The sequence below is a fragment of the Salvia splendens genome, chromosome 16 (assembly GCF_004379255.2).
Source record: "Salvia splendens isolate huo1 chromosome 16, SspV2, whole genome shotgun sequence".
NCBI classification, from domain to species: Eukaryota; Viridiplantae; Streptophyta; class Magnoliopsida; order Lamiales; family Lamiaceae; genus Salvia; species Salvia splendens.
This window is the reverse complement of record NC_056047.1, coordinates 15,416,288-15,488,170: the sequence shown is the minus strand read 5'-3', so window position 1 is coordinate 15,488,170 and position 71,883 is coordinate 15,416,288. Positions and strand designations below refer to the sequence as shown.

General features: G+C 39.1%; 5 protein-coding genes and 1 long non-coding RNA gene across 17 annotated transcripts; 1 reads left to right on the top strand and 5 right to left on the bottom strand.

Annotated features, from left to right (window-relative positions):
* Positions 1–23,698: 23,698 nt before the first annotated feature.
* On the top strand, positions 23,699–25,976 carry LOC121769895 (1-aminocyclopropane-1-carboxylate synthase-like). Its single transcript, XM_042166672.1, has 4 exons — positions 23,699–24,008; positions 24,099–24,230; positions 24,322–24,482; positions 24,710–25,976. The coding sequence occupies exons 1-4, from the start codon at positions 23,838–23,840 to the stop codon at positions 25,698–25,700; spliced, it is 1,455 nt and encodes a 484-aa protein (XP_042022606.1). The 5' UTR covers positions 23,699–23,837; the 3' UTR covers positions 25,701–25,976.
* A 2,793-nt stretch (positions 25,977–28,769) lies between these two features.
* On the bottom strand, positions 28,770–32,884 carry LOC121770246 (heavy metal-associated isoprenylated plant protein 39-like). The gene is made up of 4 exons (XM_042167013.1): positions 32,744–32,884; positions 32,308–32,383; positions 31,911–32,044; positions 28,770–28,847 (listed from the first exon to the last, which is right to left on the bottom strand). Exons 1-4 carry the CDS (start codon positions 32,750–32,752, stop codon positions 28,770–28,772), a joined length of 297 nt encoding a protein of 98 aa, XP_042022947.1. The 5' UTR covers positions 32,753–32,884.
* Positions 29,252–30,918, bottom strand: LOC121770982. The gene is made up of 2 exons (XM_042167770.1): positions 29,750–30,918; positions 29,252–29,630 (listed from the first exon to the last, which is right to left on the bottom strand). The coding sequence occupies exons 1-2, from the start codon at positions 29,989–29,991 to the stop codon at positions 29,324–29,326; spliced, it is 549 nt and encodes a 182-aa protein (XP_042023704.1). The 5' UTR covers positions 29,992–30,918; the 3' UTR covers positions 29,252–29,323.
* Positions 32,885–37,928: 5,044 nt separating the features above from the next.
* LOC121771818 (monodehydroascorbate reductase, chloroplastic/mitochondrial-like) lies at positions 37,929–43,990 on the bottom strand. The gene is made up of 17 exons (XM_042168712.1): positions 43,758–43,990; positions 43,506–43,683; positions 43,308–43,407; positions 42,682–42,759; positions 42,337–42,408; positions 41,699–41,817; positions 40,970–41,054; positions 40,762–40,851; positions 40,487–40,588; positions 40,225–40,314; positions 39,963–40,043; positions 39,749–39,820; positions 39,576–39,670; positions 39,394–39,482; positions 39,255–39,317; positions 38,929–38,969; positions 37,929–38,245 (listed from the first exon to the last, which is right to left on the bottom strand). The coding sequence occupies exons 1-17, from the start codon at positions 43,771–43,773 to the stop codon at positions 38,114–38,116; spliced, it is 1,503 nt and encodes a 500-aa protein (XP_042024646.1). The 5' UTR covers positions 43,774–43,990; the 3' UTR covers positions 37,929–38,113.
* A 1,930-nt stretch (positions 43,991–45,920) lies between these two features.
* Positions 45,921–47,193, bottom strand: LOC121770245 (protein ROH1-like). The gene is given in 2 exon segments (XM_042167012.1): positions 45,921–47,042; positions 47,044–47,193. Coding segments are annotated over 2 exon segments (1,161 nt in total). The 3' UTR covers positions 45,921–46,031.
* A 774-nt stretch (positions 47,194–47,967) lies between these two features.
* Positions 47,968–54,359, bottom strand: LOC121771554. 12 transcript variants are annotated; one of them, XR_006044077.1, is made up of 5 exons: positions 53,905–54,359; positions 49,446–53,094; positions 49,268–49,329; positions 48,712–49,180; positions 47,968–48,288 (listed from the first exon to the last, which is right to left on the bottom strand). It is a non-coding gene; the product is annotated as an uncharacterized LOC121771554 (long non-coding RNA). The 12 variants fall into 12 exon arrangements; XR_006044079.1 differs by having other exon boundaries at positions 48,712–48,978; positions 49,099–49,180; positions 49,268–53,094; positions 53,905–54,358; XR_006044080.1 differs by lacking the exon at positions 49,268–49,329 and having other exon boundaries at positions 48,712–48,978; positions 49,099–49,180; positions 53,905–54,358.
* Between the last annotated feature and the right edge of the window lie 17,524 nt (positions 54,360–71,883).

Genomic DNA, 71,883 nt, shown 5'->3' with positions numbered 1-71,883 from the left:
ACCGGTCTGCTGCTCGGCGTCCATGCGCCGCTGCCGTCTCCTCAGCGATGGTCGTAATGCTTCCGCGTCGGGGTCACACCTTCCCCGTTTGAATCGGTACCGTCGATCTTGGTCGCTGCATCGGGCAGCGACGCCATCCCTCGCGGAGGCTGCGGTCGTCGCCGTTCAGTGGCTGCTTCGCCATCCAAGGTAGAAGCTTTCGCCGCCGTGCGTTGACCTCGACGTCAGCGGCCCCGATTAAGACTCCGCTGTTGGATAATTTTGTCGCTTGGTAGCCAAAAGACCGTGGCAGGCAATGGCAGCCAGGCTGTAGCACCTCTTCAAACCTGCCAAATTGCTCATTCACAGCAACGGTAGACTGATCTACTTGAATACAACCAAGCATATGACCCATTTTTGGATATAGACAACGGATCGAGAGAGAGAGATCAGAAACAAGTAGCTTAGCTGCGGAAATTTGAACTGGGGTTTTACAATTTTGCTTGCGCGTAGTGGAGCACTATTATGTGGAGGTTTAGGGTTGGTTTGGATTGCTGCTCGGATTTGTAGTCGAGGGGCTTGGTTTGTGGGGATGACAATAAGATAAATCGAAGCATCAAATTTAGTTTGTGTGAATTTTTTTGTTTGTTTTTGGATAGGTATATTAACAATTGGTTTTCAAACAAACTAACGAATTACGGATCGTTAGATGCTCTGATACCATGTTAAAATATAATGCGGAAAATAAAATACAAATGCAGAAGGTAAAAGATGAGGAAAGCTTTATGGACTACATTGTATTAGACTGGAATTGTTTCTATGTGTTTTGTTGTGTGTTGTTGTGTCTACAATGAAAGCAGCCGAGTCCCTTATATAGGGTGGACTCGGCCCTTATGTATGGTGTGGAATTATGGACCACCTTTTGGGCTGGGAATTAATTCGGCTGGGCCGTTTTAATTGATGGCCCGTTCTAAGTGTAATGAGTCTAACTCTTCTTGGCCCATTACTTATGGAGCGAGTACCCGATGGCTGCCACGTGTCGCCTTCACCCGGATTATGGCGCTGAACCGTTGGATTTGGGGGTGTGTTTCTGGTGATTCTTTATCCGACTCTTTGACTCCTCACTCTCTCATTCTAATCACGATTCTCTCTCTCTCTCTTCTTGAGCTTTCGCTCTGCCTTCTCTCTAGAAACTCTCTCTCTCTCTCGAAGCTCTGGCCGATTTTCTTCTCCGATGGCTTCGATCTCTTCTTTTTGGTGAGGATCGAGTGTTATCTCTCAACCGCTGTGTTGATCTGGAGATTTGAGTGAGTTCAAGCGGTGGAGCTTGTCTCTGTGTGATTTCTGGGAGGTTTATCGGTTGGTTTCTTAGATCCGTGAGATTCGAGGGTTCTTGTGGCCTTGTGGCTGTGATTGAGTTAGATCTGTGGTGTTAGGTGGCTGTAAGTCGTAGCAGTCGGGTAACCCTAGCTCGGGGTTTAGATTGGTTCCACTGTGCTCCCTTGTGACTTGTTGGATAGGACGGAGGAGGTCCTTGGCCCTGGTGTAGTCGTGGTTGCGACCTGAGCCATTTCTCTGTTCCTTGTGTTCTGTTTTTGTGTACACAGTTTAGATCCATTTTGGATCTGTTTCTCTGGTCATACTAACAGTGTACTTGAGTGTGCAGGTGAACTGCAGCGATAAATCCGGTGCTTTTACGAGAGGTTCAGATATTGTAAATCGATTAGGGTCTTTGTTAATTCTTGCTTCTCTTTGTATTGTTCCTGTTTTGTATTACTTGAATCTGTAATTGGCTTGTACCTTCTGAGATTAGCCATCTCAGACTTTTGTCAATACAAAGAGGTCCCGGTAATTAGTGAACCCCGAGTAATCTGATCCCTACAGTGGTATCAGAGCCACGGGGGGATTACTTGGGCACGCCGGGTCGCTAAAAATTAAGGAGGTGGGCTCGTCAGAGTAAAGCTCGGCCTCCGGTATAGGCCCAGAGGTAAGACGGTTACACCTTAACGAAGGGTAACCGCTCTGGTATATTGGCTGAAATCCTTAAAACTTTTACTGGTTTCTAGTCTAGGTTTGGGCAGTTGTTTCTGGTAGATACCACTGGTCGTGCTCTAGGCTTATGTGCTTCTGTGTTTCTGTTTTGCTTCTTGTTGCATTCCTGCTTAACTTGCTTCCGTTGATTACTGTCTGGTGTGTGTCTTCTCCTGTCTTGTGTTCTAAGTTGATCTCTAAGAGCCCAAGATCTGTGTCTTGAGTGAATTACCTATCCACCCTGCACTGGTAACCGCCTTGAGTGACCCCCTGCGCCCCCATACATTGGGTGATTGCGAACTGGGAAATCCTCTTGCCGGGGTGTACGTGACAGATAGGGAGGAACTCGGTTTTGACATTTTCTGTGGGGTTTCTGGAACCACTTGGAACTGTGTTGGAGTACTACTTGCCTGTGTGTTGTGTGCCTGGTTTTGCATCTGTGTTTTCTGCATGAGAAATACCTGTATATCTGTTTTAAGTGGTCTCTCTAAGTCCTGTGTTCTTAAGTCCAGCTTCTGTGACAGTAAGGTTGTTTGCTGTGCTTTCTGGATTGCTGGTACTGTTTTCTGTGTGAAAGTTTTCTTAAAAATGACTCAACCAGTTGGTATTGTACCCTTTAATGGGAAAAATGATTTTACTATCTGGAAACAGAAAATAAAATGTATTTTAATTCAGCAAAAAGTTTTCAAAGCTGTGGAGGGAACTACTCCCGACACTGAACCTGCTGAAAAAATTTCTGAAATGAATGAATTGGCCAGATCAACCATTATTTTAAACCTTTCTGATTCTGTGATTAGAAAAGTTGGGTCTATTGAATCTGCTTCTGAGCTATGGCAGAAACTTGATACTTTGTATATTGAAACCTCAATGTCCTCCAGAATGTATTTACTTGAAAAACTTTTCAAATTCAAACTTGATCTTTCTAAGGACATTGATGATAACATTGATATTTTCCAGAAACTTGTTCAGGACATTAAAAGGTCTGGTGACAAGACTATTGATGAATATACTAGTATTGCTTTGATGAATGCTATCCCTGACTCTTATAATGATGTTAAAGCTGCTATAAAGTATGGTAGGGATAGTGCTCCTCTGGAACTAATCATCAGTTCTTTAAAATCTAAGGAAATTGAAATTAAGGAACATAATGCCTTTAAATCTGCTCAGTCTAAAGCCCTGCATGTTAGGGGTAGATCCCAGACCAGAGGGGGTAATGATAACAATAAATCTAATGATCAAGGAAAGAAGAAAGGAAAGAGAAGGTCTAGATCTAACAGTAGGAATCCTAAGGCTAATAGAAAGTGTTTTAGTTGTGGTGAGGTAGGGCACTACAAGAAAGAGTGCCCCAACCCTAAGAAGCAGAAACTGTTAAATGGTATAGACAACATATTTAGAGAAGAAAGCAATGGGAGAAGATTATTGTATTTTGATTGAATGATGAAATGGTACTCAACACCCATATATTTATATGGATGTTGGTGACTTTTGAGATCCTACAATAAATATATATTCATGGAACTACACTACTATTGGAACAATGCATGCACATCTTCAATGCTTCTTGGAACTCTATTCTTCTTTAATGCTTATTGATACTTCCCCTTTTCTCAACACTCCCCCTCAAATTGAGTGGTGGGATCTCCAAAACTCAATTTGGAAAGCACATCTTCAAAGCTCCTTGAGTTGACTGCTTTAGTTAGGATGTCGGCAAGTTGATCCTCAGAGCGAACAAAAGGGAGTTCGACAATCCCATTCTCAATGTTTTCTTTGATGAAGTGTCTGTCAACCTCCACATGCTTCGTTCGATCATGTTGTACTGGATTTTGTGAGATGCTTATAGCGGCTTTGTTATCACAATACAATTGGCACTTGCTTGGAGGGAGATTAATCTCTTTCATCAATCTCCTTAACCATAAAATCTCGGTCAACCCACTTTTAATCCCACGAAATTTTGCTTCGGCACTCGAAAGAGCCACCACCTTCTGCTTCTTACTTCTCCATGTTACCAAATTACCTCCAACAAAGGTAAAGTAGCCTGCTGTAGACTTCCTATCGTTTGGGTTCCCTGCCCAGTCAGCATCTGTATAACCATGAATCTCAAGATGCCCATTTTTAGCGAACAACACTCCATGCCCTGGAGTTCCCTTCAAATACCGACAAATCCTAAGTGCTGCCTCCATGTGATCTGTCTGCGGCTTATGCATGAACTGACTTACGACCCCAACTGCATAGGCAATATCTGGCCTAGTGTGCGAGAGATATATGAGTTTTCCGACTAGTCGCTGATATCGACTACGGTCAGCCAACTTGGCTCCTTCTCTGATTTGTAATCCGTGATTAACCGCCAGAGGAGTGTCTGCTGGTTTACATTCCAGTAGGCCAGTCTCTGCTAGGATGTCCAAGATATACTTCCTTTGTCGCAGAAAAATTCCTTTGGTTGACCTTAGCACTTCAATCCCAAGAAAGTACTTGAGATTCCCCAAGTCCTTCATCTCAAATTCCTGAAAAAGATTTTTCTTTAATTCCTCAATCTCTTCTAGGTCGTCACCTGTAATAATCATGTCATCAACATATATGATTAAACATGTGATCTTGTCACCCTGCTTCTTAAAAAATAGCGTATGGTCTGAATTGCTCTGTGTATATCCATAGCTAATCATTGCCCCAGCAAACTTCCCAAACCATACTCTTGGAGATTGCTTCAATCCATACAAGGTCTTCCTCAATCGGCACCCTTCACCTGCTTTAAAATCTGTTGCAAAACCTGGGGGTGCCTCCATGAAAACTTCTTCTTCCTTCTTCAACTCTCCATGTAGGAAGGCATTCGTTACATCAAACTGGTGTAATGGCCAGTCCCTATTAGCAGCAATGGATAACAACACCCGAATTGTGTTCATCTTAGCTACTGGAGAGAAGGTCTCAGAATAGTCAACTCCATATGTCTGAGTATAGCCTTTAGCGACAAGTCGTGCCTTGTACCTTTCTATCGAGCCATCAGGTCTTCTTTTGATAGTGAACACCCATCGACAACCCACTGGTCGTTTCCCTTCTGGTAGAGCACATTTCTCCCATGTGTGGTTTCGAATCAGTGCATCAATCTCTTTCTTCATTGCTTCCCTCCAATGCTTGAATTTCATAGCTTCTTCCCATGTCTGTGGTATTTCTTCTTCCTCATATAGTGCATTCTCGAAAGCCCGAGCCATCTCTGATAAATGGCCTTTGGCTAGGTTCACAACAGAGTACCGCTTTTTCTTGTCAATCCTCTCTGGCGTATACCTTTTGGGTGGAACTCCTCTGTTTGACCTTGGTGGAAGTATGTACCTCCCAGTGTCAGGGTCAACTCCTTCGACCTCGACTTCCTCAATTTCCCTTTCTTCGGCCTCAATTGAATTTTCTTCTGCACTTACAGTGTTAGCCAAACAATTATCTGTATCCACAGGATTACTTACATTGGATAACCTTAACGGAGAAATATTTGAGGCGATGCCACTTTCTACGATGGACTCTACCACATCAGAGACTTGCTCAGCGGAATTGCTTACTGTTTTCTCTGATAGATCCGCATCAGGATTGCTTGGCGTTGGCAGTGGCATTGAGATCCAACTTAGCGGGTCCGTATCATTGTTATCCCTAACATTACTCTCCCCCCTGACCGCTAAGATGGGTAAAGAAGTACTCAGTTTCAAGAAAGTTGCAGTTCATTGTAACAAACATCCGGTTGGACTTTGGATCGAAACACCTATACCCCTTTTGATTTACCCCATATCCTACAAAAACGCATTTGATAGCGCAAGGGGATAGTTTAGTTCTTTCATGTTTAGGAATGTGGACAAAAACGGAGCATCCGAAGACGCGAGGTTCAAGAGTCAAGGGCGGAGGAATTTTTGTGAAGGTGGACAAGACTTGTAGAGGAGTTTTGTGTTTGAGAATACTTGTGGGCAATCGGTTTAAGAGATAGGCTGAGGTGGCAATGGCTTCTGGCCAGAAGTGTTTCGGGGCTTTTGACTCTATAAGCATAGAACGAGTCATTTCGAGGAGAGATCGATTTTTCCTTTCAGCCACACCGTTTTGTTCGGGAGTATGAGCACATGTGGTTTGGTGTATAAGACCTTTGTTTTGGAAGAGTTGTTTCATGGTAGAATTAACGAACTCCCCCCCATTATCTGACCGAAGGACCTGAATGGTTTTGTGAAACTGAGTTTGGATAAGGTTATAGAAATGGGTAAAGTGTGACAAAACTTCAGATTTTTGTTTCATGAAATATATACAGGTCATGCGAGTGCAATCATCCACAAAAACTAAGAAATATCGAAAACCTTGCCCCCCAATAACTGGTGCGGGCCCCCAAACATCAGAGTGTACTAAGGCAAATGGGGTTTCAACACGAGTATTACTTAATGGGTAAGAGTTCCGATGACTTTTGGATAAAAGACAAGTTTCACAGTACATGTCATGCTTAGGAATAATACTAGGAAATAACAATTTTAAGTAACCGATAGATGGATGACCCAAGCGCCGATGCCAAAGCCAAGCTTTCCGGTCAGCTGATCCGTGAGTTAACATGGCAGTCCCTTTTTGAGCTATCTCATCCACATAGTAAAGCCCATCACGTTCAGTGCCACGTCCAATTATCTCTCCGGTTCGGATATCCTGCAACAGACAAAATTGTGGCTGCATTAGTAACGTACAATTCAATTCCTTTGTGACATGACTAATGGATAATAACTTATGAGACATCGAAGGAATATATAGACAATTTGATAACTGCAAAGTTGGGGAAATGTTAACGGTTCCAGCCCCCTCAACCACCGTAAATTCCCCATTGGCAGTTTGGATATGAGATTTTAGAGGTTTCTGAAGGTTGGTAAGGTCTGAGGCATCATATGTTATGGTATCGGTTGCCCCACAGTCAAAAATCCATTTATCATTTTTCTCATGGCCATTAGATACTGCACACACAACTCCAAGCTTCTCGAGAGGCTGAAATCGATTTTGGCAAGTGGTTTGGGAAATTATGGAATTTTCAGGAGATTTGGGGGCTAATTGTGACTGAGAATTTTGGTGGGGTAAAACCTGCAATTTCCCAAAGATTTGGGGGCTTCCAATAAAAGAGCCCCCTAACCCTAATCTACCTGAATCAGGCGCCGCCTCTCCCCTCATAATTCTTCACTCCAATCGTGAATTACACTCCCACTTCCGCTGGCAACGAAGTTTGCTGCCCCGGTTGTGTTCGCCGGCTGAGCAGCTTCATTTCTGGTCCTTCCTCCTGGCTGGACAGCACCGGCGGTTTGCACGACCCCCTGCACGGCGTTGCCTCCGTCGCCTCCAACTGCTGCGGCGGCGTGCCCGCCACGGTTCCAGGGTGTTTGCGGTTGCGGCGGCTTGCCGTGCTTCTCTTCCCACCAATCTGGATATCCAACTAGTTCAAAGCATGAATCTTTTGTGTGTCTTTTCCGTTTGCAGTAGGAACACACCAATTTTGACTTGTCTTCTTCATCACTTCGCCGATTTCTATCATTGCCACTGCCGCGACCACCACTGTTGCTGCCGCGACCACCACCGTTGCTGCCGCGACCGCCACCCCGAGAGCCGCCGGTAAGGTTCTGCCACCCTCGGATGGCGAGGCCAGTTCCAATTCCATCCATGGCAGCTGCTCCGCCGGTGTTTGCCTGTTGTAGCACTCGGAGTCGTGTCTCCTCCTGCTGAATCAGGTTGTACGCATAGTCGACGGAGGGAAGCGGGTCCATTTTCAGTATCTCCCTCTTAGTTGTTTCATATTTACTATCAATTGCATAGAGAAACTGACATACTCTCTGATCTTGTATGAATTTGTTATGAATCTCCATATCCTCTGGACATTTCATTGGGTTCGTCTGTTTTTGGTCGATTGAAATCCAGATCTCTCCCAACCGGCTCCATATTTCTTCTAATGAACTGCTTCCTTGTCTCAGTGTGGTTGCTTTGAACTGAAGATCATACACCTGGATTTTATCTCTTCCGCTCCCATATGTGACGGCCAACGCATCCCATATATGCTTTGCCGTCGGATGTTGTGAAACTCGACTGACCAGTCGAGGCTCAATGTTTTGTACTAACCAAGTGATCACACAGTGATCGGCTTGTTCCCATTGTATGAAGCCTGGATCGGTTCGCGGTGGGGAATGAGGCACTCCGGTGACGTGAGATACCATTCCCCGACCGCTTATTGCCGTCTTCATCAATACGGACCAAAGGGCGTAATTTTCTCCATTCAACTTATTCCCACCAATGTGGAGGGGCTGCGTGTCAATTCTGAATGGCATGGCAGCTGTTTCTGGTGGATTTGGTTGGTTCATCGCAAAACTATTGCGCATAAAGTTGGCAAATTGCCGGGCAAATTCATCTGCCATAGATGAATCTGAGGTTTCGGTTACTATATAGTTGTCATTTGACATTTTGGCTTATGGTTATAGGTACAGCGGAAAAAGGAAAAACAAAAAAACGGGAAGGGGCCGAGAAAGGTATCAAGGACGATGATGATACCTTATCTGAGTCTAAACCCGCTCTGATACCATGTTAAATGGTATAGACAACATATTTAGAGAAGAAAGCAATGGGAGAAGATTATTGTATTTTGATTGAATGATGAAATGGTACTCAACACCCATATATTTATATGGATGTTGGTGACTTTTGAGATCCTACAATAAATATATATTCATGGAACTACACTACTATTGGAACAATGCATGCACATCTTCAATGCTTCTTGGAACTCTATTCTTCTTTAATGCTTATTGATACTTCCCCTTTTCTCAACAGAAACATGGTAATAATAATATGGATTCTATTGCTAACCTAGCTAAGAATAATTATCCTGAAGGAGTGTGCTTCATGACTCATGATATTCTGTCTGTAAATTCTTCTCTGGGTTGCTCTTTTACTGAAAATGATTGGCTGATTGATTCTGGATGCACCTATCACATATCTCCTTTTAGATCTGTGTTTTCTGATTTTAAACCTGTAGAAAATACGTTTGTTTCTATGGCAAATGACAAGAAGTGTCAAATTCTTGGCATTGGTACAGTGTGTTTAAAATTCAGCAATGGCTATGTGCTAAACTTGAACAATGTGAGATATGTGCCTGATCTGTGTTACAATTTGCTTTCCTGCACTTGCTTGGAGCTTGATGGGCTAGAGGGTAAGTGGGGGCAGGGAGTTATGAAGATCTGTAAGGGTGCTATGTGCTTGTTTAAAGCTGTGAAAAAATGTAATCTCTATGTGTGTTCTGCTCAACCTTTGGCCTGTGTGAATAATGTCTCAAGCCTGGCTCGGGTTAATAAAGCCATGTTGTGGTATAATAGACTTGGTCATATGAGTGAAAAAGGTCTAAATATTTTGAAGAAAAATGAGTTGCTTTCTGAAAAATGATTTTCAAAATAGTCTTCCTTTTTGTGACACTTGTGTCTTGGGCAAACAACATAGGGTGTCTTTCCCAACACCTGTCACTGAAAATATCAGTCACAGTGTGTTAGAATACCTACACATGGATGTGTGGGGCCCAGCCTCTGTGTCAACTCATTCTGGGTCAGTCTATTTTCTGTCCATAATTGATGATTTTTCAAGAAAAGTTTGGTGTTTCTTAATGAAAAACAAGTCTGAGGTCAGTGATAAGTTTTCTGCATGGAAGAATCTTATTGAAAATCAAACTGGAAAGTCTATCAAAGTGATTAGGACAGACAATGGTCTTGAGTTTTGTAATTCTCAAATGGACTCCATGTGTACTCAGTTTGGAATTAAAAGACACAAGACTACCCCCTATACCCCTCAGCAAAATGGAGTTGCTGAGAGGATGAATAGAACCCTCCTAGAAAAGGTTAGGTGTCTCCTGTCTAAGAGTGGTATGTCCAAAAAATTTTGGGGTGAAGCCCTACTGACCTCAGCCTACCTTGTAAATAGGTCTCCTTCAGTCCCCCTAAAGGGGAAGTGTCCTGAGTCTGTTTTCACTAGTAGAAAAATTTCTCTGTCTCATCTTAGGGTGTTTGGCTGTAGTGCCTTTGTTCATACCAAGACTGACAAGTTAGAACCTAGATCCAAGAAAGGAGTCTTCCTAGGTTACCCTGAGTGAGTCAAGGGTTATAGAATTTGGAACAGAAGTGAGCCTGGTTTCAGGGTCATTATAAGCAGAGATGTCATCTTCAATGAAGATGAGTTCCCCTGTGTTAGACCTGCCCCTGATACCACTCCTCTAAGTGTGGACAATGAGCCTCCTAGTGAGGTGGAGTCCACTGATAACCTCACTGAGGTGGAGGTATCTGAGGATACTCCAAGTGAGGTGGAGCAATTTTGGGTTCCAAATCCTATCACCACTGACCCTGCACCTGAGCCTGACCCTCAACCTGAACCTGAGCCTCAACCTGAGCCTGAACCAGCTTTACTTGATGACCAAGTTGTTAACCCTGGTCCAGACTTGAGTGATTATCTCCTGTCTAGAGATAGAGTCAGGAGGCACATTAGTCAACCTGAAAGGTATATTAGTTTGGTTAACTTGATTTCTTTGGCTTTTAATGTGCATGAATCTGATGGTGAGGAGCCTCAGTCTTATAAACAGGCTCTTAAATCTAAATTTTGGAATGAATGGCAAAAAGCCATGGAAGATGAGATGTTGTCTTTGAAAGTCAATTGTACCTGGTTACTTGTTCCTCTACCTGTTGGTGCTTCTGTTGTTGACTGCAGATGGTTGTATAAAATTAAAAATGAGGTAGAAGGACTTAGGTATAAGGCCAGACTTGTGGCCAAAGGGTTTACTCAACAAGAGGGGGTAGATTATACTGAAATATTTGCTCCCGTGGTTAAATTTACAACTGTTAGACTTATGCTTGCTTTGTGTGCACATTTTGACTGGGAACTTAAACAAATGGATGTTAAAACTGCTTTCCTGCATGGTGATTTAGATAAGCCTATCTATATGAAACAGCCTGAGGGATTTGTAGATCCTAAGTATCCCAATCATGTTTGCCTGTTAAAAAAGGCATTGTATGGCTTGAAGCAATCTCCCAGACAATGGAACATCAAGTTTAATTCATGCATGCAAAATCTTGGGTTTGTTAGAAGCACTTTTGATGTCTGCCTGTATGTGAAAAACCTTGATAAAGTTCCTGTGTTCTTACTGCTATATGTTGATGATATGCTGATTATGGGACCTTGCCTCAAATCCATCAAGTCTGTGCAATCTGCTCTGTGTAATAACTTTGAGATGAAGGATCTTGGTGATGCACAAAAGATTTTGGGTATTAATATCCATAGAAACAGAAAGGATTATGTACTTGTGCTTCATCAAGAACCATATGTGTTTAAAGTCCTGCATAAGTTTAACATGTCTGCTGCTAAGTCAGCCTCTGTGCCCTTAGCTGCTCATTTTCAGTTGAGTAAAGATTTATGTCCAAAGTCTGAAGCTGATATCCATGCTATGAAAAAGGTTCCTTATGCTAATGCTATAGGTTCTGTGATGTACTTAATGGTTAGTACTAGGCCTGACATTGCTTATGCTGTTTCTTGCTTGAGTAGATATATGTCAACCCTGGACCTGTGCACTGGGAGGCCCTGAAATGGCTTTTGAGATATCTGAAACATACTTCTAAGTATGGTCTGTGTTTTATGAAGAGGGATGATGGTGTAAATCTATGTGGTTTTGTTGATTCCAATTATGCAAATGATAGGGACAAAAGAAAGTCCACTACTTCTTATGTGTTTACTGTTTGTGGTTCTTGTATAAGCTGGAAGTCTCAATTGCAGCACATAGTAGCCCTCTCCACTACAGAGTCAGAATATATAGCCATCACAGAGGCTATGAAGGAAGCAATTTGGTTAAAGGAAGTTCTTTCTGAACTTAAATTCTTAAAATCTGTTCCTGCTTTATATTCTGATAGTCAGTCTGCTATTCAACTATGCAAAAACCCTGTTTTTCATGATAGAACTAAGCATATAGATGTTAGGTTCAATTTCATTAGGGATGTTGTTGAGAAACAAGAAATATTGTTGCATAAGGTGCATACTGATAAGAATCCTGCTGACATGGGAACTAAATGTCTACCTGCTGATAAACTGCTTATGTGTATTAAGAGATTGCATTTTGATTATGGTTAGCATGTGCATTTGCATGTCCCGGGGGAAGACCTTGTTGATTCCCTAGACCTTGGTCTGCTGGAATCTCAAGGCAAATTAAAGACATACTTGACTAATGAGCTTTGTCTCTTTGGTGTCTTGTTAGGCAACCTGGTTAGTTCTTGACTAATGAGCACTGCCTCTTTGGTGTCTTGATCCTAACCTTGTAGGCTGTGATGAAGCAACGCAATGACCAAGGCTCTCCTCTGTTTACTAAAGGTAGTCCAAGGTGGAGTATGTGGAATTATGGACCACCTTTTGGGCTTGGAATTAATTCGGCTGGGCCGTTTTAATTGATGGCCCGTTCTAAGTGTAATGAGTCCAACTCTTCTTGGCCCATTACTTATGGAGCGAGTACCCGATGGCTGCCACGTGTCGCCTTCACCCGGATTATGGCGCTGAACCGTTGGATTTGGGGGTGTGTTTCTGGTGAGTCTTTATCCGACTCTTTGACTCCTCACTCTCTCATTCTAATCACGATTCTCTCTCTCTCTTCTTGAGCTTTCGCTCTGCCTTCTCTCTAGAAACTCTCTCTCTCTCTCGAAGCTCTGGCCGATTTTCTTCTCCGATGGCTTCGATCTCTTCTTTTTGGTGAGGATCGAGTGTTATCTCTCAACCGCTGTGTTGATCTGGAGATTTGAGTGAGTTCAAGCGGTGGAGCTTGTCTATGTGTGATTTCTGGGAGGTTTATCGGTTGGTTTCTTAGATCCGTGAGATTCGAGGGTTCTTGTGGCCTTGTGGCTGTGATTGAGTTAGATCTGTGGTGTTAGGTGGCTGTAAGTGGTAGCAGTCGGGTAACCCTAGCTCGGGGTTTAGATTGGTTCCACTGTGCTCCCTTGTGACTTGTTGGATAGGACGGAGGAGGTCCTTGGCCCTGGTGTAGTCGTGGTTGCGACCTGAGTCATTTCTCTGTTCCTTGTGTTCTGTCAATACAAAGAGGTCCCGGTAATTAGTGAACCCCGAGTAATCTGATCCCTACATAGTAATACAATTAAGGCCATATTTCACTCTATTACATTTATGATAATTTCTATCAATTCCCTTGATTCTCTGTGTCAATATTCCTTAATTCTTGCTTTGTCAATCTCCTTGCTTGATTGATTGCCCATGATTGCTTGAATTGCTGATCTTCAACACACTGGAAAAATACACAAAGAAATGGGGAGAGGAAAGAGTGCGTTTCATAATTCTATCCTCTATCATTTCTTCCTCTAAAACCTATAATGCGTTTCATGTGAAACTGATTTTGTTTTTACACTTAGCAGAGGATCCATCCCACTCCCCCATAATCCATTTCTTACCTCTCCGTTATGGTTCCTTTTAATTTAACATGTGTTTGGTTAAATTATTTATCTTAAATTATGTGACGATTGCTATTTGTTGGCTTAAAGTGGATATTTGGATAATATGCACCTGATATAATTATGTGTCATTTAATATTGATAGTGGATATGTAGTTGATATAATTAGTACCTCTTGTATTTTTGTACAACTATGGAACTTATAGAGCAGGAAAATTGCTTATTAGATAAAACACTTGTTCACACACAATTATATGATATCTTATAAATCAAGGAAGATGGAAAATGATAGTAGTATATTTATTACATACTGTACTTTTTTAACAATCATGGAGCTCATAGAGTGGAAAAAATTGCTTATTAGATAAAACACTCTTTCACACACGGATATAAAATAACTTATAAATCAAAGGAAGATGACAAATCATATAGAGTTACAATGTTACATGTCGTATTTTTTGTAACAACCATGAAACTTAGTTATCGATTGCAAAAAATTGCTTATTAGATAAAACACTTTTCACACGTGCATACACGATGAGTTATCTACCCTACTAAATATATCACTTGATTGATAAGTTATCGTGTATTTATGTGTGAACAAGTGTTCATTTTTGTTTATAGAATTTTATCCCTATATAAATTATCTATCCTACCAAACATATTACTTGATTGATAAGTTATCGTGTATTTATTTGTGAACAAGTGTTTTATCTAATAAGCATTTTTTGTTGGAAAGTGATATCATTTTTTTTGTTGGAAGGAGATCGACGGCTTTGCCTATATTTTTTTATTTCTATAACACATATTACGAACTCAGCATCCCACGTGAGTTGTAAAAGCAATTAATATAAGAGTAATAGATAAAATATACTCTATATTCTAGACTTTTATGAGTTCTCATGTTTGATCTATAACAATATTACGAACAAATGGGTGACATTCGAATTAAAGTGAGACAAGTAATAGCATATAGTAGATCAATAATATTTTATTAAATAAATAAATTTAAATTAAATTTAAAATATAAATTGTTATTCTATTTTATTTTTAATTTTACGTATCAAACATAGAATTCAATACTAACCTTAATCATCCCTTTATCAATTCAGCTCATTCGTACTAATTGAGCTCTTATAATTTGACCATTTTAGGGACTACAATAGAACAATACTCCCTCCGTCCAGCAATAGAAGTCTCATTTCTCCATGGCACGAGTTTTAAGAAAGTTGTTGGAGTGTGTAATAAATGGTGTGTGATAGTGGAATTTGGGACCCACCTCAAGTGTGTTAAATTTTTGGCTTCCAAAAATTTGAAACTTGCTGCCAAAAAATATGCATTAAATATGCTTCCAAAATTCAATTCAATTGCATTAAATATGCTTTCAAAATTCGAAATTTGCTCCCAAAAATATGCATCCAACAATTCAATTCATAACTGGAGTTTCAAGGATATGCCAAAGTCACAATTTAAAACTGAATTTAAAATTTACACTCAACATAATAAAAAACCCTTCAAATCATAATTCATCAAATTAGCTTGAAATATGTTCAACATACAAAATAAACATCTGCTATTGATTCAAAGTACAAATAGGGTAATGAAAAAATTAAATTTCCCTCTACAAAAAAATTGAGGGAAATTTAAACTCGAAAAAGTACAACTTCAAATCTGCTATTAATACCTCACCTACACTCATTTACTCTACTTCTTACCAACCTCAATTTGAAAAACTCCCAAAAAATACTCCCAACATTTATGTTGATTTAAATCCCTCAGAAAAAATTCATCATAGGGATGGATATTGGGCAGAGGCAAACCAAACACTTGAATAGCAGCATCAAGAACAATATGGTGCAGTTTCTACTGAAGCACAGCCATGATGGAGTGCTCGCAAGAGGGGTTGTTATGGAGGCAGCAGATACATTTGAAGTCAGTAGGAAAACTGTGTACAGGCTATGGAAGGCAATCAAGGAGCAGATGCAAAGGGGAGAACCTGCAATGATGCAAGGAAAGATTAAAGAATCACATCATGCTGACCAATTAGAACTTGATGAAGAAAAGGTTAGAAACTTATTTACTCTCGAGAGAGCTTCACTGAGAAAAATGGCTGTCAAATTAAATGTTAGCAAGAGCACAATAGGACAATGGGTAAAGCATGGTAAACTAAGGCCACATACAAATGCAATCAAACTTGTCCTCACCAATATCAATAAGCTAGCAAGGGTTAGATGAAGTCTTAGTCAACTTCAGCCACAAATTACTCAAGGTAGGGTTCCATATCAAAGCATGCACAATGTAGTGCATATAGATGAAAAATGGTTCTATATGACCAAGGCATCAGACAGGTACTACCTCTTGCCGGATGAGGATGAGCCATATAGGGCATGCAAATCAAAGAGATTCATAACCAAAGTTATGTTTATGTGTGTTGTCAGTAGACCACATTTTGGTATGGATGTGCAGTCAACATATGATGGTAAGGTGGGAATATTTCCCTTCACTGACGTAATGCCAGCACAGAGGAAATCAAAGAACAGGCCCAGAGGGACCATGGAAACCAAGGCAATCCATTCAGTCACAAAGGAAGTGATGAGGGACTGCTTTATCAACAAGGTATATCCAACTTTTTCATTCTATCAGATCTTAAAAACTCATTAAAGATCATCATTTAGCTATGTTATTGTTCTCCATGCCAGATTATACCTGCAATAAAGGCCAGGTGGCCTGTTTAGGCAAGTAAAGACATTTACATTCAGCAAGATAATGCAACCCCACACATAACAGTCATGGATCCAGATTTTCAAGTTGTTGCCAATTCAGATGGATTTAGAATCCAACTGATTTGTCAACCAGCTAATTCCCCTGATACTAATATCTTAGACCTGGGCTTTTTTACAGCAATTCAGTCACTGCAGTATGAGAAACCATGCAAGACTGTGGATGAACTTGTGGGGAATGTGTGTAGCTCTTTTGCAGAGCTTTCACCACAAACTCTCAACAGAGTTTTCCTAAGCTTGCAGGCTTGCCTCACTGAAATCCTACAGTGCAGGGGTGGAAATGGCTACAAAGTTCCACACATCAACAAGGATAGGCTACAAAGAACAGTGGGACTGCCCAATCAGCTTGAGGTGGAGGAGGATGTTGTGAGAGAGGTGCTACATTACTTACAAATGCCAGAGAACAATTATGGGTCAATGTATGAAATAGGCCCTCTGTCAAATGCATTTGGCCTCTAAGTAAGCCAAAGTGATGTTTTTGGAATAGGGTAGTCTGATTTTTTTGGTGTGTTGGTCAACCCCTATTAATTTTGGGTTAGGGTCTGCTATTTTTGTTTTTTTGGTGTATAGACATAGTAGGGGTGTTGAAACGGGTAGCGGGTAACGGGTATTCCCGAACCCGACCCAATACCCGCCGGGTATCGGGTACCCATTACCCGACGGAATCGGGAAACGGGGCGGGGTCGGGTATAATAATTTAGGGTTTTACGGGTATCGGGATACCCGATACCCGATCGGGTAATCCCGATAGTCCCGAAAATACCCGATATATATTGATATTTTATAATTTTTTATTTTTTATTTTTTATTTTAATACTTGCTCTTCATGATGTAATTTTTTTAAGATTTTAATATTTAAAAATCATCGCCTATGTTATTAGTAATATATTATAAAATGTATTTTTTAAGTTTATAACTTGTAACTAGGGTTAGGGTTAAGAATCTTAAGAGTTAAGATCACAAATCTTTTTTCCCGTCTTTTCTCTTACTCTTCAACTCCTTGTCTCCTTCCACCAGCCTCCTCCCTCCTTCCACCTGCATCTGCCTCCTTCCACCTGCATCTGCCGCTGCTGATTCCGTCCATTCAGGTAACTATGATTTTTTTTTCTTCGTATTTTCCAATTTCCATTTTAAAAGTTGGAGATAGAAATAGAATGTCAACGATAGAAACTTTTACGGAATTTGCTTAACTTTGTCTATTGCCTAAAAGGAATAACTTCTCTAAACAGAATACATAACTGTTAATTGACCATATTCTGTGGATGGTGCTATCTCTCTAAGTTGTTGCAATAGAAAATCAAAGTTTGATGAGTCCTCATTAACTATTTATTATTCTTAGTTTAATGAGTGTTAGATTTACTACTGCAAAGGAATGGGATGCTGAGTATCATGATAAGGTTATCTAGAAAATACTCATAGAACGTATCATACAAACCACACTTTCTCAGCATGTTTTCACCTCATTATATAACTCCAAGGTTTAAATTTATGTAGAGAGTAACGAGTAGTAATATGAATTTGTCATATTTGCAGTATATAATATAAGTTTTACCACACTGTATACATATACTGTACAAATATAGTATATGTTTAATGCACAGTATATTAGTACACAAACTATATTATACAAAACAACACACATGACACATATAGGATCTATTATATTTTATGCTACACACATATCTATATCTATAAACATACACAATTACACATGATATGGCATACCTCATATTCATATATTTACACAATGCATACAGTAACATCTCATATTGAAAATTTTATGTTTTTGTAGGATGGGATCAAGGAAGCGTCAAAATAACAATATTGTTACCGTTACCGATGATGATCAACAGTCTGAGGATCATGAAATACTAAAAAGGATATTGAAGATGAAGAAGAAGCAAGGACAAAAGCTCCAAGTCCAAATAAAAAAAAAAGAAAAAGAGCCAAGGGGGCTTCCAAGCGGAAAACCACATCGGTGCATTGGAAAGACTACGACAAAGTGATGGTTAAAGAAGGTAATCCCCCTGTTCAGAGAATGAAAGCACAGTGCAAGCGTTGTGGTAAGTTGATTGCTGCAGACTCACGGGGGTGCGGGACCAACGGCTTGAAGAACCACACAATTTCTTGTTTAAAGAAAAATGCTGAAGTTGGTGATGGTCAAACAATTTTGGCATACTTTGTGGGTGGTGGCAGTAGAGAATTGACAACTTGGAAGTTTGATCAGAAGAAGATCAGACTAGGACTTTGCAAGATGATCCTTCTCGACTAGCTTCCTTTTTTATTTGTTGAGCGTGAAGGTTTTCAATATTTCATGTGGCTGGTTTATCCACAGTTTCAGATACCTTCGAGACAAACAATACGTTCGGACTGTGTACAATTGTTTCTTGAGGAGAAACAAAGTTTGGTCAAATTCTTTCAGAGAAGAGGCATGGGAAGAGTCTCAATCACAACCGACTGCTGGACTTCGTTGAACAACAACAGCTTCATTTGTGTCACGGCACACTATATCGGGAAAGACTGGATATTGCACAAGAAGATAATCAACTTTTCCAAGATCGACAGCCACAAGGGTGATGACATTGGCGCTGCTATAGTGAAATCATTGACGGATTGGGGTTTGAATCATTTATTCTCTTGCACTTTGGATAATGCATCACAAAATGATACCGCAATTGATGCCGTACAGACGCACATGGAGCAGAATAACATAAATATATTGGGTGGCAAGTACTTCCACGTGCGTTGTGCAGCGCATGTCTTGAATTTAATTGTAAAAGACGGTTTGAAAGAAATTGGCATTTCCATTAGGCGAGTTAGGGAGACGGTGAGGTGGCTTAAGAGTTCACCACAGAGATGGGGGTTGTGGGAAAAAATCTTGGATTATCTAGGAGACAAGATTGATTCCAAGAAGAAATTGTGTATGGATGTTCCAACGCGATGGAACTCTACTTATTTGATGTTAGAGTCGGCTATATCGTATGCTGAGGCATTCACTACATTTGGAATCACGAATTCTTCTTTCGGGAAAGATTTGCGTGAAAGAATGTATGATGATAAACCTATAGGGCCGCCTGAGGAAGGCGATTGGGTAAATGTGAAGAAGATGATTTCCTACCTTAAGAAGTTCCACTCATTTACTCAGATTCTCTCTGTTACTAAAAAGCCAACATCGCATTTGTTTTTTTACAGAGATGTGTGGTATATTTGACCTTATCCGTCGATTGGAGATGAGCAGTGAATATGATGTTAGTTCCATGGCTTCAAGGATGAGGTTAAAGATTGGTAAGTATTGGCTGGAAGGAACCGAATTGAATGTGAAGATGAACAAGATTTTATACATGGCTGCTGTTCTAGATCCGAGACAGAAGATGAAGCATGTTGAAACGTGCTTGAAATTGTTGTATGGAAATGCTCGAGGACTTGAAATGGTGAAAGAGGTGAGAGACTCCATTAGGGAGTTGTTTGTGTTTTATAGTGTGAGGTATGCACCTCGTCCTCCTAGTCGATCATCATTTGATGCGAATAAAGAGAACTCCTCATGTGAATAAGATACTTACAACATGTTTGCTATGAGTGATGATGACGAGGATTCAAGTAATCAGACTGAGCTTGATATTTATCTAACAGACAGGAGACACAAAGTCCCGAGGGAAGAAATGGCAAGTTTTGATTTGCTGAAGTGGTGGTCTGAGCATACACACTATCACGTTTTGAGCGAGATGGCAAGGGATATTCTAGCAATTCCCGGTTCGAGTGTTGCTTCAGAGTCTGCTTTTAGCATGGGTGGTCGTGTTCTCTCTCCGTATAGAAGTTCATTGTCTTGCAAGATGGTGGAGGCTTTGATTTGTGCCGGAGATTGGTTGAAGACTTGTGATTTGGACAAGAAAGATGAAGAAGACGTTGATGAAGAAGAACAAGAAAAGGAATACCGTGATGGTAAGTATAATTCTTATTTATACACAATTTACATTTCCTTTTCATATTATAAGAATTAGAATTCTTATTTGTTTCTGTTTATTTGTTTAGTTTTAGTCAGGATTGACGAGATGGCTCCAATGAGGCAACGAGCAATGTCCATGGTGCAAGAGTGACGCACGCGCCAGATGAAGAATGATTGGTGAAACCGTGTGAAACTTTATTACTTTAGATTTTTGAATGGTAATTTGGAGTTTGGATTTTTTGGCATTGTAATTGAAAAACTCTTTAGATTTTGACTGACTGCAAAGACTACTAGGATTCAATTTTTTAAACATTGTGATAGCATTTAAAACTTAAAATTCACGTGCTAGAATATTTTGCATCTTTTTTCATGTAAAGAGTAATTATATGCTTTATGATGCGTAGTTTATTCGTGCTTTTGCGGAGGCCTCGATGAACACTGCTTAACAGAAGCTTTGGCCACTTTATCTTAGCACTATGTCTCGGCTTGCAAAAAATTACGACGGGTGGTATTTGTATAGTTCATATGATTATTTAAAGCAGATATTTCAAAGATTACATGGCTTGATCTCAATTCTCAATAAAATTAAATAATAATAAAAAGTTTCAAGTGAGAATATTACATTCATCAAGTAGTATTTTTAAAAAATCATCTAAAAATATACAAATCATATTAAAAAAAAGAAGATTTCAAAAAACAAAAAATGTTTCGGGTCGGGTACCCGCGGTGTCGGGTGCGGGATACCCGACTCAGGTATCGGGTAATACCCGACTAACTGCGGGACGGGTATCAGGACTAACTTTTCGGGCAAAATCGGGTGCGAGTACCCGACTCGTCGGGTGCAGGTACCCGCGGGTACCCGTTTCGACACCCCTAAGACATAGTGCAAACCTAATGTTATGCATATACTCAGGATGATGATATAAGACCCTTAGAAAAATTTCATCGTAGGGTATGGACACAAGCCTCCAAACCATTTAAGGGGTGGCTTTTTACTTAACCATATTCAGCACATACAAACCCCATCATCACAGAAACTACAAACATCATATTCCACCAAGTATAGCCACAATTCACCATCATATTAGCAACTCAGAATAATTTCATCATATTGCAACAAGTAAAGCCTCCAAACCTATTCAAGGGGTGGCTTTTTACTCAAAAGAACCAGCACATGCAAACCTATCATCACAGAAACTACAAACAACATATTCCACCAAGTATAGCCACAATTCACCATCATAGAAGCAACTCGGAATAATCTTATCATAGTTCAGCAAGTAAAGCCTCTAAACCTAATCAATGGGTGGTTTATCACTCAAAATAACCAGCGCATACATCATCATAAAAGCACCAGGGACTAATTTCCGAAATTCCATCACATATCAGTAGATTCAAACTCCTAACCCAAATTGGGGGTTGCTTAAACAAAATACAATAACCACAGAACAGCCCAATGCACAAATTCCACCAACCAACAGAAAATTCCATACACATAATCAGTCAAACAAACCTAATTTCAGCATATAGGGCAAGATTAAACCTCCTAACCTAAAATGGGGATGGCTAAAGCAACAACACAAAATAACCCTATGAAAACCCCCAAAATCAGACCAAACGAGAATCTCCAAACCCTAGATAGGGGGTGATTCTTACACAACTTACAACATTAGAGGAGGTCTTTCATGCCAGGCATGAGAATCAAGAGGATCTCCTTGAACCTCTCCTCTTCCTCAACAGGACGCCTTCGCCTCTTCACCCGCGGTGTTTCAGGTACCATAGTGGAGTCATCAACATCGTAACCCGGCGTATCAGGGACGATAAGCTCTGAATCGAGCCAAGCATCCGGCGTATCAGGGACGTATAGCTCCGAATCGAGCTTACATTCCAGATCTGGGGTTTCAACGGACATAGATGGCTTAGAATCAGTCGAATCGAGCTTCGATTCCACCATCGGAGTTTCATCAACTACAGTGGACATCGAATCGAACGAATCGAACCCATTGATGGGGGATAGGGTTTCAGAGGGTACATACTCCATTTAGGCTAGAGTGAAGAAGAGGAGGAGGCAGCGATGGTGAGGAGGAGAGGAGGCGGCTAGACCTAGGGTTTTGGATAGAGCAAATTAGGGTGAGAGACCGAGCGAGAGAGAGAGAGAGAGAGAGAGAGAAAATGAGGTTGAAATTGAGTGAGAGTGAGATTGAAAGAGAGCGAGAGAAAAAATTAGATTTTGGGTGGGGGTGTTTTTAATGGTATATAGTGTAATTTATTGAGAAGGGTGGGGGTAATTAAATTGTCCAAATATGGTAAGTAGAACCGGGACTCCTATTGTTGGACGGACAAAAATGAAAAAATGGGACTTCTATTGTTGGACGGAGAGAGTATTTTTTAAAATTGTAACAGACACTATAACTGCAAATCACAGACTAATTTACGCGCATGTAACAGACACTATAACCACAATCACACGCGTTGCACGGTTGCACCTATTTTAGCTAAACACAATCAACATGTTTGATTTTATTGGCTTGCAACAGCTGAATCTGGACTATTACAAATTAAAGCCTAAGACTGTATACCTATACATCTTCCATAAATTGCAATTATTTTGGTGGAAATTAATTTAACAAACCCCACTAGATTTAATGGTTGGGACCAGAGATACATGACATGGTACTTACCTTTCGTGCCGCGTATACACTCCTAGTGAAACCCGTGTGTCTCAATCATTGTTAGTATGAATTTATTCACAAAACTTAGTCATAAAATCAATTACTATGATACTATAAAATTAACAAAAAGTTATGAGCTAGGTGAACTGTGTAGGATTTACATTACAAATGCAATTTAATTGGCTCAACATGACAACATGGATTACGTAAATTCACTAAGATTTCAACTTCCATCACTTTCTCAATAGTAGTATTTCAGTCTTTAAATATCAAGGTTTAAGATTTCAACCTCTCTCACTTTCACTCCGGTAGGAAAAAGTTTCATGGTAATTCCATGAAAAATAATACTAGTAGTACTATATATTATAGTATCATCATAAATAAAGTTATTGATTTTAAACGTTTTTTTAGTATACATAATTGGTAGTGATAATAGCTATGACTCATCTAGGAATTTTAAAGTTTCAAAACTTTGCCAAAATAGTCTAACAATTACCTAATTTTCGGGATGATGGCTTTTGACATTTTTAGCTCTCTCTTGAAGGTATGAAGAGGGTCAAATTAATTCATATCCAATATTCCCTTTAAGAATTGTGTGATAAAATGTGTGTTAAAGCAAATTTAACTTCAAAAAAGCCGCCTATTGGCTGTTACACATTCAAAATAATTTTTATAATAAAAAAGTAAAAGAGAAATTCAATTTGAATAAAGAATTCTTCATTATTTAAATTTCTTTTCTTAATTTGGAGGTGGGTAGGAAGGTTCAATCATGTCAAATGGTCCCCTCTTAGTACCTTCTCATGCTACAATATTCTAAACTCTATAAATATGAGCTCATATTTTTCACTTCATCATCAACACTACTCTCATAATTCAACATCTTCTCTAACTACACCTTCATTCTTTCAATTCTTTCATTCCTTAATTTTTTGTGATTAATTCTTTCTATCTTTTCTTCCACAAAAATCAAACAATTTCAACCTCAAAAATGGAGTTCAAGTCAAGAAACCAAGGCCAGCTTCTCTCTAAGATCGCAACCAACGACGGACATGGCGAAAACTCGCCTTACTTCGATGGATGGAAGGCGTATGACAGCGATCCTTACCACCCCACTGAAAACCCTCATGGTGTTATCCAAATGGGACTAGCAGAAAATCAGGTAAAAATCATTTATATATATATATACTACTTCAATAAAATAATTATTAACAAAATCTTAGGACTGATCTTTTTTTTTCAATTTCTGCAGCTTTGCTTTGATCTAATCCAAGAATGGATCAAAAACAACCCCAAAGCCTCCATTTGCACAGCAGAAGGAGCAGCTGATTTCAAAGATATTGCTATCTATCAAGATTATCACGGCTTGCCGCAGTTCAGAAATGTATATATATAAACTACACTTTTATTATTCCAAATTTGACACTTCCAAAAATCGAATTCTTACACCTTTTTTTAAAATTTATTAATGACAGGCTGTAGCAAGATTCATGGAGAAAGTGAGAGGCAACAGAGTCCGGTTCGACCCGGATCGCATCGTCATGAGCGGCGGCGCCACCGGAGCCCAAGAAACACTAGCCTTCTGCTTGGCCGATCGCGGCGAGGCATTATTAGTCCCAACTCCATATTATCCAGGGTCAGTATTCATTAATCATTCCCCTATATTTATCATTTGAATTGCTAAATAATGCACCAACTTTCTCCTAATAATTCCACACGAAACGGGCCCCACAGCAGTCTCTTCCTATTTTTTAAATCAAATCTATCTAATCATGCATTTCCTAGAACCATACACGCCCTTATTATTCAAAATTGACAAAGTCCAGCATATCCTAACCGGGGTTAAACTCAAAAATCTCGCAGAAACGACAGAGATCTGACGTGGCGCACGGGCGTAAAACTAGTTCCGGTCGTGTGTGAGAGCGGCGACGCCTTCCAGATCACACGCGCCGCCCTCGAAGCCGCGTACAAGCAAGCTCAGGACTCCAACATAAGAGTGAAAGGCCTTCTCCTCAACAACCCTTCCAATCCACTCGGCACCGTCATCGACAAACAAACCTTACAACAATCCCTCGAATTCACCGCCGACAAGAACATCCACCTGATCTGCGACGAGATCTACTCCGCCACCGTCTCCGGCCAGCCCGGATTCACCAGCATCGCTGAAATAGTCCAGGAGAATCCCCACTGCAACCTCGACCTCATCCACATCGTCTACAGCCTCTCCAAAGACCTCGGCTTCCCCGGCTTCCGCGTCGGCATTGTGTATTCATACAACGACGCCGTGGTCAGCTGCGCGAGGAAGATGTCGAGCTTCGGGCTCGTCTCCACGCAGACGCAGCAGCTGATTGCGGCGATGCTGTCAGACGAGGAATTTATGGATAAATTCCTCGCTGAGAGCGCGCGGAGGCTCGGGAAGCGGCGCGCGGACATGTGCGAGGGATTGGGGCAGGTGGGGATTTGGAATTTGGAGGGGAATGCGGGGCTGTTTTGCTGGATGGATCTGCGGCGGCTGCTGAAGGCGGCGACGTATGAGGCGGAGCTGGAGCTGTGGCGGCTGATTGTGGAAGAAGTGAAGCTGAATGTTTCGCCCGGGGCGGCGTTCCATTGCTCGGAACCGGGGTGGTTTCGAGTGTGCTTTGCGAATATGGATGATGAGACGATGGAGGTGGCGATGGAGAGGATAAGGATGTTTGTGGTGAGGAAGAGGGAGGAGGAGGTGGCGAGGAAGCAGAGGAGGAGGAGGAGGATGGAGTTGGAGGTCAGCTTGTCGTTCCGGCTGCGGCGGGAGGAGCTTGTCATGATGTCGCCGCATTCGCCGATGGCGTCGCCGCTTGTTCGAGCCAGGACTTGATTGAACTGGAGCTGTGATTAATTGTGGAGGTGTTTTAGTGTTATGATAGTAATTAATTGGCCTGACTATCTCTCTAAATACATGGATTTTAAGTTGTATTGATTTTTTCATACTTTCATCAATTGTGTTCAAATTAATGTTGAGAGGGATGAATGTAATGTTTATATAATTTGAATAGTCATGATAGTGTATAAGTGTTGGTTTCCAACAATGGAACCATGTAAAAAAACAAAACAAATGAATTCGAGTGGAAATTTGTCTATTTTGACGCAACTACCTCTATTTTGCAACTAATTTAGGAATTTTGCCTTGTTTACGGCTCTATTGTGCTTTAATATCATTTACAACACTTAAAGATGAAAGTGAGTTTTGCAATTAACAACTCCAAAATATTGAAATAAACTTGAAGGGAAGTGATTAAATATGAATTTGGGTATGAGACAGCAATGCGCACAAGAGAGCAGCTCATTGAATTTGATGGTGTGAAAATATATAAAAAAAAAAAAGTCAAGGAATTTAATTAGTGTAGAGAGTGGAAATGTTCTGAAAATATTTTTCATGTCGTATTCCATTGGTTTTGAATTTTATCATACTTAAGTCATAGTTTGACTTTCACAAGAGGCCATTTTATCCTTCTTAGCTGCCTTTTGATAAGATTTCATGTGGCCTAATGTTGACTGGACTTTAAGATAGTGCATTAATTTGACGAGCTTAGTTAGAAGAATATGATATCGATCGAAAAATTCATAGGTAAATATCCAAAATTCATCAATAAATTGTAAGACTGATAGCGACCGAACTCAATAAATTATATTATCGATTTAAAAAATCTGAGAAATTGCAAAATCAAATCACAACTTCGATAGGAAAAACGGGCAAAGTAGATGAAGTTGATCTGCCAAACTTCCTTATACAAAAACAGTAATAAATGAGTGTGTAGAAATTAGAGGGATGCCTCACGACATATCACTTAGCTAAAGTGTTTTTGAACAATAATGTATCAATATATGTAAAACAAACTTGGTCTACAATAAAGCATAAAATTTATATGAAAACAGTTTGCATCCTACATTAAAAGATTCAATAATGAAAGGCTTTCCATATAGTGGCTCCATCTAAATTTGCGAACAATTAATGGTGTTGAGAATCAACTTTTATAGAGGCGAAATTAATACAATTGAATGTGAGAGCTAGGAATATTTTTTTTTTTACTTTACTAAGGCATAAAATTGTAAATTCATAAAATAACATAAGAAATACTATTAAACCAACTTCGCTTTGAGGTGGTTGAACTTGACTTCAACCACATCAAACTTGGACTCGGTTAGACCGGGCTGGATCCGGATGCCGAACAGATTGAAAAGAGACTTTGGATTAGGTTGGATCAGATTTCACTATCAATATTAATTTTTGTGATGGGCGTGTGGTAGTGGATGAGAGGTTGGAGTGAAAAAGAGAGAAAATTAAAGTTAGAGAAGGAAGATGAAATGAAGAGCATTAGTGATATGGACAATTCCTTACTACTTATTTAATTTAAAATTCAAAAGCGACGTCGTTCTTGTATATAAATGTTTTAATATATAAAATCAATCATCAACTAATCAAAATAAATAGTATGTGTCATTGGTCGTGCATATATAATTGCGAAAGCGAATGAATTCGGTTAATTGGGCCATGGGCCTCAGAGCATATTTACCTTAATAGGTTAGTGAGCTAATAAAGTGTAGTCCGATTAGTGGGATTAAAAATTCAAAATAAATCGACTTTTAAAATTATTACCAAAAAAATAGCGTGTAGTCTAGTGCGTATTTTTATTGGACTACAATGTATGGGCTAACAATTCTGGTAGTAATAAACGCCCGAACATGAAATAGATACTATGATACGAATACGGATAATATATTGTTGTACTTGTATCCCAAATCATGACCACATTTTTAAAATTAAAAACACTAAAACACTTCCAATAACAAAATATCCAAGGTATTAAAAATTATTTCAAATAAGTATAACATTAGTCGATTTTCTTAAGTTTGAAAATTTTAATCTAGCTAGACGCTGGACGACTGATGTGAAATTATGTTATAATAATGATTCGGTTGATTAAAACGACTTTATTTTGTGGTGTAGGGAATGGAAGATTTTCGCTAGATTTTTTCTAGAAGAAACGTTAAAAATAACATTTTTAAAAGTTGGAATCTTGGTGGCGTTTTACATGTAACAACTAAATCTAAGGATTATATTTCTAACTAAAAGACAGCTTTTTGAGACTTTCGCTACTCAAAAATGACTATTTAAATTTCATTTCATAAATTCAATATACACTTTTCAAGTTTTCTAGTTCGAATCGGATTTTGACTTTTCAGGTAATTTAATTCAGTTTGGATTCATTATCATATATTCAGATTTTAGGATGGGACGCAATTATGCAAAATTCCAAACAGGAATTTAAATGCTCACCTCTAATTCAGTATAGTTACATACAAAACCAGACATTTTTAATTTGATGTGAAAAATCAAACACGACCAGAGTTATCATATTGGAAACCATTCATGTTTTTTTTTTATTTAGCTGGAATATGATCTCGTTGGACAAATTAGATGAAATTAAAAATTTAAGTTGTTATACGAGTGAACTAAAAATTATAATAAAAAATCAATATTTGAGCCACTTGTTTTTTTTTTATCTCCACTGGACTCTTTCAATTAGCTAGAGGGCTAGTTACATCTCTACAGAGTTAACTCAACAACTAGTAGAATATTTTGAAGTTGAGAACTTTGTATAGTTAGAAAATTAAAAAAATCGATATTTGAAAATTGATTCGTGTGATTCATCTTGATTAATTAGGAATGATCCTTACCTTGTATAGCACATATTTTCTTATGTAAAAGAGATTGTATAACTCATATGTAATTCATAACACTATATAATATAGTACATACTTCACAATTCTACCTATTACATACATAAATGATAAATCCTTTATTAATTCTCTATTCTATGCACTCTCTCCAAAATCACAATATTTTGTTGTGTGATCATGTGATGAATATATATAAAATATTAATTCAAGAAATAACACAAGCATTGGGATTTTCTTCAGCACTGTAAACATGGGAAGTATGTGTGTAGTAAGGATTATGTTTCTTGTGTCAAATAAAATCAATATCAAGACTAAAATCACATTAAATTAGCAATCAAGAATCAGTTAGAGACATGATTGATAGGCAATTAGACAAAATCACATTAAACAATAATTGGGAGTAGATTAAGGGCATTGATTGTATTCCATAACTAGACCACAAGCTGACCCTACATAAGGGTGGTGGACTTGTTCATTGTAAACACAACAAAAACATTCACAATGTAGTCTTCAGTTTCATTGTTCTTTTATTTTCTGTTTGTATTTTATTTTCCGCATTATATTTTCCAAGATGGTATCAGAGCAGCTAACGATCCGTAATTCGTTAGTTTGTTTGAAAACCAATTGTTAATATACCTATCCAAAAAAAAAATTCAAAGAGTTGTGCTCGTTGTAGACAATCTTTGAGCAGGGACTTCCAAAACCTGGCTTGAGTTTCGTCTTGCTGCAGATGGACCAGAAGAGATCCCTCTAATTTGATCAAAAACGAAAATTGATCCATCGGGCGAAGAAGTACTCTGGTGGCGAATGCGACGGATGGAGCTTGACCCGACCGCCATGAGAGAGAAGACAACCTCCTCCCAGATCCATCTCGAGGGCGACTCGGATCCACAGGAGGAGATGAAACGAAAGATGGCAAAACGGAACAGAGGAAATCAAGGAGGCAGAGAAGTCTCCAGGATCGGCGACCACCGCGACCGGGCTTCCGGCACCGCAAATGCAGCGGGTAGAACCGGCGCGTCTACCGCCGAACGAGAAGAAACGGTCGAAGCTACAGCGGTCCGATCTGGAGATGATACGGCAATTAATTCGTTAAGATACCAAACCAAATCGAGCAGAAGAGGAAGGAGACAGTGAGAGTGGTGCTAGAGAACAACCAGATGGTGTTAATTTGATGAGTCTGACCTTGATTTGACTATGACCTCGAGGTGTCGGTCGGCCTCCCTCAGCCCGCAGCGCACGCCGCCACCGTTGAAATGCGCCGGCGGCACCAGCTTCAGCCATGTTAGCATCGATGTCACGATGGCGAGCTGCTCGGCCAACGTGGCCTCACCCTTCAAGTGCCTGCCTAGGATGTAGAGGCCATACGCGCCGATCGCAATTGCCGCCGCCCACGGCCAGAATACCCACGTCCAGCTCAAGTACATCCAGAAAAAGGGGCTGAAGAACAGATTCGCCGCCCATTTCGACGCTGCGATCGCGGCGGAGAGCGCGAAACACCATTTGCATATGTCGAGGGGCGTTAATTGGGTGAGGGATGATTTTAGGGATTCGAAGGAGAAAGTTTTTCAGTGGTTGCAGCCAATCTGAGGTCGAATTGGGGGGAAAGGGAAGAGAGCATCTGTGTGAGGTTTTCAGAAAGAAACTCTTGCGCGTAAGCTGTTTGTTGAAAGGTCTGAGAGAAATCAAATGGGCATTTTGCGAGAAAGTGGAGCTGGTGGGCGACCGGAAGAGAGGAGTTCTCGGTCTGTCCGGCCGAGGGGGAGATGAAGTCTCCGACCGGACAAACAGAGGAGAAGCAGACCAGCGGTTTGGAGCCGGGTGAAGAGGTCTCTGCCGAAGAAGGCAAGACAGCAGCGAACGGCGAACAGGAACGGTGAGTCGCGACGGACCTCGGACAATGAACGAGGGGTCTGTCCGGCCGAGGGGGAGAGGAAGTATCCGACTGAACGAGACCACCCCAGATCGAGGTCGAGGGCGGCGGAAGAGAATGAGGCGGATGAAGTTGGAACAGAGCCCAAAGGTTCCGGAGACAGCTTGTTGACGGCTTCTAAAGTAGAATCCGTCACAGGGGGAGAGGCTGTCACCGGGAAGGAGGAGAGGCCGCGAAAAAGACATCACAGTGGAAGCAAAACTGACGGTGCAGGTAATAGCAAGGCCACAAAGGTTGCTGACGAAGAGTTGATCAAGTGCTCATGTCCAGCAAGTGTGCTGCAGGAGGCAAGTTCAGCTTTTCAAGTTGCTCAAGTGAGCAGATCAACTTGATCAAGTGCTGACAGCAGCAACATCCGACGAAAACCGGCCTACGATTGGCAGGCGATTTTTTGAGAAAAGAAAGGAGAAAGAGAATCGATGGGAGAGGAAGAAATCCTGTCGGACTACTGAGAGTCTCCGAGATGGAGATGCTAAAATGAAAAGGTTTGTTGGTGGTCTCTGATGAAGCGGTGTCGCTCAGCCACTGTTGAAAGGAGGAAAGCTGAACGAAGCACCATCAATGAAGAAAAAAAAATGAAATGAAATTGGCTCATGGTTTGAGCTGGAATGGGCCGAGAATTGTCTAAAATTGGCTCATCAACACGAGTAAAAACTGTCAAATTGGCTCCTAAGACAAGAGCAAAAACTGTCGGAATTGGCTCCTAAGACACGAGCAAAAAAGAAACGAAATTGGCTCATGGTTTGAGCTCAAATTGGCTCCTAAGACAAGAGCAAAAACTGTCGGAATTGGCTCCTAAGACACGAGCAAAAAGAAACGAAATTGACTCATGGTTTGAGCTCAAATTGGCTCCTAAGACAAGAGCAAAGACTGTCGGAATTGGCTCCTAAGACATGAGTTAAAACTGTAGGAATAGGCTCCTAAGACACGAGCAAAAACTGTTAACCAAAATTGAAGAACTCCTTGATATGAGTCTAAATTATCAATGATGATTTGAAGAAGCTCTATGATACGAGCCTAAACTATCAATGAAAAATTGAAGGACTCCTAAATACGAGTATAAACTATTAATCAAACTGAAGATCATGCAAGTTAAGTATCGAAAATCTCGATACTCAACTTGAGGGGGAGTTTCAAACAAAAATCAATATCAGCATGATTGGAGGCTATCAAGGCTAAATTAGCAATCAAGAATCAGTTAGAGACCTGATTGATAGGCAATTAGACAAAATCACATTAAACAATAATTGGGAGTAGATTAAGGGCATTGATTGTATTCCATAACTAGACCACAAGCTGACCCTACATAAGGGTGGTGGACTTGTTCATTGTAAACACAACAAAAACATTCACAATGTAGTCTTCAGTTTCATTGTTCTTTTATTTTCTGTTTGTATTTTATTTTCCGCCTTATATTTTCCAAGATCTTGTAGTCACAAGCTTTACGCGGCAATGCTGCTTCAATTTTCCAACTATTTCAATTGGATCCACTGCTTCTACTACTGTCAGTTTCTTCTCTTTCATGTCCATTGACAGAGACTCTATCCCTGCATATGTTGCAAACACAAAATTGCTTTTAAAAATTATCTAAAACATACAATTTCAATGTCGATAATTTTTAGTTGAGTAGATTAAAATTCAAATGAAGCCCAACTGTTAATATTTTGGTTTATATAGTAAATTTGTTAGTTCTAAATTTTTTACATTTGTTTGCTACCAAAGCTCTGAAGGTCATCTTAGTTTTAAAATTTGAATTTAATTTGCAAAAATTCTTAAAGATGGAGAATTTGATACAAGATTGACTGGTTACCTGAAAGAGAAGAAACTGATCTGAGGGCCTTCCTCTTCTCCTTTCCATCATGAACTCCTAGTTTTAACACCATTTTCTGCAGGGGTAAAATGGGCCATAAATTTTCTGTTAAATATAACTTCACAGTGCAAGAAAACAACAAGATTATGATTGTTATAAACAGTAACAACAAAAAGTGGATGAAAAAAGACTAAATTTGTATCAATTTTTTTGCCGGCATGATCTATGTGGCACTATTTCACATGTAAGGTAGTGCAATCGAGATTCCAATCGTGACATAATAATATTATGCTGGTTTTGAAAGGAAAAACAAAAAAGTATGTTAAAATTGTGCTATAATAGTAGTATAATGATACATATCTATATATATAATATATGTGCATCATTAAACTTTGAAAACAAGCACATCGAGGAGGGAAATGAATGAGATTTTTACCTTCGTCATCTGGAATTCTTGATATGGACGTGAAATAATATTTGGAATTAGAGAATGAAAATTTCGAAGAAATGCAGAAGGTGAAATGTATGATTAATTATATGAAAGAACAGAAATGAAATGGATTTATATGCTAGTTTTGTGAGGAGAGCGAAGGTGAGAGGGATGTTACTTGTATAAGAGCATCTCCAATAGCAATAGCTCAGCCATAACTCAGTCACAAATTCCTCCTGCCACATCATCAGCACTAAAACTCCTCCTGCCACATCATCAGGACAAGCAACTGGACAAGCAATAGCCCAGCCATAATAAACAAAATTTTAAAAATCACAATCACACAAAATACGGAATTCAACTTACGACACAGATACGGGAAAATGCAATAATTTCATTTAAATTAAAAAAAGGTACCTTAAAAAAATTACAAAAATACAAAAAAAACTATTAAATCCTTTTGGAGTCGAATATGAGCTTCCACTTGGCGCATGTCGGCATGTGCTTGGAGGCGGCCAGCTTCATCGTGAGGTACCCCACTTCGTACGCTGGGGGTGGCCACGCCGTGGCTTGGACCGGCTTCATTATTGTCGTTGGCCCAACTAGTCAGTTGTACACCTTCATCTTCGACAATCATGTTGTGCATGATAATACAGGATTACATTATATCAGCAATGCAGTCGACATGTTGTGCATGATAATACAAGATTACATTATATCAGCAATGCAGTCGACATGCCACAAACGCGGGATCATCGTGGGATGCTTTCCCTTGTAGCCGGTCGTGTAGAACCCTTTCCAGGCAGCGGGGCAGTTCTTCCACTCCCAATGCATACAATCTATGCTGCCTAACATACCCGGGAACCCATGCTTCGCCCCGTGCATCTGCATCAGCTCCTGGCACTCTTCGGGGGTCGGGCTTCGAATGTACTAATCACCGAATGTTTCAACCACGCCCTGAAGAAATACTTCATACATTCAAGGGCAGTCAACTTGCCGATGTGGAGGTACTCATCCCACATGTCTGGCGCGCCTCCGTAGGCCAACTGTCTGATTGCCGCAGTGCACTTTTGAATAGGTGTGTGGCTGGGTCTGCCAGCCGCATCGTGCCTGAAGCGGAAACACAGATATCGACGCTCCAAAGCGTCAACAATACACATAAACAGGGCCCTGCTCATCCTAAAACGCCGTCTGAAAATGTCGGCGTTAAACCGCGGCTCCAGTGCGAAGTAGTCGTCAAATATCCGCTGATGTGCAGCAACGTGATCCCGATCAATCACTCCTCGGCGGTGGACAACGGGTCGAGGTCGAGGTACCGCCGGCTGCAAAGCCCGTTGTATCAGCCGGTCGATCTCTCGGGACGTATAGGCCTCCAACTGTTCGTTCAAACGCCGTTCGAACTTCTCAGCATCCCCACCACTACCACTACTACCACCACTACTACCACCCGCGCAACTCATTTCGCGTTGTTGATCTTGTACATAAGTTAAGATAGAGAGAAAACTCGTTAAAACAAGTGGTGCAAATGAAAGTGAGGTGCATATCGCGTATATATAGTGTTTCGAAAATTAAATAAAAAAAATCTCGCTCGCCGATTGCTCGCCAATCTGGAGCCTGCAATGGCGGCCAGGAGATCGGCGAGCGCATCGCCGAGCACTCGGGAATCGGCGTGCGCTCGCCGTTTTTTTTCGCCGATTTGGCGCTCGCCGGCTGCAATGGTTCGGCGAGCGGACCGGTGAGCGCCAAGAACCGGCTAGCCGGTGCGCTCGCCAAGAAGGAGAGTGGAAGAAGTCATTACACATTAATACAATAAGTTAAATTCAAACTTAGGCTAAGGCAATTAATCAAAGAGCCAATAAATTCACTCGTCTGAAACAAGGAATTTGGTTTCTCAGTGGTTTCATTATCGTTGAAAATTAAATGTACTATTAAAAGTCCAATAATTTGTATTTTACAGTAGTCCTTTGGCCATGTTTGATTGCCAGGATTTTGTCTGGAAAAGTAATCTGATTCCTTAAATTTTAAATTCTTGTATTTGTTTCGGTTTTTAATCAAACTCGGAAAGTAATCAGAATCCAAGAACATGGAAAGTTAGTACAACTTTCCAGGATTCTGAATCCTAAGTTTTCTTAGTTATTCTTTTTCCATGTTTTAGGATTCTTACATATTTAATGCAATATAAGTATAGTTTTATTATTACAATTGTTATTATTATTATTATTATTATTATTATTATTATTATTATTATTATTATTACTACTACTACAATATATTAAAAATGACATAAAATTATAAATCATACTTAGTTTAGGTATAATAAATAACTATAATTAATATTATCCTAATCATAACTATATTATTATAATATTTATATATATTTGTAATTATCATAATAATAATTAATAATTTAATAAATAACTAAAATATAACTATAAAATAGTACAAATTATATGATAATAATTAATAATAATTATTTTATAAATTAATAATTAATCAATAAATTTGTAGTGAAATTTTAAATTATAAAATTTATTCAATTATATTATCCGTAAATATTATAATTATAATTATAATAATCATATTTATTATTATAATCATTTATGATTATAATACTCCACGTAACTATAATTACAATTATATTATTATATATTAAGATGGATAGTGCATATTTAAACTAATAATAAATATAACAATATAATTATTATCATTTGTAATTAATAATTTATTAAAAATTTTATGTTATTATTCTTTTTTATAAATAAAAATAGTAATAAGTAGGAGTATATTTTTAGTTTGGTGTTTAAATCAAATAGTATAAAATTTAAAATCCTGATATTTTCCAAACATAGGATAGTAAAGAATATTATTAGGAATCATATTTTCAAGATTCATTTTCCCAGGAATTATTTTCCTTGTCAACTTTACTTTCCCGTCAACCAAACATGGCCTTTATGTATACTGTAGCATTAGTAATACTATGGCCGCTCATGATTAATAAAAAGGCCATCCACTCCCTCCATTTTCTAAAAGTATAAATTTTTAAAATAAGTACGAATTTTAATGTAAAATTAATAAAATATAAGAAAGAATTACAACTCATAGAGAGAAAAACTTCTTAAAATTGAGTGATTTTATTTTAGAAAAGGGATGGATTATAAAGAGAGTTTTGGATGTGCAATTAATTGTAAATTGCTTTGAATGATAATTTTGTAAATAGAATAAAATCCTACATTATTTTTTTTTTCAAAAAAAGACAAGGTTCCCTCATATATTTAATTATGTAAGTTAACGTATAATTAATAAATACTATAAATGTGCAGTACATATCATTTTTTTAATCTATTTTTGAATCCACATGTACACTCAAACATGCTCACAAAACCTTTATTTTGTTAATTGTATTGAAAAATTGCAATATTTTACGTTTCATGATTTAATTATTGCCGTGCATTGCACGGTGGGCAAATCAATCTAGTTCATTTTTATGAAACTATTTATATATATCATGAAAAAGAAACGAGTATTAGTTATTTCGGCTAATATAAATAGTGCTTAGTTTTCATTTTGTATTTGTGTATACACTATATATACCTTTTCAGCGTTTTAACATGTCTACCAAATCATGGGGACAATTTTTTGAAATTTAGAATTTATTTTCATCAATTACCTTTAAAAACATTCACTCCTCATAACAACATGCAATAAAAACTTTAATATGAGTATTGATTTTATAGGTGGATGTGAAATGACATTCAATTAATCTGAAAATCTACCACCAATACATGAACTGACTTCCGACTTAATTACGCAAGTATTAAGTTCAATGTTCGACAATGACAATCTGAGAGAACAACATAGACAGCCAATTGGAGTTTCATAGTGTCAACATTAATGGCTCTTAAAATCTCAACTCCAATCACATGTTAAGAAATATATAAAGACTCTAATTTACTAAATTACAACCATTTAAAACTTGAATTGGAATTGCAGTAATATGTGAAGTTTGAAATTCAATACGGAATTATCTGTGTTATAACTTAAAGTTAAAACAGTCCTTAAAGATCATGCTTAATTTAAACAATTTTTTCTAATAAATGGCAACGATGGAGTCAATGCTATTAGTCAACTGCTAGTCTACAGCCGTATTAAAAAATCAACGTTGTTAGCTACGTGTATGAATAATTAATTTGAATGGTATTTGAAATATTGAGACAAATTTTGGATTGGACTAATACTCCATAATACAAATAAAACATTCTCGTCATAAAGAATGATTCATAATGCAGTCAATATTTTGAACAAAACGTAGCTTTTTTTAACTTCACGTATGAAATAATTTTTGCTAACCAATATATGGAAGAAAAAAAAAGAGTAAATAGATTAATAAATGAAAGCTACGTACCCTCCAATCTTTTGATATAGGAGTAATAATAATAGTATTTTTTTAAAAAAAAAATTAACTTATATTTATATCATATATATGAAGGAGGAAATTACAAATCAACTCCTATAACAAGGAAGAAAAACAAATTATGCCACCCAGGGTTCGAACTCGAGACCTTCAGGATGGATGCAGTATCCAGCACCCTTTACCGCTAGGCCAAGGGGCTTGGATGAGTAATTATAATAGTATTATCTTTGCGGGTTTTAGCTGTTTGTTTAATGAAAAGTGCGCGCGCTTTAATTTTCTCGTAAAAATTATAATTGTTGTAGTTTATAATTAAATTGATTTACAAATGAAAATGCTTATGACAAGGTTGGTAATGCACTCATCTTCATTATTATATATTCATATACTGCTTTACGGTAACAAAATATCTTACTCCATATTTTTTTATTTATCCATAAAATTCCTATGTACAGTTTCATTAATATTGAAATTTTGATTAATCAAATATTTTTCATAAAAATGAAAGAATTATTCATGTGAACAAATGATATGAATATCATCAATATTGAATCAGTGCGATCTTGGTTAAAAATTTATACTAAAAATTTATAAAGACAAGTCCAAAATGTTATCTTTCTTATTGAAAAAGAAATAAGAGTTTATATATATATATAAAAAAGGGACAGACTAAGATATAATTGACGTTCAGAGACTCGAAACTTCGCAAAGTGCCCTTCTCTTTCTCTCAACAATTTATTAAATTAAAACGCATACCCAAAAATTTAGGATAAACCACCAAAATAAATAAAGCACTTATTTCTTTTATTTTCTCTTTTAGAAGAGTGTAAAACTTTTTATTGGGAAAATTCTACATTCGACTCAATTATCAGCCATACTATGGACGAGGCTGTAAACCGTTAGAACTTAGAAGAAGAGGTAAAGTTGAGGTTGCATACAGCCATCTACATGTCTATGCAAGAAACAAACTAAACCTTAGCTTCAACCGGTAATGAAGATTGTGCGATTTCCAACGCCTCCTCTACTGAAGAAGCTTTCTGAAGCTTAGCTATGTCCACGGACGGCTGGCTCCTTGCAAGTTTAGGAAGCAGTTGGAATTCCTACAAAATCACATCAAAGTGTCAAATGTTACGAGTCAGAGTCAAAAGTCGTGAAAGGCGAGTCATTGTAGCTAATGTCATTACATGGGATGAATTGAGATCATTCAGTTTCAAGCATTTATTAGATGAATGGTTTGAGCATAGCATCTATGTCGATTCTATTGAAATCATTTGCTGTATTTGAACTATGTTGGCGCATAATCATTTGCTGAAACATATCAAGCCTATTAATGCAATATCTAAGGCATACTGATCGAAACCTGCAACTTAAAGTAAAGTAGTCGCCTAGTCTGCGTACAAGATACTTATTATATGTGCTACTTGATTTTGGTAAACCAAACAAAATGGTTTAGTTAGCAAAGATCTGGGTACAGTTGATTGGGTTCGTATAACTGCTACATTCCCAAGACACTGTTAAGGTTTGGACTGGTAATTCATTGAACATATAGACATAAGACTTCCAAAATAAATCTGGTAGCTACTTCTGACCATTCAATATTCTACATGGTCCCAAAACTAAATAGAAACTTTCTATACGGAACATTCATGTGGCAACAGAGATAAGTTAAATAGAAGCTCAAAGTACACGATTTATCCTCAGAAAGGTGATAAAATCAATTTTTAACGTTGTGAGGGTGAAATTATGGATTTTAGTGTATAAATCAACTGGTAATAACTCATACCTCAGGGCTTCCACTTTCAAGAAAGACGCCTTTCAGTTTCCCTGCAAGCACAAAATATTGATGTAAGTCATCTTTGCCCGTTAATGTTTCTACATGAATGAGTGCATATATATATATAGTAGTATACAAATATAACTGAATCCCCTACTGAGATCGATGAGCAGTAGGACCTCCAATCATTTGCTTGTCATTATCAGATGCTTTGCAGCAATGAGAATCACTCGGTCTCAATCCCCTTTCAGAAGTAAAATGGGATGCAAAAGCAAGGAAAAAACTTCACACAAATAGTTGCCATAGATATGACCACACAGGGGCAGGGAATTTACCAGAGTCAATCCAGAATGTTGCTACTTTGGGATCGAAATTCCCGATTTCAACTGTTTCACCAACTGTTCATTACATTTAAGAGCTTAGTCCAGTGATATGCAAAATCCACCTAAAATGAGATTTTAATTTTTTCCTTACCATTGTCGCCAAAAAATTGCCACCAAACTTTCCTCTGACTTCCTTCATATTCAAATACTCTTGAGTAGAAAGAAGGGAGATAGTCATACCTGAAAATTAATCACCATAACAGATTATAACAAAGGATCCAGCAGTTTGCAGCTCAGGGGCAGAAGTGTGAATCAAAGAAGTATCTGACTTACGTGGCAGTGTGTGCAGTTAGAAGGGACTGAACGCAATGCTTGGCAGAACGACGAGCATGGTCAACATGTTCAACCCGTGCAATTCGGTTGTACATCTGTCAACATTTTGGCAATATGTTAAATTCACAAAATACAAAAACTTTCTTCTTGCTTAGTTTTTATGAAAAAAATACCTTTAAGGGAAATGCTGCCACATCCCCAATAGCAAAAATGCCAGGTATGTTTGTTCTGAACTGGCCATCGACCTGAAATTCAAACATCAGAGAAAATGGGTCAGTTATGCTATCGTGCTTGAGCAGGAGATTTCTTATATTTTACAAGTTCATTAATAATGACAGAAACAAAACAATCAGTCTCCATCCAAGTTGGGAGTGTCATCATTAATACCTGTATTCCTCCAACACTGCTATTCAAACCGATGCTTTCAAATGGACCAACTGCTGGTTTTGCTCCAATGCCAATAACAACCTGCATCATAAAAGCCTTGATTCAATATCTTCTCATTTGCAATTTGAATAACAAAATGCCTGTCAAACTATCTAATATCTGGAAGCATAAAAAAATGACCGACCAACAACACTAGTCTGGTGTAAAATGATATCCACTTCAACCAAAATTTCTTATACCATAACGAGCACTTCTAAATTACCGTGTCAGCTTCAATTGTAGAACCATTCCCGAGTTTTACACCAACAACACGACCATCAGAACCAGATTCTAAATGCTCTATTGAAGCACCCTGAAGTATGAAACGTAAACAGGTTAGATCCTTATGTATCTTGCATTCAATCAGCTGTACAACTCACGTTTCTATACTCTCTTCTTGTCTTATAGTATCTCTTTTGGCAGAGGGTGGGTGAGCAAGAAAATCGCAAGATTTGGAAGAAGCGATGTTAAAAGAGAACACTTACTTTTACAAATTTGACACCATAATCTTGGTAAAGCTCTTCATATCTTCGTCCCAGAGAAGGAGTAAACAATCTTGTCATAAGATGATCTTCAGGAAAAATTATCTAATATTAAAAAATAAAAATATAAGGATCAGTTCAATATTTGTCAAATGAGAGAACATGAATGAGGTAAAATTGAGTATGAAACCAAGCTTTGATACAATAATAATTCAATGAACGAGGTATACTAATATAAAGCCATGTCAACAACAGTAAGGAGGTATGATGATGGTTACAGTGGTATCAAGTTTCCAACCAACTGCTGCTGCTGCAACTTCCATGCCAATGTAGCCACCCCCGACGACAACAACTTTCTTTGCTTTCTCCTATGAAAAGCATTGCCCATCATCACCAGTTTAGCAAATACATATAGTCAAAATTTAGATTTACTGTGTGAGTGTCTTGTAATATTAATTCCAAGTCGGCACAACAATTACAATTTACCAGGGATGATATAAGCGAATTGGCATCTGCAACATCCCGAATATAATGAACCCCTCCCAAGTTTCCTCCAATCTTATCTGGGAATCTGAAACAAAGGAGAAATATGATTACTATCATTGTAGAAGACTATTATCTCTAGCAAACCAATAACAGTGTTTACGAAGGAGTATCTTTGAGAAGGAAAAAAACATCAGTTCAACTTCTTGCAGATGGGAACTATCTGGAAATCATTAATTACATAATGTTGACAAACATGAAGATTATTTCAATATCTAGAGAGCAGAAGGTGAGAACGATGTTAATTGTTACATATGATGAAAGAACATGTTGCTTAAAAAAAGCATGCAAACCTATATAACAAGAGGATGCTTAAGAGTCAAAAACTATAAGATCATTGATAAAAGACATACAGACAGTAAAGCTCACACACAGCTCTCAAAATATTAGGACAGTCAGAAGCTAAAATATTTTTTGGGAACCTTAGGCATAGTTACTTGCAAACTTAAACTTAGAATTATTTATAAGGACTTGATTTTCTATTTTGCATATAATACTTCAGGTGATATTGTTTTAAGGACACAAGATAGTCCATCATTCAGTTTTCCTTTATTTCAATTTAAAGCTCTACTATCACAGTACTTGGTAGAGACTGGAGAGATTGTAAATCAAATTGAAGTAGATACTCTTGTGGTAGATGATAGTAAAAAAGGTATTCAAAAGTGGAAATACCTGGAGGCAGTGCATCCAGTAGCAATTATTAGGGCACCATACTTCACCAACTTTCCTGAATTTGTTTTCAAAGTTTGCTTCTCAACATCAATGTTGGTTACTGGATCTTCATAGATCATCTAATGACAAGGAGGTTGGTGTAAGCACAAACTTATATTACCGATTCATATGCACATAATGCAGACAGTGGTTATAGAAACTTCCAAAAACAAAATATCTGTTGAAAGAAACTTATTACGGTCTCCAAAAAATCTTCAAAAGCCCTTTTTAAGTGATTCTCCTCTTCTTTGGGACTTATAATTATATAGAGTTGTCACAGGATTAAGGAAGAAAATACAATTGGTTTGTGAAGCTGACTTGAGTGAGAATCTAATGATACAGTACTATGAAACTTGCCATTCTTTTTAGCATTTTAGCTTAAAGATGACATTTACAGTGCAGAAAATGTTCAGCTCATTTTTCTTAGGGTCAACTCAAGCTACAATTGTCAACCCACTAAAATCTTTGGGCAACAAAGAATTTCCATAATTTATCAAATCAAATAGCTCTCAGACCCTAACAATAGAGAGATAACCTAATACAAAGCTGTAGTCACGATAGAACTATGTCAGATGAATAAAGAACATGAATATGTTTACCTCTATCCCTTTTTCGTTGTACCACTCAGGAGTCTGTCTTTCACCACCTGATCCAACACAAGTATGGAAACCCTAGAGTAACAAATGCAAACATGAATATCTAAACAGAGAGAAAAAATTATAAGATGGGAAATGAAATAATGAAGGGATAATTAGACTATAAATTATGAAAAAATGCCCGGATATACCATTGATATTGCATCCCTTCGATGAAGACAAAGTTACGTTTTTTATGAAATTCAAGGACAATGATCTTAAAGTATGATGATGCATTCAAAATTCAAATATGCAGATGGTATATCCATATTATCGAGCTGAAATTAATAAGTAGAAATTAGTGATCACCGGCAAACGTGCTGGTTTTTTATCCAAGGGGAATAAATAGCCTTTTGTCAAAGCCGGACGCTCATAAGGCGCATGTGCCTGCATTTAAGAAGAAAGTTCAACCTTAATAACATTAAAGCAAAACATATGAAAGCTCATGAAGAAGATGATGTGATACTAAGTAATGTCTCTTTTGCAAGTCCAAACCATTCGCATATCTAATATGAGCTTGTTCATATTCTTGCAAGTCCGGAAAAATTTAACAGATCATCATAATCATGATCTCAGATATTCATTGAGCAAAACTCAACAATTTTCAATTTTCTCCTAATCACTGTCAGTAAGGAGCATAGGTACACATTCAGAGCTAATAAGTAGTTAGCACTTAGCATGTAATCAACTTCGCTTATTTATCAATCTTGCATTTACACAAATACGGGGTGATCACGCACATAACTGTCATGTAAAGACCTGATCATGTTTTCCTCCGATCCTCGAGTTTCACAGTTATTCAATCAAGATTCTGTTAATAGAGAACTGCGATGGCTCACGAAATACAAAATTCCATAATCTGATACTCCACACAGACAACTAAAGCAACGCAGCTATACAAAGTTTTATGCCATTAACTTAATAGAATGACAAACCTCTTTAGTGATGATGCAGAGCTTCCCATCGGCCAATCCATGTTCAACGAAAGTCCGAGCAGCATAACCAGCTGAATTCCCACCACCTACTATAACATATCTGCAGCCACAAATCCAAACAGACATAAATTCACAAATTCACCTCCAAAAACAGAGCAATTAATTAGATGCAATAGCCAAAAAGGCGACAGTAATTACTCCCGATTTTCGTTGGCGAAAGAGGATGCTGAAACAGTGAATCTCCGAGTAAATCTCGCGGAGGCAATGCAGGAACTCTCAGAAATCTGATTAACGGAAGCTAATTGAGGGCACCAGAGCGAAAGGCCGTGCTTCAGCGACAGTGCTTGCGAAATGCTCGACATTCTCGCTCTACAAACTGCGAGAACAGAAATGAACAAGTGCGATTTCGAGAAGTTGATAGGATTGGGGAGAAAGGGAGGGAGGGCAGACCTGAAGCAGAAGACATTGGGATGCAGAGATGATGAGGTTTTGTATATCCTTGAGAATATAATAATTAGGGATAATTGGAGTGATCATTAATGTAATAGTAGAGTGGCTCTTCCAAAGATTCTAGAGCCGTGGGTTTACTGCGCGCGTGTGCGGCGGCGATTGGCGGAGTGAAAGGGACGTCTGAAACTTTTTCCGGTGAGATGGGATGGGCCGCCCTTATACTTTGGACTTTTCTTCTTAATAATAATCCACTTGTCCATATATCATTTGAGCGCGATTTATTATAGACTAATCACTTTCATTGAGTTATCATTTTAAAAATTACTCCCTCCGTCCAACATAATTTGGGACACTTTGATCGGGCATGCATTTTAAGAAATGTAATGAAAAATGAGTTGAAAAAGTTAGTGGAATGTGATGAAAAATGAGTTGAAAAAGTTAGTGGAGCGTGAGTCCTACTTTTATATATTAGTTTTATAATTAAATGTGAGTAGGAATGAGTTAGTGGAATGTGGGGTCCACTAAAAAAAATGGTAAAAGTGAAATGAGTCAAATTATGTGGGACGGTCCAAAATGGAAAACTGGGTCAAATTATGTGGGACGGAGGGAGTAGATATTTATTCATTATTAATTATATCTAATAGTAATACTTCGGATTTGCATGCAAAAGATTGAAGACAAACAAAATTTAGCAAAACAATGGAAGTCTCTACAAGTGCTGAGATTAATCGACTTTGTGTTTATGATTGACAAATACCAAGAAACTATATATGTTTAGTGTAGTGGCGGATGCAGAAAAAAAATTATTGTAACATTTGGTATTAGATGAGCGAGCCAGAAGATGCCATTGGTATCAGATGGATGCGCAGCAGCCGAAAAAGAAGTGGAGACGAGATAATTGTTACTTGATCCGCCAACAATTATTAATTTTATCGTCTTTTTCAATCGATATTTTATTTTACTAATTTATCATTAAAATCTGTGAGGTCTACTTATGAGACTTATTTTTGGTGGATGGAGTGAGGGAGATATTATATACTCATTTTGTCCCACAATAAGAATCATATTTTGTCATTTCTATTTGTTCATAATAAGAGTCATATTTCATTTTTACCATAAATAGTAAGTAAGCTCCACATTTCACTAACATATTCCATTCATATTTTATTATAAAATTAATACTCCATCCGTCCCACATAATTTGACCCAGTTTTCCATTTTGGGTCGTCCCACATAATTTGACTCATTTCACTTTTACCATTTTTGGTAGTGGACCCCACATTCCATTCCTACTCACATTTAATTATAAAACTAATATATAAAAATAGGACTCACATTCCACTAACTTTTTCAACTCACTTTTCATTATATTTCTTAAAACCCGTGCCTGGTCAAAGTGTCCCAAATTATGTGGGACTGAGGGAGTATATAAGTGGGACTCACATTTCACTAATTTATCTAATCCACTTTTTTTTATATTTCTAAAAATGTGCTCAAACCAAATAGAACTCTTATCATGAGATGTTACTATAATATGTGAGTTCCATCTATACAAAATTATACACATTTGCAAACTCTATATTAAGCCATAACATCATTTCAGGTATGTTTGTACTCTTTTGAACGAAAATGTTTATTTCCATAAAATTACCCACATATGCTTAATTTAATATTATGCCCCCAGGCCCAGATTAACCACTAACCCCATACGCATAAAAATGAGAGGTCTCTCATCACTCTCGAATCCTCAGATTTATTATTAACTGTTTATGGAAACGACAACCTTCATTAGTATATCAGTCAAGACCAGTTCTCCTTGAATCAGCCTACCTCTAGAATTATTCCAAAGTTAATTATTACTATCTCACAATATACATATCATATTTCTGCATAATCAGTTTTAGTATTGAGAATTCATCTGCATGATTAATTAATGGTGTATAGTAAGTATAACATAAATAGCCATGCATGACCTGAAACCCTGAATTATATAACTTCAGCATCATATCTTTAGCTTCTCCAGGATAATAATATCAAAACGATAAAAACTAATCTTGCAGAAACTGGATCACAATCAATTTGGTTATAACTTTTCCACACTGCTAAAGGCATGCAAGATGCAGGCCAATACAATATCATAGGAACATCTTAATTAAACTCTAAACTACAATGTTATATTTTCTTCTTCTTGAAAACTCAATCAGACAAGTATAACAAAACAAAAATGTATACAAAATAACTAACTAACATCTTATGCTTTCATGAAAAAAAAGATTAGTAAGGAACTGGTATGGATGATTTGCCAGCTTGATCAAGAACTTCAAGCACATCAGCTCTACTCCTGACCATCTTATGAAACACCTCCCTAACTTGCTGCTGCAGCGGCAGCAGCCCCTCCTCCATCTTGGCGCATATCTCCTCCAGCTCGGCCACCTGCGCCGCCAGCTCCACCGCCTTATCCTCATCCAAGGGGAACATAAACGAATCCGCCAAATCAACAAGCCACTGCGCCACCCTCTCCATCCTCTGTATCTCCTCCAGCAAGCCCGCCCCTCCCTTCTTCTCCTTCTTCTTCCAATCCTCCCCGATCTTCTCCACCAGGCTGCTCATCGGCTGCGCCCACGTCAGCTGCTTCGGCACGGGCAGGTGCGTCGCCAGCCCCGCCCTGTCCTGGCACGGCACCGCCGCCACCAGCGCCCACATCACGAACACCACCACGTTGCTCATGATGTATATCGGCATGGGGAGCGACGTCACCTCCGCCCCCCGCGGCGCCACCAGGTTCGCCCCCATCGCGTGCGCCTGCTTCGCCGCCGACCACGACCTCGCCACCGCCCATGATAAAGAGCGGAAGTTCTTGGCCACCGGGGCGCGGCGGTGGAAGGAGGAGCCGCCGCCGGAGGCGTGGCTCTGATCGTCGACGGCCATTGAGGTGAGGACGGTGGAGAGGGCCTTCCTGGCGCGGCGGACCTGGCCCTCGCCCAAGGGGTGGCGGCGTAGGGAGGAGACGGCGATGAGGGATAGGCGGTGCCAGTGGCGGAGGAGGTCGAGGGCGTGGGAGACGGCGTTGCAGATGTCGAGGGCCTTGAGGTGGCGGTCGAGGAGGTCGGGGATGAGTTTGTCGAGAGGGGGCTTGGAGAGGGAGGAGGGGTCGCGGCCGGAGATGAGGAGGGCTTTGAATTCGGCCTCGCAGCAGAGGAAGGCGTCGAGGAGGTTGCGGAGCCAGGAGATGGAGAGGAGGGGGGGAGGGGGGGTGGAGGACTCGGAAGGGGAAGGGGAGGGGGGGGGAGAGGAGGTCGGAGAAGCGGATGGAGATGTGCTTTTGGAAGAGGTCGAAGTCATCTTGTTCTTGGTCGTGGACGGGGTCGGTGGTCACCTGGTTGCGCCGGATGCTGATCAGGTTCAGGAAGGACCCTTGGTTGTCGGTGGTCGGCATCTTGATTGTCTCCTTTTCTTCTTCTTCTGTTGGCCTTAAAGGGGAATACACTATATATATGGGGGATTTGGTGGTTGTGTTTTGTTGGGAGCTACGATTCTTTCTCATCTCTCTTTTCCTATTCTTGTTCGTTTTTATGGATCCTCTTATGTTTGTTAATTTGATTAATAGGAAGTGACTATTTTAATTAAAACTCTCCCTCCAGATTCTACGTGTCTCACTTTGACTAAACTCAAGTTGGCCCAAAACCAAAAATGACTAGACCTTAACTAATTGTACGACTTTTATCCAATAATAACAATCGTATTCCAATAATAACAATCGTATATCCCATAAAATGATAATAATTAATAAAAGACAATTGAAAGATAGTAAGAAAGGTGCATACAACAGAACTAGTAAGATGAGTAAATTTCAAAACTATTTACTACATATAACTCTAATTAGTAGTGCATGTGCATTTATATCTGTGGACTAGAAAATGTGGGGAAAGAACGGAGCAAAACAATTAGAAAAACCCATATGAGAAGGTGCATAGCATAGACTATGAATCAGGCTTTCCTATATTTATTTTCTCTTGGGCTCAAAGGCCCAAGGCATATGATATGCACAATCTTTCAAATCCTTCAATAAAAAGGAGAAAGAGCTTTCCAGATAAAGAAAATGTGTTCGATACATAATTTGCTAAACGAAGTCATTTATCCATATTTAGAACACCTTAGTCTTCTTTGTTTTAATAAAGTAGAAGTGGTAGCACGTACTAAAGAACGTGTGTATACCTAACAAAGAATAGGTTACTGAATAAGATAGGTTGTTCTACAAAATTAAACTAAACTATACATTTGTCATTTGTCTGAATTTTCCATTAAAGAGATGCATCATTCGTTCTTCCATAGGTTGTTCCCTAACTATTGCCCTCGTATCCGCTTTCTCTCGCACCATTGCACCTCGCCTTCATCTTTGCCAGCCTCTACTTATTCACCAGATAAGTCGTCGCCTCTCCATCCGCCTTGAGGAAGTCCCCATAGGCAGTAACGAACTTCACCAGACGAGTGGACCGGTAGAGATCAAAGTAGATCAAGTACATCTTCAACCCTACAACCAAGTTTAACAATTGAAGTTAGTTAAATCAATGAACCAAATCCAATCCATTAACAAAGTTTTGTTGCACAACATCATTCTTGCATAGGCAGATCCATATCACCTGCTCCAAAGTTTGTCCTTTTAGTAAGTTCCCAACAAAGCTACCAAAAAGGAAACAAAGAACGGGTCGATGATTGTCTAATTCTTCGCTCATGAGTTCAAGTAAAGGACGTACAGATGAGGAAGTGATACGAGTCTTCTATTACTATTATTTAGCATATCTTCCATATCTTCTATTATTATTATTTTGTTTAGATATTATAGCTTTTTGTATCCACACATATTATAAATATGTGTGGAGTCTTCCATAATGTTCAGTCAATCAATCTATGAAATTATCATTCGTTTGGCTCAATTGATTAGCAAACAAGAAACCTCTCATAAGGCTGCCGATGAGACTGATCTCGCGCTCAGCCGCCCCTTTTGCCGTTCAAGTCGCCGACCCAAACGTTGGGCGCTCGACAACGACGACAACCGTTTCTTGATTGTGTGGAAAATTCGACGTTGAGGATCAATATCCTTAACAGGAAGCCATCCATCATACAAGCCACCCCTCATGAATTCTTCACCCTCCACAATTCTTCTGGCTGCAGCTAAAGAGAGTGAAGCTGCTAATTCTGCTGTAGTCTCTGTCAGCACTCCCTAATTCACCACCACCAACATACTTATTCTTGCATATTTTTCAAATCATCAGTCAACGGAAAAAAAAACAGTCCAAATCATCTCCAAAAACAGCTCTGTGTGTGTGTGTGTGAAGTTTACCTGTCCAAAAACTCCATCACACTTATTACCAATCAAAGAAATGATGTCTTCAACAGATAATATGGTTTTCTTCTGTGCATATCTGCAATAAAAGATCAAAATTCATGCAAAAGAAGAAAAAAATGTGTTCAATAATAATAAAATGATGATAATGAAAACTAATACTTACTTCTAGACGGCAACACAAAACAACCAGCAAAATTTAGAAATAAATTCATCATTCTGAAATATCTAAAACCACACAAATCAACTTAGGGAACAAATACAGCCAAAAATAAAAAAATAACAGTAAAAGTCGAAATCTATAAATAAAGAGAACAAATAAGTGCCATGGAAAGGAAACTTACAATGTACGATGCTCGGTAGCTGCCAGATAGACCTACAAGTGTTCCAAATCAACATAGCCCAAGATCTTCGAAATTGAAATAGAGTAACGAAATGATGATGAAAAGAGCTAAAAATGCATTCCAGATTATGAGCTATTCGTTGCAGTCCAGATTTTGAGCTATTTGTTGCGTCTGGGGCTGTGTGGTAGCTAAATTCATCCCTGTCCATGAAATAAGCCAATGCCAAATGTTAATAATAAAGGTAGTTAAATTCATCCGTATCCATGAAATAAGCCAATGCCAAACGTTAATAATAAAGGTAGTTAAATTCATCCCTATCCATGAAATAAGCCAATCCTTTCCCAACAAACTACAAATGTCAGCTGTATTTCAAACTGAAATGGACTGATATTGCATCTTATAATGATATACCTATTTCAGAAGATTAGACTGAACAATCAAAGTAATACCATATTACTGTGATTGAATCCCTAACTGTATATACCTCCTGCATAGGAGAGAGAACGCATTCCACATTTTCCAATCAAGACAAAACAAGCAGAATTAATTGGATCACGGTAAGGATCACCGTGGGATGAATCATGGGATAAATCGTGGTAAGAATCAGAATGAATCAGATCACGGTAAGCATTCTAACTATCCTAAAACATCTCCTAATACACTAATAAAAATAGACACATGATCTTCTTTACAAATAAAGAGATTTGACTAAATATCTCCAGAAAATCAGATTTACACTCAAAAAAAATTCTCTTCAATGTCTTCACTAACGAGAAGCTGGTTCTCTCTCTCTGCTAAAGTTTCAGAAAACTAATTACGAAACTAATTTCTGAAGTCGCTAATTTCTGAAAAGAGCTACGAAAAGAACTACACTACAGAATCAATTCACTGCCACTACCAAATTCCTTACATATATACTCCAGTACATATTCACTACACAATCAAAGTTGCTAAAGACACTGCTTCACTGCTACTTACAAATTCTTTCAATCACAATATTACTCCAGTACATATATACTCCGGTCTATGAAAAGAACTGCACTACACAATCAATTACTCCCGTTAAAGAATCACTATTTCTGGATTATTTTATCACAAAGCAGCAACTACAAAATTTCAAATATGCTCCAACCAAGAAGCAAAAATATTAAAATCATGAAATTGACCATAATGTATAAAAATATTCACAACAAACTAATTGAGTTCATCAAATTTTTTCCAGTTCAAGCTCAATAAAATTCTAGTTTTGTGCATGAAATATTCGAAAATAGCAAAACAATAATCCAGATAGTTTGCCCTTCTTCATTGCAAGCAAGTTTGCATCACTGTCTACACCAAATTTATGATGTACTTTGAGGATCAAAAGCAGTGTACGTTAAGTTCCAGTACTCATCATTGATGAGTGCAATCCCTTCAGATTCCTGCGTAGAAGAAGCATGTACCAAACCACTCTTTATTGCTTTTGGTTTCCGTGTTTTACTGATAGCTTGTTCCAAAGCATTCTTCGGTCTCTTACTCTCCGACCTTCTTTACCTCAACAGTAACATTTATTCCCTTCTCTACCATTCCATCAATGTCGTTTCCCATTTTCAAGAGACATTCCATGGCATAAGCATAACTATCTTCACTCTCGGCTGCCTTGACTGTCAATTGTATGAATGAATTACATAACTCTCTATATCACTGTTTCTTTCGGGTTTTTTCATCAACAATGACAACTCCTTCCTTGCAAACTCTCGTCATCCCACTCTTAGCATGTTTGGTCCATCGCTTTAAGATATATTCATCGGGTATATGAATGACATTCATTAATGTAAAGACTCTTAAACAATGTGAGCATAAAATACCCGAGAATTCAAACTTTCTACAGCTGCAAGAAATGGAAACTTCAATGGAATCATATGTGACAATATGTTCATTAGCCCGATCAAGTGGTCGAACCTTATATATTCTTGAGCTTCCAAGTTGATTCTCACTCTCGATCTTGCTTTCAAATGCCTTTCTCAACTCCTCACTAAATAATGCAAATATCTTATGTGTATATATGGCAGCTGCATGCTTTAGTGTTTCTAATGGAAAAGTCATGACAGGGGAGCTTTGAGCATTTTTGAAATCTTCTGCAGCTTCTTTCTCGCGTAGATCATCTATCAACCTTTGAAAAATGATGGAACACCTCAACAATGTTGTTTCTGTAATTTACATAATGTTTCACAACAGCATTCATGCACCCACTTCGTTGAGTTGTAATGATATCGGCGCAAAACGTATTTCTTCCATATACCAATGCTCATTTTTCTCTTAGAGAAAACATTCTTGTCAACCACTGATTATCTTGCAAGTTGTATTTCTCTATCATTTCATTCCATGCCTCAAGGAATTCCGATTCTTCTTCAAGGTCGTACACACAACGACTAAAACCAACTGCAAATGTGTTCTTAAAACTCGAAAAAACACTTGAAACATGGATTGTTGCATCCTGAAAAATGTGCCAAACACACAAGCGATGGTAGGTAGATGGCCACTTGGAAGCTAAAGCAACGCTTATTGCTTGGTCCTGATCTGTTAAGATAGTTTTTGGTCGTTTTCCCATCATGGCATCTTCAAATGCACTAAGCAACCACTCAAAGGTTTCAATTGTTTCGTCGTATAATAATGCTGCACCAAACACAACTTTTTGTTTATGATGATTTACGCCGACGAACAGAGCAATTGGTCTACCATGACGATGTTTTCTAAAGGTAGTATCAAAGCAAAAAAACATCCTCAAAATGACCAAAATCTTGTATCATTTTACCATCGGTCCAAAATATATTGGTAATTAGATCTTCCACGTCCAGTTGTATTGTAGAGTAAAAGTGTGGATCCTCACTTATCATCCTTTGTAAATACTCCCTCCGTCCCGCACTACTCGCACCTTTCCTTTTGGGCACGGAGATTAAGGAATGAGTGATAGACAAAGTCAACAATTACGGCTGTAGGTATAAATTGTTACTAAAAATTGAAAGAGTGCAAATAACTTGGGACGCCCAGAAAGGAAATAAGTGCAAGTAGTGCGGGACGGAGGGAGTATTGTAAAACACCTCTACTATCGCATCACCTTGTTTAATCTCCAAAGTTCTCTTAGTTCTCAAATAATTCTTCAAATCAATATGAGTGAAACCAAGATGTTGAATTCCACCGGATTCTTTTGCCATTACATCCAGAGTTTTCTTTGGAGGCAATTCACAACTTTGAGCAACATCAACTTGAGTTTGTTGAACATTAGACATTTGCCGAAAACATCTAAACATCTAAGATTTTTCCGGATCACACAAATCATGATTGTGTTCTTCAACAAATTTCACAATACGAAACTTTCCATTTTATCTACCGTAAATTTTCAACATAGCCTTACATTCGCACCTAATTTCAGGACGAGGTCTCTTGACTGTAACACATCGATTGTCTATTGCTCTAAAACCTTGTCTACAACAACAAAAACTAATGTCCAAAAGGTTTCCTGTAATTGGATCCTTATGAGCAGCTATTTTTCGAGTTCCAAAACATGTTGCCTTAGCATATTTCATATAAAAATCATATGTCTCAACTTCTGTTGCAAACTCCATTCCTATCTTAGGAATAAAGTCTTGTGATATAGTATCATCCATACCTGCAAACAAAAAAAATGAAAAGTAAAGAGTAACAACATCAACTTCTTTAAAAAAAACAAGCAAAAAAAATATTTCAGCTGAAATTAATACACAAATCAAGTAGATTCAACCATACTAAAATTAACCAAGCAAAAAACACACACTCTCTCTATTTCACTTCTCCTCTCTTTTGTTAAACTAAGGTATTTAAATTTCCACCATGTTTAACTTTCAGAACTCTTAACATTCTCACTCTCTGTTTTTTCTATTATGTAACCTTGTCCTTAAGTACATATTAAAGAAAACTACTTAGTGATTTTATGTTCAAAAGACCATAGGTACACGTCTATAAAAAATTGCAAAGTTTTTACCTTTTTCTGGATGCTTCTAAACAATACTTATGGATGCTTTTTTTTACCTAATACTATATTGTGAGCTTCAACAATTCAGCGGAGAAAGGAGAACTACTTCCCGTTAGTAATAAATTAGAGAGATGCTGATTTTAAAATGGAAGATGAAAGATTGTTTTGAATGTAAATCTGATTTCTGGGGATATTTAGTCTAATCTTTTTATTTGTAAAGAAGATCCATGTGTATTTTTATGGAGATGTTTTAGGATAGTTAGAGTTTTAGTAGACTTTTTTATATATATAAAAATTACCACACATGTCAATTTTATTTGATCCTTACCGTTCAAATTGAATCCCTAAAATCTCAGTTTAACCAAATCAATTACTCACTCAATATATTGCAATATTCATCAGTTCTATGCATACTGAGACCAAAAACAGATACTCAAAGGGGAATTAGTAGTAGGAAATTAGGGTTACCTTGGAGCTTGAGAGAAACAGGCGGTGGAGAATAGCGGAGAGCGGCGGCGGAACGAGGAGGCTTGGTGTTCGATTGTATGCGGCGGTGGAGAAAAGCGGAGAGCGGCGGGGGAACGAGGAGGCTTGGTGTTTGATTGTGTGCGGCGGTGGAGAAAAGCGGAGATCGGCGGCGGCAGTGTTCGATTGTGTGCGTCGTTGCCGAAATGCGGAGAGCAGCGGCGGAGCAAGGAGAGAGAGACCGGCGGTAGAGAGTTTGAACGCAGAGTAAATTTTAAGGACTCCAAATATTCCCTATTACCTATGTCCAAAAAATAAATAAAAATATTTAGAATGATATGAGAATGAATGCATATGGTAAACAGGAAAGAGTAATTAAAATAGTCTCAGTGATTTGTGGGATTAATATTATTATTAGTATTTAATAGTGAATTCTAGTAGTATAAAGCTGTAAAATAAATTGATGTATATATGTATCGAGCCTGAGGAGAATTTTTCATAAATGGAAATTAAATAATTTTATGGGGCGAACGAAAAAAAAAAGTGTCTTTTTTTATGAATCAATGAATGGAATTAAAAAGACGTAAATGAAATACAAGCATACTCGGGAATACCCGAGGGGGAACATGCCGACTAGCCGAAGCTAGTGGGCCGATGGGGGGGAGTGACTTTGGGGGCAAACCCCATGATAGAAATTACAACGTACAACAAATCTCGACAAAGAGTACACATGTACGACAATAACAGTAAAGAGTGTCACATCTAAAGCGATCCGTAGTAAGTCGACATCGGATACCATCCTCTTGATTCATTTCTTGTCTCGATTCCTCATTGATGATGCTTGATTCCTTGCCCGCTGTCCCCACATTTACCTCCAATTGACGAGAGGTCGGGTCTCGTTAAAACCTCTTAGGGATAAAACCCAATGGAAAAAATTCCTAAGAGGAAAAAGAGTACCCATGCGGGGCACAACAAGCTCACACTCCAAGGTGCTCCTGCACGAGCTCATGCGAGTACGTAGAGTACAACGTGGAGTACGTAATCCTCTTCACCTCAAAAATAATGTGCTTTGGCTCGATGACAGCCCGGTCGAAGATGACTGCATTTCGGGCTCTCCACAAAAGGCTGACCATAGTGATGAGTGCCAAACTCCTTGCCTTTCGAATAACGGCCACACCACTTCGCTCTTTGATGATCCACTTGATTGCGCTCGGTATGGTAGTGATAATTCTTCTCAAACCCAACCACGTCTTGATAACTCTCCAAACCTCCCTCGTTTTGTCGCACTTAAAGAATAGGTGGTCAACGGACTCCCCGACAAGCAGAGGGGACACCGCTGGTCTATGTTCATGAGCCCAAGTATGTCCCACGTCGGTAACCGGCCCTTGATAGCATGCCACGTCGTGAAGGAGTATTTTGGAGGGACGAACTTCCACACGAATCTGTGCCATAATCTTCTTTCTCCCTTGGGCCCAAACCAGTCTTAGGCTTCCACAACTCCCTTCGTTGCATACCATGTCTCCCACAATTTAATTACCTTCCCTTCTAGGAAGGTCGGCAAGCATTGTGTCTCTAATCTCCAGCAGCCTCTTGAAAAATGGAGATTCCCGCAGCTTGGCTCTCCATTCCCAAATTGTGCTGTTGATGAGGAACTCACTTTGGATCCATCTAATCCATAGGGAGTCCTTCTTCACATGAATGTTCCAGAGATTGTAGAAATCATGGTATTAAATATGCCCGGTCAATGGATTTTGACCAAATAATAAATGTGACGAGACATTTAATTTTGTGAAATTAAATGACATAGCGTCGATCTACATTTTACGTAGATAAATGTAGTATATTCACTTTCTCAAATCCGATTTCCGGTGAGTGAGAAATAGTGGATTAAAGTTGGGCATAATTAGCTTTTAATTAAAGCTTGGAGTTGGAGCTTAGGGAATAATTAACTAGTGTTAATTATCCCACATTGGAGGATTAACACATCTTTTAATGTGTATAAATTAAGTGACTTTATGTTACTTAATAATTATAGTGGACCAAGATGGGTGAAAGAGCCCACACGCGCGCACGCGCGCGCCGCCGCCGCCGCCCGCCCGCCCGTGCTCGTGCACGTGCTCGTGCTCGCACTCGCGGTCGCGGGCCGCGGGCCTCGGGCCCGATCCCGATCCCGATCTCGATCTTGATCTTGGACTTGGACTTGGATCTTGGCAATTGGTCTTTGGGTGGTCTTTGGGCTTGGGGCTTGGCCCAAACTATTCTTTGCCTTCATGGCTCGGTTGACCCTGCATGGTGGCTTGGCCTATAAATAGGCTAGCCATACCACTGCATTAGGACACACACATACAAGCATTCTCTGCATAAGCTCTCTCCCTCTCTCTGCATTGTCCTTCTGTCGAAGCTCTGCTCTCTCCTCCATCCCGTTCGCCGGAGCTCTACTGATTGCGGTGCTGCATCAATAGAGACGTAGCCGTTTTACCTTTGGGGATGACACGCCAAATCGAAGAGCACTACCCGGGCGTATCTCGTCTTGCGGGAAAAGGCCTCCTCGACTCGGCTAATCATACTGGTTTAGTAGTTTCGATTCTACGTTGTAATTTTTAAGTTCAGTTCCTCCTTTTCTTTTCTTTTGGGTTGTATTGCGCCCGGTTTTGTTATCTCTTGTAATCCAGAAACCAACAATCGCAAGACGAGATAACTTGCCTTTGAAGGGATTTGGACCTTTTAAACTGAACTAAAAACTTTCGAAACTTAAACCTTTGCTGGAGATGTCGACTGAATCCAACAACGCTGCTGCCACCACCACCGCCGTCATTCCCTCCACCATGGCGACCACTGGACCGGTCAACACCTCATCGATTCCCTCGATGATGCCAACCCCCGGCTTCCCAGCTGCCTCATCCACCGTCCCTTGGGTTTGGGACAACCCCTTCGGGGCGTCCACTGGTTCCACCTTTGGTGGTTCGGTTGGTTCCACTTTTAGTGGTTCCTTCGGATCCTTTAATGGATCGAGTGTTGGTGCCTTTGGGCTCAATACTGGTGTTGGATCTTCCGGGATCAACATGAATGTGGGGGGCACTATGACCAACACGAATGTGGGGGGCACTATGCCCAACACGAACATGGGGGGCTCTATGCCCAACCAAGTTGTTGGCTCCTTCGGGGGCAACGGAATTGGTTCCTTCAATGGACCAAGTGAGGCACCTATGGCACCAAGAATGATGCCACCCGCCGAGAAGCCACCAAAGTTTGGAGGATCTGACTTCAAGCGGTGGTATCAAAAGATGTTGTTCTACTTGACAACATTGGGCGTCGCCAACTTCCTCACGGAGAACGAGCCGCCCGCGCCAAGCGACCAAGAGACTAGGCTCGAAGTCATGGCGGACTATGAAGCTTGGAGAAAAGGGGATTATCTATGTAAAAATTTTATTTTAAGTGCATTAGATGATAGCCTCTATAATGTATACTCCAATGTAACCACATCTAAACAAATGTGGGAAAGCCTAGAGAAGAAATATAGCATAGACAATGCTGCAGGGACTGAACAGGTTGTAGCATCCAAGTTTATGGACTACAAGATGGTCGACTCTCGACCCATCATGAAGCAAGTCCAAGAGCTCCAAATGATCATCCACTCATTAGTGGCTGAAGGGATGACCTTGCCCGACAAATTCCTAAGGTGCACGATCATTGACAAGCTCCCTCCAAGTTGGAAGGACTTCAAGAGTTATCTCAAGCACAAGCGAAAGCAGATGACCCTTGAAGATTTGATCGTGAAGTTGCGCATCGAGGCCGACGTGCGCAAAAGTGATCAAAAGGCTAAGGGCTTCACCCCAAATGAGGCCAAAGCCAATCTGTTGGAGCGGGGCGGACCCTCCAACAAACACCCTCGCCCAAACCGTCCAAATGACAAAGGGAAGGGAAAGCAGCCTTCAAAGAAGTTTGAAGGCGACTGCTACAAGTGTGGCAAACCAGGCCACTTTGCTAAAGACTGCCGCAGCAAGAAGAAGAAGCCGGCAGCCCACGTCGTTGAGAAGGAGTTCAAGGACTGGGATGAGAACGACCTCATTGCAGTGGTCACTGAAGAGGATAACCTTGTTGATAACAAGGGAGGCTGGTACATCGACACCGGCGCTACTGCTCATGTTTGCTCCGACAGGAGCAAGTTTGCCTCCTACACTGCTGTTGAAGGGAGGAAAATCAACATGGGGAATCAAGCATCGTCCGAAGTCCTCGGCGTTGGCAACGCGATTCTCATGATGACGTCTGGCCTAACTATCACCTTGAAGGATGTGCTGCATGTCCCGGACATCCGCAAGAACCTAGTGTCAGGATCAATACTAGTTAATAAGGGGTTTAAACTTGTATTTGAGTCCGATAGGTTTGTCTTGTATAAGTTTGGAAAATCCCTCGGAAAAGGTTATGTAACCGATGGGCTTTTCAAGCTTAGTGTAGCAACTCGCAGTGTTGCAAAGCCATTGGCGAATAATAATAAAGCATCTACTTCCTCTTATTTGACCGAGTCTTCAAATTTGTGGCATTGTAGATTGGGACATGTAAATTCAAAAGCCATTAAAAGATTAGTAAATTTGGATTTACTAAAGGCTAATGAATTGGATATCCAAGATAAATGTGAAATTTGTCTTGAAGCAAAAATGACTAAGTTGCCGTTTCACTCGGTTGAACGAAGCACAAAACCCCTTGAATTAATTCACACGGACGTATGTGATTTAAAGATGGTGCAAACAAGAGGTGGTAAAAAGTACTTTATCACTTTCATAGATGATTGCACAAGGTATTGCTACATTTATCTTTTAAGAAGTAAAGATGAAGCAATAGAAGCGTTCAAAAATTATAAGAACGAAGTTGAGAATCAACTTGGTTGTAAAATCAAATCGATTCGAAGCGATAGAGGAGGCGAATATGTAGCCCCATTTGAGGAGTTATGCAACGCAAGTGGTATAATTCATCAAACAACTGCTCCATATTCACCACAATCTAATGGTGTTGCAGAACGCAAAAATCGAACTCTAAAAGAGATGATGAATGCACTGCTTCTAACTTCAGGATTACCACATAACATGTGGGGGGAAGCTGTTTTGACAGCCAACTATATCTTGAATAAGATCCCTCTCAAAGGAAAAGATGTCACTCCTTATGAGTTGTGGAAGGGAAGGAAGCCATCCTACAAATACCTCAAAGTGTGGGGGTGTTTGGCAAAGGTGATGGTTCCTCCGCCCAAAGAAGTTACAATCGGACCTAAGACGGTTAATTGCATCTTCATTGGATATGCACTTAACAGTAGTGCATATCGATTTGTTGTTCACAAGTCTGAAATATCAACTATCACAGTAGGAACAACAATTGAGTCGAGGAATGCTGTATTTCTCGAAAATACATTTCCTTGCAAAGACAATGAAAAAGTCTCAACCAATTCTGAGACAAGAATTGAAGAAGCCACTAGTTCTAAACAAGTGGAAGAAGAAGCCACTAGTTCTAAATCAGCAGATGCGGAACCTGAATCGCGCAAGCGTGCAAGGCCCGATCCAAAAGATACAGTACTAAGACGTGGTAATAGAGTCAGAACACCAAAAACATTTGGTCCTGACTACATTGCTTTTATGCTAGATGAAGAACCGACATCTATAAAAGTAGCTTTCGATGGCCCAGACGGGTTGCATTGGAAAGAAGCTGTTCAAAGCGAAATTGATTCAATTTTGCTAAACCACACGTGGGTGTTGGTTGATCTACCTGAAGGTGCAAAACCTCTAGGTTGCAAATGGGTCCTTAAAAGGAAATTTAAGGCCGATGGAACAGTTGATAAGTATAAAGCCCGACTAGTAGTAAAGGGTTTTAAACAAAAGGAAGGACATGACTTCTTCGATACATACTCACCTGTAACGAGGATTACTTCCATCCGCGTGCTTCTCGCGATTGCTGCATTGCACAATCTTGAGATTCACCAAATGGATGTAAAGACCGCGTTTCTGAATGGTGAACTCGAAGATGAAATCTATATGGAACAACCTGAAGGTTTTGTAGTACCTGGACAAGAGAAAAAGGTCTGCAAACTGGTTAAATCCCTCTATGGATTGAAACAAGCGCCATTGCAATGGCACTTGAAGTTTGATAATGTGATGTTATCAAATGGGTTTAAAATCAACGAGTGCGACAAATGTGTCTACATCAAGAGCACTAATAACGGTCATGTTATAGTGTGTCTCTACGTTGATGATATGTTAATCTTGGGTAGCAACACTCAAGTAATTAACGATACAAAGGCCATGTTAAAGAGAAACTTTAACATGAAAGACATGGGTCTAGCCGATGTAATTCTTGGAATGAAGATTCTAAGAACGAATGATGGAATCATCTTAACACAATCACATTATGTTGAGAAGATATTGAATAAATTCAAAGCCTATGATGGCGCGCCGGTTAAGACTCCAATTGAACTCGACGTTCACTTGAGCAAGAACAAAGGCGAGCCCGTTGCACAAGAAGAGTATGCACGGGTCATCGGGTGCATTATGTACTTGACTAATTGCACTCGACCTGACATTGCTTGTGCCGTGAACAAGTTGAGTCGTTACACGAGCAATCCAAGCAAAGAGCATTGGAGAGCTCTTGTGAGGGTTTTGAGATATTTAAAACACACTCAAAATCTTGGGCTACACTTCTCGAGATACCCCCCGGTACTTGAAGGGTACTGTGATGCCAATTGGATATCCGATAATAGAGACTCACTTTCAACAAGTGGATATGTCTTTACTATTGGGGGTGGTGCTGTATCGTGGAAATCCACAAAACAAACCTGTATAGCCCGATCAACAATGGAATCAGAGTTCATTGCCTTGGATAAGGCTGGTGAGGAAGCCGAGTGGCTTAAGAACTTCCTTGAAGACATTCCATGTTGGTCTAAGCCAGTGCCACCAGTGCTGATCCACTGCGATAGCCAAACAGCTATTGGAAGGGCAAACAATGGCTTCTATAACGGTAAGTCTCGACATATACGTCGACGACATAACACCGTGAGACATTTGATCACAACATGGGTGATTACAATTGACTATGTGAAGTCAATAGATAATCTAGCGGATCCGCTAACCAAAGGGTTAAACCGTGATCAAATGAATAAGTTGCTAGAGGGAATGGGTTTGAAATCCACAAACTAAAGAACTATCATAGTGGTAACCCAACCATGATGACTGGAGATCCCAAGAACTTGGTTCAAAGGGACAGCTAAGCTATGAGAGTTCATGAGAAACACTCAACTATATCTATTCCCTAGAGAGCAATAGAGTGTTGGAGAGCTTGCCTAGTGGTAAAGGCTAAGTCTATGACTTTTAATGGTTCTTAAGGATCTCAAAGAGATGGAATTCTCAAAGAGACCAAGTATGGCAAGGTACTTGACTAAGAATCACCTATGTAAGTGCGAAGTGTGGTCGCTTCATAAAAAATGCACTTATGAATCCAAAGTGGTGTCCAAGACCGCAATGGACACAAAACGTGAGAACGGATGAGGTTGATGTGTTTAAGCGTTAACACCATTGTCTCGGTGCACGCCGTGGGGGATTAGTTCAAAGCATCGCGCTACTAAGCCGCCTGTGTATCCGATGGTGTCGACTATGGAGGGTTCAAAGTCAACAACTACCTATCCTTATGCTTATATACCTCTCGAGGGTTGAGCTTGTGTCTGCATGCATATGCATTCGGCTATTTCCACTCATGTGGGGGATTGTAGAAATCATGGTATTAAATATGCCCGGTCAATGGATTTTGACCAAATAATAAATGTGACGAGACATTTAATTTTGTGAAATTAAATGACATAGCGTTGATCTACATTTTACGTAGATAAATGTAGTATATTCACTTTTTCAAATCCGATTTCCGGTGAGTGAGAAATAGTGGATTAAAGTTGGGCATAATTAGCTTTTAATTAAAGCTTGGAGTTGGAGCTTAGGGAATAATTAACTAGTGTTAATTATCCCACATTGGAGGATTAACACATCTTTTAATGTGTATAAATTAAGTGACTTTATGTTACTTAATAATTATAGTGGACCAAGATGGGTGAAAGAGCCCACACGCGCGCACACGCGCGCGCCGCCGCCGCCGCCCGCCCGTGCTCGTGCACGTGCTCGCGCTCGCGCTCGCGCTCGCGCTCGCGGGCCCGGGCCCGATCCCGATCCCGATCCCGATCTCGATCTCGCTCTTGGTCTTGGACTTGGATCTTGGCAATTGGTCTTTGGGTGGTCTTTGGGCTTGAGGCTTGGCCCAAACTATTCTTTTTGGACCACCGCCGAGTCAGCAATCCAAGTGGCTTGACACGTCGTCAAGCGAGGCACAGTCACGGCTGCCACGTGAGAAATCCACACGCTCCACATGCGAAAGGCACACGCCTGCCACACGCTCGTAACCGACGTCGGTTACGAATCTGCCATGATGAGCCTTCATGGCTCGGTTGACCCTGCATGGTGGCTTGGCCTATAAATAGGCTAGCCATACCACTGCATTAGGACACACACATACAAGCATTCTCTGCATAAGCTCTCTCCCTCTCTCTGCATTGTCCTTCTGTCGAAGCTCTGCTCTCTCCTCCATCCCGTTCGCCGGAGCTCTACTGATTGCGGTGCTGCATCAATAGAGACGTAGCCGTTTTACCTTTGGGGACGACACGCCAAACCGAAGAGCACTACCGGGGCGTATCTCGTCTTGCGGGAAGAGGCCTCCTCGACTCGGCTAATCATACTGGTTTAGTAGTTTCGATTCTACGTTGTAATTTTTAAGTTCAGTTCCTCCTTTTCTTTTCTTTTGGGTTGTATTACGCTCGGTTTTGTTATCTCTTGTAATCCAGAAACCAACAGAGATATCGCGTCAAGAGGGCTTTGTTCCATGCTCCAAGGTCTCGGAATCCAAGTCCTCCTTCATCTTTGGGCAGGCAGAGATCCTTCCATCCAATCAGGCCATATTTCGTGCCCCATAGAAACTCCCGGCAGATTGAAATAACACGGTCACGCACATTTGCCGGTAGTGGGAAAACTTGTAGCCAATAACATTCGACCCCCTGCAAAACAGATCGCACAAGTTCAGATCTTCCGGCATAATAAAGGTTTTTACCCGTCCACTTTTTCGTGAGAGATGCAATCTTTTCAATCAAAGGGGAGTAGTGCACAATGTTCAACTTCTTTGACTCCAGCGGCACCCCTAAATATCTCACTAGGAGGGTCCCAAGTGGGAAGCCAAAATGGTCTTGATTTCTTCTAGGTCACGAGAAGGTAGTTTTCCTCCAGCAAAAATGTTAGACCAAGCTCGAGAAAAAGGTATACTAGTGAGCACAAGTATATTAATAGTATTTCATAAGGCTAAGCTCGGGAAATTGTTAAATAATTTCACAAGTATTTTTTTTGTCCCGATCACATTTTGGTGCTCGCCTGTTCTGGGCACATATATTGTGCTCGCACAATTGGAAAAAAAATATTGATACATCACTAGGCCAAGCAATTTCAGTCCGCCGTAGTTCCATCTCTAAATAACTAAATTATCAAAACCAAGCACGTTGATTGTACTCGCAAGTGAACATTCCAGTTTTTTTTATATTGCCGAGCACATTTAACTGTGCTTGGAATTTTTGGTCGAGAAACATGATTTTTTTAATTTTTTTGCAGTGATAAGTAAATGTCACGATTGATAAATTTTTTGCAATGAAACTACACAATCTACGCATAATCCAATTGATTATGAATAAAGAAATTCGGTGTGGCCTTTCCATCCTTGATAATTCCAATTACTTCTCTGATACCTCATGATTGCGTCACATCTACAGAAAATAGAAAATGTTTGAACAAAATTATCTTTTCCATCACAAATTACTTAAATTGTTTTTTTAACACAATACATAATATTTAATGATTAAGTGAAAAGAGAAATACGATAAAAGAAAAGAAATAATAAAATAAAAGATATTACATGACTTATTTTTGTATATGAAATAAAATGACTCAAGTAAAAGAATATGACTCATGTAACTTGGATTGATAAGAAAATGGATAATCTAACTTTAAAAAAACCCAAAGGTTAATGACTCAATATGACATATACACGAGTTTAATTTTATGTAAAACAATATAGCCCCTGTCCCACTACAAATGAGGCGCTTTAATTAGGACGTTGTTTTGCAAAAATGATAATAAATAGTTAGAACTAGAGAAAGTAAAGTAAGTAAGAGAATAATGTATATATGACTCTCTTCTATATTATTCTTTTTCTTACTTTACTTTCTCTTGACTCTAACTATTTAATACTATCTTCATAAAACAACGGCCAAAAAGAAACGTCCCACTTGTAGTGGGACAAAGGGAGATATAAGTATGTTTAAAATCAAACCCATAAGCGTGTCGAAGAAATTATCAATTCATAATTTAATAGGTTGGATCGGTACGATCATTGATTGAACCGGAATGATTAAAAATTAATGGCAAAAAATGATTAAAATAGTCTTTAAGGCTGAGAAAATGAAGAAAATGAAAAAAAAGAGTCCAAAAATAGTGCAAAGTGCTTCAAACAAAATTAAGTCTTTATCCAAAGATTTTTTGTGATATTTATTTTTATGGGATAGAAAGGTGCAAACACCATCATTGTCCAGGACCTATTTTGTAGTTTACTCAAATATGAATTTATAAAATGCTTATCTGATCTGCGTGTGGCTAGCCTCGACACTGGGTGGACAGGCTTACTAGACCTTGCTGCAACCAGCCTCGTGCACACACATGTCTGGTAAGCCTTATATTTATTCACAAATTTATACCAGATTTATGCATGTTCAAACAATGTAAATTTGATATGGATGGTATGAATTTAAAGATTTGGTTTGATTTACAAGGTATGAGTTGGCCAATTTATGTAATATATTCAAAGCTTTGCAAGTAGACATCGGCAGCTACAGTTCCAACGATAAGAAGATAATGTTGAAGAGAGATAAAGAAGTAGATAGATAAATAGAGTGGGGAGAGATTAGAAAATAGAGAGAACAATAGGTTGAAATACAATTTTGTCCAATAATGGTGGAGTGGTTTTTGCTAGTATTTACTTGTATTTGACTACCACGAATTTCACATACAGATTAAATTATCTTTAATGATAATAAAAAAAATACTACTAGGACTATATATCAAATTATCAATATATATAAAGCAACCCTATTTTCAAACTACATTTTCGTTTAAGACATTTGTCCGTTCACTCTCTATCTCCCTCTTCACGCTCTCATCCTCTCCTTACCGGTTATCGTCCGATCCTTGCGCGTACAAATTGTGTTGAAAACGTGTAAAATTTGAAAAGGCTAGGCCTTTGGCCTTTCTTCTCCAAATGCATTATGTGATGCCTTAATGCCATGACTCTTCATGTAGGCTCACATATCCTATAAATAGATGGAGTTTTGGGAGATGAGAACACACAACCAACAATCATTCTCTCTTCTCTCTAGCTCAAGCATTCTAGTTCGCATCTTAGGAGCATCGCATTGCTCGGTTCTCGCCTCCAATTCAAGTTCGCCGGAGCCTACGAGTTTGAGGTGCTTCAACTCGATAGGAGGAAAGTCGTTTCATCTTTGGGGACATTACGCCAATCCGTGAGCACTAGCCGGGGTGTATTTCGTCTTGCGGAGAGAGGGTCACCTCGACTCGACTTGAAGAAGAATATAGTTTGCATCTTGTTCCTTTTATTGTATTTACTTTGTTTCATTTACCTTCCAGTTTTTGTGTTCTTTGTAATAGCAAGGGTTGTCCGTGTAAAGGCTGCAATATTTCCAACAATCGCAAGACGAAATATTGTACTCTTGTTGAAATCATATCGACCGAAGCTGGAGGAAACATGAAATTCAAAGCTGGAATAAAACAACGAACGGTCGCAATGTCGATGCGCTATGGAGTGGTTAATTCCTTGAGATCTATTCTCTTGAGAATGATGTTTATCGTTTGTCATTTGACAAGCAAGACCAATTTAGATTTGGCAGTAGTAATTGAGATTCATGAGTTGATGAATATATCAATGCATATTTGGTTCAATATAATTGTGTACTTATTGTTGGAAATAATACTGTGTAAATTATTTTAATGTTTTGTTATAAACAACAAAGATCACGAGGTGGTCGCAATGGTCTCCGACGTGAACCATGGTAACAATCCAAATGAATGGTTTGTTGATACGGGTGCCACATGTCATGTGTGCTCCGAGAGAAGCGTTTTTTCTACTTACAAATCTGTTGAAGGTAGAAAAGTACGCATGGGAAACCAAGCCTCTTCTAAGGTGGTTGGTGTAGATAATGTGTTCCTAAAATTAGGATCTGGAAAGATTCTTACCCTCAAGAATGTGCTGCATGTCCCAGACATCCAAAATAATTTGGTGTCAGGCTCACTTCTAGTAAATCATGGATTTTCACTAGAATTTGAGTGTGACAAGGTTATATTGACCAAGTATGGAAAGTTCATAGGTGAAGGTCACCTAGTGAATAGGCTTTTTGAACTGAATGTTACGGTCATTCACCGTGGAAAAGGATTAAGCAATAAGGAATATGACACATCCTCTTATTTGCTTGAGTGCTCTGATTTATGGCATAAAACCTCTAGAGTTAATCTATACAGACGTATGTGATTTAAAATTTGTGCAAACTAGAGGTGGTAAAAAGTACTTCATTAGATGATTGCACAAGGTATTGTTACCTTTACTTATTAAGAAGTAAAGATGAGACACTTGAAGCGTTTAAAGACTTCAAAAATGAAGCCGAAAATCAACTTAATTGTCGAATTAAGTGTGTTCGAAGTGATAGAGGTGGTGAGTATGTTGCCCCGTTTGCAGAATTATGTCATGCAAGTGGTATAATTCACCAAACAACGGCTCCATATTCTCCCCAGTCAAATGGAGTTGCTGAAAGAAAAAATAGAACACTTAAAGAGATGATGAATGCTTTGTTGATTAATTTTGGTTTATCCCAGAACATGTGGGGGGAGGCTGTATTAACAGCGAATCATATACTGAATAAAATTCAACTAAAAAATAGGGATGTGACTCCTTATGAGTTGTGGAAAGGGAAGAAACCTTCATATTCATACCTCAAAGTGTGGGGGTGTTTAGCGAAGGTAGAAGTGCCACCTTCGAAACAAGTTGCAATATGCCCTAAAACAGTCGATTGCATCTTTATTGGCCATGCACTTAATAGTAGTGCCTATCGTTTCCTAGTCCATAGGTCAGCTGTGCCTGGCGTGGCTGAAGGAACAACGATTGAGTCAAGGAATGCTATATTCTTTGAGAATGTTTACCCTTGCAAGAGGCAAGATGATCGTTCTAGTGAAAGAATGATGGATGAATCCACTAGTTCTAATCCTCCAAAAAGGACGAGGTCAAGTCCTGAGGATGTTGAACCAAGACGTGGTAAAAGAGTTAAAGTTGCTAAAACAATTGGTCCCGACTTCATAACTTTTATGTTGGATGACGAACCAAAGTCATTGGCGGAAGCTCTGTCTGGCCCAGACGCGGCGTGGTGGCAAGAAGCTATCAACAGTGAAATTGAATCCATCATGAGAAATAACACTTGGGTGTTAGTAGACTTGCCTGAAGGCTGTAAGCCTTTAGGGTGCAAGTGGATTCTGAAAAGGAAATATAAGCCCGATAGTACTATAGATAAGTACAAAGCTCGCCTAGTGGTCCAAGGCTTTAAGCAGAAAGAAGGGTATGACTTTTTTTATACCTATTCACCTGTTACGAGAATCACTTCCATTCGGGTGCTTCTAGTGATTGCTGCTTTGCACAATCTTGAGATTCACCAAATGGATGTGAAAACTGCGTTTCTGAATGGTGATCTGGAAGAAGAAATATATATGGAACAACCCGAAGGGTTTGTTGTGCTTGGGCAAGAGCGTAAAGTATGCAAACTGGTAAAGTCATTATATGGGTTGAAGCAAGCACCATTACAATGGCATTTGAAATTTGACAACGTGATGTTGGCAAATGGATTCACTATCAATGAGTGTGATAAGTGTGTTTACATTAAGAACACAGATAACGGGTTTGTTACTGTGTGTCTGTATGTTGATGATATGTTGATAATGGGCAGCGATAGTGCCATTATTAACGAGACAAAAAACATGTTGAAAAAAAATTTCGATATGAAAGATATGGGTCTAGCTGATGTGATTCTCGGAATCAAAATATTGAGGACTAATGAGGGAATTGCCTTAACGCAATCTCATTATGTTGAGAAAATGCTTAAGAAATTCAACTCGTTTGATTGTAAGCCAGCAAAGACTCCTTTGGAGCTCAATGTCCATCTGAGCAAGAATATGAGTGATTCTGTTGCTCAAGAAGAGTATGCAAAGGTCATAGGAAGTTTGATGTTTATCACAAACTGTACTCGACCTGATCTTGTTTGTCCTGTAAACAAGTTGAGCCGATTTACGAGTAACCCGAGTAAAGAATATTGGAAAGCTCTGTGTAGAGTTTTGAGATACTTGAAGTATACTATTAACTTTGGGTTGCATTACACAAGATACCCCCAAGTACTTGAAGGGTATTGTGATGCAAATTGGATCTCTGATTCAAAAGACTCATTTTCGACAAGTGAGTATGTGTTCATTGTGGGGGGTGGTGTTGTTTCGTGAAAATCAACGAAACAGACGTGTATTGCCCGTTCCACCATGGAATCTGAGTTTATAGCTTTGGATAAAGCAGGGGAAGAAGCCGAGTGGCTCAGAAATTTCTTAGAATGTATTCCATGTTGGAAGAAGCCAGTGCCCGCAATATTGATACACTGTGATAGCAAAGCAGCTATAGGTAGAGCACAAAGTGGCTTTTATAATGGTAAGTCTCGACATATTCGTCGGCGACATAATACCGTAAGGCAGTTGATCACAAGTGGCATTATCTCAGTTGACTATGTAAAGTCAGTGGATAACTTAGCGGATCCGTTAACAAAAAGTTTAAACCGTGATCAAATGCATAAATTGCTAAAAGGAATGGGACTGAAAACCACATTTTAAAAGATGAGTATAGTGGTAACCCAACCATACGATTGGAGATCTCATGGGATTGGTTCAATGGGAAAACAAAGCTATACAAATCTAGCTGTAGCACTCAGAAGATTTTAATCTTCGCCCATTCTTTAGAAAGCATTGAGTGTTATAACTTGCACGTGGTAAGAGGTTAAGTCTTTTGACTTTTAATGATTCTTGAAATCTCAAGGAGATGCAGTATGGCAGGATACTCATGAAAGAATCACCTATATAAGTGAGAAGTGAGGCCGCTTCGTGTGTGTGAGTCACTTATGAATTCCAAAGAGGTGTTCCACGGCCGAAACGGACACAAACGTGAGAACTGATGGAGTAGAGACAATATTGTGTTGATGCTATTGACTAGGCATACACTAAGGAGGAATAGTTCAAGGCATCGCGTCCACTAGTCCGCCGGTATGTCCGATAGTGTTGATTATGGAAGGTTCAAAACCACAAGTTACCTCTCCAAATACAGTATCGTTTCCTGAGAACTGAGCAAAGAGTCTGCATACATGCATTTGTGTCTGGTGTTGGTTTGAGCTTGCAGCGATCTAACCAATGTGGGGGATTGTTGAAAACGTGTAAAATTTGAAAAGGCTAGGCCTTTGGCCTTTCTTCTCCAAATGCATTATGTGATGCCTTATTGCCATGACTCTTCATGTAGGCTCACATATCCTATAAATAGATTGAGTTTTGGGAGATGAGAACACACAACCAACAATCATTCTCTCTTCTCTCTAGCTCAAGCATTCTAGTTCGCATCTTAGGAGCATCGCATTGCTCGGTTCTCGCCTCCAATTCAAGTTCGCCGGAGCCTACGAGTTTGATGTGCTTCAACTCGATAGGAGGAAAGTCGTTTCATCTTTGGGGACATTACGCCAATCCGTGAGCACTAGCCGAGGCGTATTTCGTCTTGCGGAGAGAGGGTCACCTCGACTCGACTTGAAGAAGAATATAGTTTGCATCTTGTTCCTTTTATTGTATTTACTTTGTTTCATTTACCTTCCAGTTTTTGTGTTCTTTGTAATAGCAAGGGTTGCCCGTGTAAAGGCTGCAATATTTCCAACAAATTGCACGACTATTGTTGCACCTCTGCCGTGAGCTTGTGCATGACGGTGTCTGCAATTTTCATGAAGTTTAATTTAGAAAAGGTTGCAATATTTCCAACAAATTGCACGACTATTGTTGCACCTCTGCCGTGAGCTTGTGCATGACGGTGTCTGCAATTTTCATGAAGTTTAATTTAGAAAAAAATAGAAGAGGAAGAAGAAGAGTATTTTCGTCAATTTGGTCATTTATTATATGTATACTTTAATAATAAAAAATGGGTATTCAAAATAATACTATAATACATATATAGTGGAGTACAAGATACTGACAAAATAAAATAGGAAATTTCACATGAAAGCATAACAAATTAGGAATGAAACCAAGATGGTTTATAATCTAGTAAAGAATCAAGTTTGTCCGCGTATGCTCTTCTAGTACAATATGTAAATCATTTTTTAATTACTATAGTATTATATCAAATGAAGTAGTGGCCGGTACAATAAATGTCGCATATGCGAAATCAAGGGTAAGTGCATGTTGTGTTCAATTAGTTAGAGTGGTACCTCCCCAATTTAACCTATTTTCTAGATCCTTCCCCAATATTGACTCCCTAAAATTGCTTACTTTTAACTTACATCACATTAAAAGAAGTTGAACTTTTACACACTTATCAAACTATACCATTACTTTTTTTTTCAAAAGAAACTTGTACCACCATTTTGTCTAACTTGTCAAGATTTATTAAATGGTGTTGGTATCCAAGTCCACACTCACCACAACAACTGACACAATACTTTCTTTTTATTTCTGAAAAATGAAAATATCATCATTGAAAAATACAAGGAGATGGTAGAAAACAAACTATTTAGCTAGAAACATCAAAATCATATAGAATGAAGGGAAATAAAAATGGGGGTAATGATGGATGATGGGGGCCATAGTTATTGACCAAATATGTAAAAATCATGAGTTGAAAGAGGGGAGGACCACATTTATAATAATTAAAAGAGCTTAAGGTGGAACCTTCTATCAATGAGTTATTAGGTTAACCAAACATTACTTTAAGAGGCCAAGTCCCTATTCCATTAAACGCTAAATGAATTTCTTAATACATATATGGAGTGGGGCCCCCTATAATAGTTTGCTGTAATAGCATTTGCCGCCCCTTAAAGCTAAGCTTCATCATTTCTCCTTTTCTTTCATTCCTTCATCCCCACAGCGTCCTTTTACAGAATCATTTCGGCTTTTACTTCCAAATTCAGCTTCTGCAAAACTCCCACAGTTTTCAAAATCAGTATGGTGGATGATTGCCATCAATTCCAAGTCTCTTTCATCTCCCCCTCTCTCTCTTCTTCTATGTACGCATGTATGATATGTATGTTCGTCTACGTATGAATTGCATGAAACACGTTTTTGCTTACATATTTGGATTTTTTGTTACTACTACTATTATAGTGCATATGAAAGGTATAAGTTAAGCATGAAACAAGTAATTAATGTACTAACACCCACAATTAGGGAGATGTTAGAATGATAATCTATATTTAAAGAACAAATAACCATTTTCAATCCTTATATATAGCATGCATACAAGCAAATTTATACTTTTGGATCAATTTGATATAATGTCAAAATAATTGAAGGGATTAACATGAATTAATTGAATAAAAGTATAAAAACTCAATCTTAACAATTAGAGATGTAAAATTATATAAATATGGAGTGGTTCAGTTGAGAACTATCAGCTGGAAACACTAAACATATTAATTGGTTGCACAAACTATATCATTTGTCAGCACAAAACTTGTACTACCAACTGATCGATAATTCTCAAAGTTCTCATTGTTAGATAGTTTTGTAATGATCCATCTCCTATATATTTTCT

Excerpts from the sequence above, each read along its gene's own strand:
- LOC121770982 (XM_042167770.1), bottom strand. The coding sequence starts at position 29,991 with ATGTACTTGAGCTGGACGTGGGTATTCTGGCCGTGGGCGGCGGCAATT. Across the intron at positions 29,631-29,749 it reads GAGGTCATAGTCAAATCAAG|ATCGGACCGCTGTAGCTTCG; the intron begins GTCAGACTCATC and ends TATCATCTCCAG.
- LOC121769895 (XM_042166672.1), top strand. The coding sequence starts at position 23,838 with ATGGAGTTCAAGTCAAGAAACCAAGGCCAGCTTCTCTCTAAGATCGCA. Across the intron at positions 24,009-24,098 it reads TGGGACTAGCAGAAAATCAG|CTTTGCTTTGATCTAATCCA; the intron begins GTAAAAATCATT and ends CAATTTCTGCAG. Across the intron at positions 24,483-24,709 it reads CCAACTCCATATTATCCAGG|AAACGACAGAGATCTGACGT; the intron begins GTCAGTATTCAT and ends AAAATCTCGCAG.
- LOC121771818 (XM_042168712.1), bottom strand. Across the intron at positions 39,671-39,748 it reads TGGCAGCATTTCCCTTAAAG|ATGTACAACCGAATTGCACG; the intron begins GTATTTTTTTCA and ends AAATGTTGACAG. Across the intron at positions 39,483-39,575 it reads CTAACTGCACACACTGCCAC|GTATGACTATCTCCCTTCTT; the intron begins GTAAGTCAGATA and ends ATTAATTTTCAG.
- LOC121770246 (XM_042167013.1), bottom strand. Across the intron at positions 32,045-32,307 it reads ATCAGTTTCTTCTCTTTCAG|GGATAGAGTCTCTGTCAATG; the intron begins GTAACCAGTCAA and ends CAACATATGCAG. Across the intron at positions 28,848-31,910 it reads CTACAAGATCTTGGAAAATA|AAACATAATCCTTACTACAC; the intron begins TAAGGCGGAAAA and ends ATTTGACACAAG.